Source organism: Oncorhynchus kisutch, linkage group LG17 (genome assembly GCF_002021735.2).
Source record: "Oncorhynchus kisutch isolate 150728-3 linkage group LG17, Okis_V2, whole genome shotgun sequence".
Taxonomy (NCBI): Eukaryota; Metazoa; Chordata; class Actinopteri; order Salmoniformes; family Salmonidae; genus Oncorhynchus; species Oncorhynchus kisutch.
In genome coordinates, this window is record NC_034190.2 from 34,161,334 (window position 1) to 34,222,281 (window position 60,948).

The window sequence follows — 60,948 nt, forward strand, 5'->3', positions numbered from 1 at the left end:
CTTTCAAAGCCAAAAAAAATACACAGATTGAAAGAGGAAGAGAGCGAGGAAGAATGGAGAGGAGGAGAGAACAGGAGAACGGTGGAGATTTAAACCAAAAAATATAAATATCTATACAGTTGGAGAGGTGGCATTGTGGAACACAGTGAATGCTAATGTACATTTACTCCTTTCTCTGGAAAAGAAGAAATGAGCTGAAAAACCTGATGAAAAAGAGGGCAGGGATGAGAACTGAACTAAGACTGAGAGAGAGATGGGTGGCAAGGACAGGAAAAGAAGGAAAGAAAAGACTTTCAACAAGCTTCAGCAGATGGATGGAAAGAAAACCACATTTTTTAAAAACCTACAGGGGAAAGACACACAAAGACAAAAATGACAAACATGCCACAATCTCCAAAACCGAAATACCAAAAACTGAAACCAAAAAAACGGAGAGAAAAGCTTTACTTAAAAGACTTATGATTCTGATCTGTCCAGGATCAGCACATCAACCACACTTAACAAGGCCAAAAACATGTATCATTTCATCATAATATATTATTTCAAAGTTTTGTTTTCAACACTTTTACAACGCTTATTTTTAGTATTTTATATGATTTGAGCTTTGGGTTATGTCATAGCAAATGATTTGATATAGATATCTTAGTAGTGTCAGTCCTCCCACATATCTCTACCTACCTCTCTAGTGGCTCTACAGTTTTAACCTAGTTACAGTATTAAACTGTGTTGTGGATTTAGCAGTCACCTCAGACTAATAACAATTAGTAACTTTCCAACTTATTTTGTGGTTTATTTTCTTATTTCTGATTTTTCTAATGATCATCGTAATTATCATCATCATCATTAGGGTTATTATCTTCAATATTTGCTTAATATGATGAGATATTTTTCTTTTTCTAGGCAGGTCAGTTAAGAACAACATTTTATATACAATGACGGCCTACCCCGACCAAACCAGGATGACGCTTGGCCAATTGTGCGCCGCCTTATGGGACTCCCAATCACGGCCGGTTGTGATACAGCCTGGATATAATTGCCTCCTTTGTTTCATAACTTATTTTATACAGTGGATTCAAATTATTGACACCCTTGATAAAGATGAGCAATAATGACTCTGTAAAATTAATTACTAAAATACTGGGCTATATTGTATGCAAAAAAAAAAAGGGAAGTTATGTTATACGAATAATTGCTCAGAGAAAGAGATTCTGTTTAACTAGCAATACAAAAAAATACAAATAAAGATAGGGGTCAAAATTATTGGCACCCCTGTTTTCAATACTCCAGCATCCTCCCCTTGTGAGGATAAGGACGCTGAGCCTTTTTCTAAAATGTTTTATGATATTGGAGAACACGTTGGGAGGGATCTTTGACCATTTCTCCATACAGAATCTCTCCAGATCCTTGATATAATTTGTCTGCGCTTATGGCCTTCCATCTTCAATTCAAACCACAGGTTTTCAATGGGGTTCAAGTCTGGAGACTGAGATGGCCATAGCAAAATGTTGAAGTGTGGTCAATTCACCATTTCTTTATGGATTTTGATTAGTGGTTGGGTTTATTGTCTTGCTGGAATAGTCCCATAACATCAATGATCCACCACCCTATTTTACCCTATGAGGAACGTTTTCACCACTGGTGTGCGTGGCCAAAGAGATCCATTTTCATGTTATCTGAGCATAGAGCTCTTTGGCCAAGCACACCAGTGGTGGGTTTGGTGTTGAAAAACCGAAGCATATGCATAAAAGTACCTCATACCAATGGTAAAATATGGTGGTGGATCTTTGATGTTATGGGGCTATTTTGCTTCCACTGGTCCTGGGGCCCTTGTTTTAAGGTCAACGGCATCATGAACTTTACCAAGTACCAGGGCATTTTAACCGAAATCCCGGTTGCCTCTGCTAGGAGGCTGCCACTTGGCAGCAAGTGGAACTTCCAGCAAGACAATAACCCCAAGCGCTAATCAAAATCCATATAGAAATGGTTAATTGACCACAAAATCAACATTTTGCAATGGCCATCTCAGTCTCCGGACTTGAATCCCATTGAAAAATTGTTGTTTGAAGGCTCAGTGTAGTTATCCTCGCAAGGGGAGGGTGCTAGAGTATTTTAAACATTAATTCTGACCACTATCTTTTTTAGATTTTCTTGTATTACATGTTAAAAAAAATATATTTCTCTGAGCAATTGTATTAGTGTAAAATATAATTTCTCCAGGTTTAAAAACAACAACAAAATAGCTCAGTATTTTTATAATTTATTTTATACTGTTTTTTAAATCACCTTTATCAAGGGTGCCAATACGGATGGACCTGACTGTATATGAACACCAAAATGTACTCTACTGCCTGTTGCTTCACACACACACACACACACACACACACACACACACACACACACACACACACACACACACTACACTAGAATGTATTGAGATGTTGAACTAAAATAATTCTTTATGCCTTTCATTATATTTGTTTGCCTGTTTTGTTAAATACACTACCGTTCAAAAGTTTGGGGTCACATAGAAATGTCCTTGTTTTTGAAAGAAAAGCAATTTTTTTGTCTATTAAAATAACATCAAATTGATCAGAAATACAGTGTAGACATTGTTAATGTTGTAAATGACTTGTAATAGGAAACGGCTGATTTTTAATGGAATATCTACATAGGCGTACAGAGGCCCATTATCAGCAACCGTCACTCCTGTGTTCCAATGGCACCTTGTGTTAGCTAATCCAAGTTTATCATTTTAAAAGGCTGATTGATCATTAGAAAACCCTTTTACAATTATGTTAGCACTGCTGAAAACTGTTGTTTTGATTTAAGAAGCAATAAAACGGGCCTTCTTTAGACTAGTTGAGTATCTGGAGCATCGGTTTTTGTGGGTTCGATTACAGGCTCAAAATGGCCAGAAACAAAGCACTTTCTTCTGAAACTCATCAGTCTATTCTTGTTCTGAGAAATGAAGGCTATTCCATGCAAGAAATTGCCCAGAAACTGAAGATTTAGTACAACGCTGTATACTACTGTGTACTACTACTTCTGATCAATTTAATGTTAATTTAATGGATAAATAATTAGCTTTTCTTTCAAAAACAAGGACATTTCTAAGTGACCCCAAACTTTTGAACGGTAGTGTATATAATTTCCATATAATTCCACCAACTTCATATCATTCACTTCCAGTCAGTCACTCTTGGATACCAAAGCATTGTTTCTCCCGACTGGAAGAGCCGGGAAACAAGTGTTCAGACAGAAACCTCAGCAGTGTCAAAAACCAAACACCCAATAACAGGATGACTCCACACCAAAAAAAAGTGACAGCGTCCCTCCCAGTCCCCAACCCCCTGCCCTCCATCCCTTCTGTCCCTCTCCTTTGCCTCGAAAGATGGGGTGAAAGGGCCAAAAAAGAAGAGAAGAAACGAACAAGACTACTAAGAAAAGGCAAAGGCAAAAAAAGGATCTGTTGAAAACTGCAGGGGAAAACCGAGGAGAAAGCTGGAATGGAGGACCCAAACCAAAAAAGAACCTAACCAAAACCTCCGTATGAGCAACTAAACTGAACAGATAAGAAACCAAAAACCAAATGCAACACGTTGTAGACAAAGAGGAGGAGGAAGAGAGAGGGAGGGGTCAAGCCCTGTCTGTCTGGCACAGTCTGAGACAGAGGCTTTCCCTCTCATTCTCTCCTCCCTCCTCTATTTGTAACCTCCTTTGTTCACCCTTTTCCTGGACGGAATAGCTAATGACCTCGTGGAACTGAATTTTAAAATATATATTTTTCGTTTTTGCTTTTCATGGTCTGTCTGTCGATTGCTGTATGACTTTGTCTCATTGCTTTCTACTTGACTGGGTGATTTATTGCCTATTTTCATATCTTGTCTGGGTTATTTTTTGTTGTTGTGCTTTTTTCATTAGGTGGTTGGAAAGAATACTGTGAAAATGTAGCTTCCAAATCTTTCTTTGATCAAGAATGTCGTGAAAAAGCCAAAACTGAATACCAAAAGCAAAACTTTTTGACACAGACATACCAAATACCAACCAAACCAATGCACAATTGTCAGAGAGGAACAGTTGGATAACTGTGTTTGTGCTAGGTTTTCTGGATAGATATATAGAAAGACTGGTAGAGCAAGAAAGGTACTGTGCAAGCGTGTGCATTCAGGCATGCTTCCATACATGATTGCCCGTATACCTGTGTGTGAGATATGGATGGTGTGTATGTGACAGGAGAGGAAAAGTGAGATCGAATGAGTGTGTGGAAAGATTTATTCTCTTGCATATTAACCAACCCATAAAGATTCAGTACACACTGTTCTGTCTAGTGTACCACAGAATAGTGTTTGATAAAGGCATGGAACTTCACGAGTGAAATGAAGCATACTTGGGCACATATAGGCAGATATTAAAGGCAACCAATGATAATATTGTGGGGAGGGGCGGGCGGAAATCAACTGAAAACCAGTTGACAGACACTTTTAGAGGGGATGTATCTGTTAGTGCTTCAATAGATTTTGTAGGAAAAAATATATATGTTCTACTGCTTATTTATTGCTAATGTATAAAAGGCTGTGAAGTGATCCTTGATACAAATGTTGATGATAACAATGACTTGATTTTAGACCAAAAGCTTTAAACTATCTCTCTGGGGATCTTTGTTTGAAGATGTGTATTTATTCATGTTCAGGGGAGGATACATTTCTTTGCAAATGATTTGTACATTATGAACTCTCACCTGTTTATTTATTGATTCATTCGTTTATGTAATTTATTTGTTCTATTTCTGGATTGGGACCTTTGAGGTTCTATTTTGGAGAGAGGTGATCTTGAGATTAAGACAAGAAGACAAAATGCTTTAAAACACAAAGAAAAAGGCAGAGCTTTAAAACAAAAACTGAAACCAAATGTAAAGACTGTGGGTGTCATCTCATTGCCCATGTCAACTGATTAAAACCCTAACCTAACGGAGAGGAAGAGAGGGAGAGCCTATCAAACTGATCCATGAAATGGGTACATTTTAGAGTTACAGTGGCCCCTGAATTTGAGCCTTTCTCTTTTCTGCTTACACCTGTGAGTGTCAATAGGAGTTCAGACACGTCTAGATGCCTCTAGATGTTCACACTTTCTCCAGCTCGCCCTTCTCTCTCTCTCTCTCTCTCTCTCTCTCTCTCTCTCTCTCTCTCTCTCTCGCTGTCTGGTCCCGTCTTTCATTTCAAGGCGAGGGCGACGTCATATATACCTCATATTCTTTGATGAAAAACCAAATAGACAGAAGCTTTAATAAGACGTGACCCTGGTCGTCTTGGCTCAGGAGAGGGATACAAGAAGTGGCCTGGCTATTGAGTTTGATGAACAAGCCTTTAGAACACTTTATTTTTAAACAGTTTAAAAAAAAAAAGTTTGTAAAGCAGTTTCCTCTGTTTTATAGGTCACTCCTCAGAAGTAGATGCACCACTCCTCTCTCCTTCAGTGGGTCTTTGATTTCTGTTGACGATGTTGTGAGGGTACTGGAGGTGTTTATGGCAATGTCTCTTCTGAGAAGGTGTGTGTGGGATATTAACATGATGCTAATACTGTACAGTATGTGTGCCTGTGTAGGGCTCTCCTGTGGTGGACCGAGAATGATACCAAAGTCAAACCACCACAGTGAGACCACACACACAAAACACGCACACACACACGCAGTTAATCCATGTGTATATAAACATTCAGGAGTCTTGATAAAGACTGTAAATGCTACATAATGGTGTTTATTACCCTTCATTGACAACAAAAGACATACTACTGTCTTCAAGAGCACTTAATGCTATGAAGCAATGCGCCTTGAATTGTGACCATTTTATACTGTAGTTATAAGTGGCTATGAATGTTTGTTTTATGTGCTTATTAAGAATATCCTCAATTTATAGGTCTCCATGAACTAAGATATTTCTTTGGCCTTGAGAACACAAATATGTCTGAACGTCACATCAAATCAAAGTGGATATAGTAAAAGAGAGAACAAACAGTGAATTTGGCACATATTCTTTGTTTATTTTTTAAACATATTTTTTTCTACAGTACAGCTTAAATCCAAAGGTAATTTCATTAGTACGGCAAAGAAAGATTTTACTAATGAAAACCTCAATAGTGAAAACCAAAGAACTCCACCAACCTTTTTTATTTTACACATAAAAAATTCCCATTTTTCTTTTTGATGGTAAAAACTCAAAGTTCTCTTTAATACAATGTTTGATGATGATGATAACTATGATGATGATGATGATAACTAAAACACTGCTCTCTAACTTTGTATCTGTTACGAGCCATTTCATTTCTGTTTGTGAGTAACCTGCTTTTACCTCAAGTCTCTCTGAGTTAGTAACCAGTTTTTTAAATTTTGTTCCCAACTGTTAGCCTGTCCCTTATTCATCGCTATGGGTGTGCCTGTTGTTTGGGGGGGAGGGGGACAAATGAAACAGTAAGTGTTAGGAATAAAGTGCGAATTTAGACCAATCTGTCCATGTCTTTTATTTATTTGCCCTCTTGGTGTTCAAAACCAGTTATTGAATGTCTTGCATATGACTAAAGAGATATTTTTGCAGTGCCAGTATGTAGATTTAAAGTAGGATTTTGAACTCAATTTGAAGCTGAGTTCAATCAGTTAACAGTTAACATTGTTTTATTGAAAAAAAGGGGTCCAAATGGGTATTTCTGCATCAGGAGAAGAATAAAGTATATTGTCTTCTCCCTGAAACCCTATTACCGGTTTTGGTCAAGAAAGCCCTAAGTCGGTGAACTCATGAATAACTGTCTATATGCAAAATAGAGTCCTTGATAAGAGTAGATACACAAAGAAAAGTAGGTTAGAGGTCCAATGTCTCTAGACTAGATACACTACATGAACAAAAGTATGTGGACACCTGCCTCTCTGAACATCTCATTACAAAATCATGGGCATTATTATGGTGTTTGTCCCCTCTTTGCTGCGATAATACCCTCCACTCTTCTGGGAAGGCTTTCCACTAGTTGTTGGAACATTGTTGCGGGCACTTGCTTCCATTCAGCCACATGAGCATTAGTGAGGTCCGGCAATGTTGGGCAATTACGCCTGGCTCACAGTCTGCATTTCTATTCATCCCATAGGTGTTCGATGGGGGCTCTGTGCATCCCAGTCAAGTTCTTCCGCACCAATCTCAACAAACCATTTCTGTATGGACCTTTCTTTGTGAAGGGGGGCATTGTCATGCTGAAACAGGAAAGGGCCTTCCCCAAACTGTTGCCACAAAGTTGGAAGCACAGTATCGTCTAGAATGTCATACAGTATGCTGTAGCGTTAAGATTTCCCTTCACTGGAACTAAGGGGCCTAGCACCGAACCATGGAAAACAGCATCAGACCATTATTCCTCCTCCACCAAACTTTACAGTTAGCACTATGCTTTGGGGCAGGAAGTGTTCTCTTGGTTATCCACCAAACCCAGATTCGTCCATCAGATTGCCAAATGGTGATGTGTGATTCGTCACGCCAGAGAAAGTGTTTCCACTGCTCCAGATTCCAATGATGGCGAGCTTTACACCACTCCAGCCGATGCTTAGCATTGCGCATGTTGATCATAGGCTTGTGTGTAGCTGCTCGGCCATGAAGCTCCCGACAAACAGTTATTGTGCTGACGTTGCTTCCGGAGGCAATGTGGAACTCTGTAGTGAGTTGCGCGCTTCAGCACTCGGCGGTCCAGTTCTGTGAGCTTGTGTGGCCTACCACTTCGCGGCTGAGCCGTTGTTGCTCCTAGACGTTTCCACTTCACAATACCAGTACTTATAATTGACTGGGGCAGCTCTAGCAGGGCAGAAATGTAAAGAACTGACTTGTTGGAAAGATGGCATCCTATGACGGTGCCACGTTGAAAGTCACTGAGCTCTTCAGTAAGGCCATTCTACTGCCAATGTTTGTCTATGGAGATTGCATGGCTGTGTGCTCGATTTTCTACACCTGTCAGCAACAGGTGTGGCTGAAATAGCCGAATCCACTAATTTGAAGGGGTGTCCACATACTTTGTGTATATATATATATTATATAAATAATCAGTGCCGTTTAAGATGAGGGAGGACAATATTTTTTCATGAACATGGCCTTATTTCTATTACATTGGATGACTGTCATTCATATTGCATTCACTCAGTTCAATGTAACATGGATAGGTTTAGGCTACTACAGGATACTAAAATTTTCCCTATACCCATCATGAGGTTGCTACAAACTAGCCTATGAATGAAAGTTTGCAACATAGGTGCACACAGGTCGAGAGACAAATTTGAGGTGACAGACAGTGACACATGGACTGATGGTGACATTCAATACCACCGTGCACACTCTTGCCTGCATCTAGCTGATCTATGGTGTAATCGTTGGTCCAACAGTTGCAAACAAGAACTTCTATTGAACAAATTCAGGTATGTTTATTCTCGTTTTGTCCCGTTTAGGAAACATTTTTCAACAGAATCAGCGGAATAAATACATCCCTGATCACGCGTAAACACAGTTCACTTTCATAGTAGTCAAGTTGTATTCCTTCTCGCATCTATGCGCTCTCACCTCTTCCCATTGCTTGTGTACTTCAATGCACTTCACATCAACTGTATGTCACCAAGCGAAAAAACCTTTCCAAGCCTGCCCGCTACACACAGTCTACTTCGTTGTCACCATCTAAAGTAACGTCATAGTCAGCATAGCTAATAGAATTAATGCTTTAGTAAACCCGCTACAAACATGCAGTAATGTTACAGTAAAAAGTCAGTATGCACTTACACCAGCGGGCCCAGGTGGCAATAAATGAGTAAAACCAAAAGCTTACCTTGAGTTCCAGTGTTGTGTTGGATAGTCATAGCCAGCTAGCTAACATAGCATCCCTCTGTAGGCTGAACCAGCTAGCTGCATTTTCTCGCTAAGTAAGTGAAACTGAAAGTGAGAAGAAAAAAAATGACACTCTCTATTTCTCAAAACTCTTCAACTGTTGTCTTTCTTTCTCTTTGAGTCAACTACTCACCACATTTTATGCACTGCAGTGCTAGCTAGCTTATGCTTTCAGTACTAGATTAGTTATCTGATCCTTTGATTGGGTGGACAACATGTTAGTTCGTGCTGCAAGAGTTCTGATTGGTTGGAGGACATCCTTTGGAAGTTGTCATTTATTACTGTGTAAGTCTATGGAAGGGGGTGAGAACCATGAGCCTCCTAGGTTTTCTATTGAAGTCAATGTATCCAGAGGAGGATGGAAGCTAGCTGTCCTCCGACTACACCATGGTGCTACCCTACAGAGTGCTGTTGAGGATCCTGTAGATCTTCATTGCAAAACAGTGTGTTTAAATACATTTTTTGGTGACGTGATTATATTTAGTATAGTTTTATCTAAAAAGGATAACTTTTTAAATGTTTTAAAACATTTATTTTTATGAAATTCACTGAAAAGGATGTTCCTCCCCTTCCTCCTCTGAGTAGCCTCCACGTATGTATATATACTTTTAACATCTTTCCACTGTTCAGTCATGCACGCTATTCTTACTTTATTTTGAAATAGGTGTAAGTTATTCAGGTATAATTTTATAATATCATCATGATTAACCCAAATTCAGCTATAGTATGCTATACCTACACTGTGGTTTAGTTTGGTCAGACTTTGTGCAGTCTTTCTAGTAAATTAGTGGGTGGCATAGTGTTTTTCAGTTTTAATCGAGGATATCGTGGATAGTCTGGGATTGATATACAATACTCATCCTACATGATGGATACATGAATAAATTGAGATTAGACTGTTGCTGCTTCCCAGAATCATGGAAGAAGCCTTACGGCTTAACATGAATTGGAAAATATCATCCTTCTTTTCAGTATATGACAATAACAGGGGTAGAGCCCACAGAGGGAGATTACCAAGTAACCAAAACCAAACAGACTTGCGTCATCTTAATCGAGTGACAAATCTCACTTTAAATCATCCTTTCACAAGACTGCGTAGTGTCTGTCTGAGAGTTAATGCGGGTAACAATCTCCCGATGCTTTTGGTCTGGTGTGGTGAATGGTAACAAACTCCTGATGCTTTTGGTCTGGTGTGGTGGATCTGGGTGGCCTAGTAGTGTAAGAGGGAGGGAGGGAGGGAGAACTGACGAGGGATCTTTCCAGTCAGTCCCAGTCTTTCTTCCTCTCTTCTGGGAAGTCTTGTTTATCCTACATGTGTTAGACGAGGAATCCATCAAGGGCTAGTAACGAATGGAGAGCCTGCCGGGCTGTTGCAGAGGGCGTCTGTGTGTGTTGGGCATGCACACACGTTCCACTGCCTAGTGAGTTGAGAAAGCCCCCCCCCCCCCCCCGTAATACACAGTTGAGACTATTGGCTATTTCTCTACTAATGTTTATTGCCAGTGTGTCTCAAATTCACCAACAGACACCACATAGACTGGTGTGGGCTTAGTGAAATGCCACATTCATGCCCACACTGGCCCATTTAAATGTATAATGGAGCGTGGCATGGCCCAACACATTCTGCGTTGTTATTGGCAATTGCTCTGACGTCTGATACATCGGGCTACTAATAAGAGCCACCACTAGATGGACACCTACACAAGAATGAGAAAACATGCTTTGAGAAGGCCTGGCTGAGCTATGTGTAGGAACAGTCAATCATGCTGTCGATTTAACATATACAAAAGTGTTTTTCATGTATGATTTTGAAGGGGACCTAATCTTTTATTCAGACCAATATAGAACGGAGTATAAAACTTTTCCTTGAAAATCAGAGCAGGGCCTTCTGAATGGCAAATAAAACAATTGTACTGGAAGTTGAGTACTTTGCATTCCTGACTTGAGAATAACTGGTAGCGTCAACCTGTACAGACGCGTCATGCAGGTTTAAGCTCATTTGAATACATATTTGAATTAGAGGTAAACACAAGTATTTGTGCATGTAACACTGTACTGAGGAGGAACAATTCACTTCTTTAAATGTTATGCCTAAACGTGCAAATGTGTACGGTTTGGTTCGATTCTGACATGAATAAGAAACTGACCTTTTTCCTGTTTGAAAGATATCCTGCAGCTGCATGATAAATGCCATATACCAGTAAGTGTATTCCGGTGGGAACTAACAAAGGATTTCCATTGTGTTAATGGGTGAATCACGCGTTTATGTGTAGGAAGTTTCATTGTGTTAATGGATGAATCACACGTTTATGTGTAGGAAGTTTCATTGTGATAATGAATGAATCACATGCAGAGGACCTATATTGACCTGTAGTCTACTTCATTTCTGCCTGTCACAAATAACTATCACAACAAATACCACTGTAATCATTTACACAGTTGAGTCAGTTAGTTACAGAGAAGACTTCCTCTCTTAACATGACCTGACCCAGAATAAAATCAAATAAGGCTGCTACACTTCCGGGAAAAGATCAGGGCCTTAGTATAAACTACGGCTATAACTATCCTCCTGATTCTTTCCTGATCAGGATGATCACCTTTGGGACCCGAGGATGAGCTGCTCTATGTCTTTTGATGACTGCCACCCTCTCCATGTGTCATCTCTTGTAGACACGCGTAGTCCCGGATGACGCAACTGTCTGTCTGCTCAGTGTGCGACCACACATGGTTGAAGTTGGCGCTCGCCTCTGGACCGCCGGCTGGCTGGTTCTCCGCTCAGCAGTCCTGGCACTCTGTGCCAACCGCCATGCTTATTTTCCTTATGTGCCCAAAGGGAGCCATCGCATGTAGACTCCACCCTAGCCGAAAAACGACGAAACCTCACAGAGCTGCAATTTAAGGTTGAGGCAGAAGTTTCTGTTCCCCAGTCCAGTTTTTTTTAAATCCTATGTAAATAGTGGGTGTGTTGAAATTCAGTCTGATTTCAGACCTAGTTTACAGAAAGCAAGAAATGGCAGGCGTAAAACGATGATAGAGTAAGGGTAGAGAGAGAGGGTAGAGAAAGAGCGAGAGAGAGAGAGAAGTGGGAAGTGGTGTGCATGTTGCCAATCGGAATAGGAAGGGGAAGTTCCTCAGTGAGATACAGGAGACCCTGTCCTCACATACACACTGAACTCAATATAGACTGACATCGTTCCACGCATACCTTTGACTTCTGTCTCTCTCACTCTCCCTCCCCCTTTCTCCAGCCCTCTCACACTGTCATATACACACACACTTTCCCGTAACTTTTCCCCCCCACTCTCCCCTCCTATTCCTCTCGTAAACCTTCCCTCTCCCATACTGTTAATCTCTCTCTCTCTCTCTCTCTCTCTCTCTCTCTCTCTCTACACTTCTGTACATTATAGATTTGGCGCACAGCCGGAAAAATAGGTCAACTATCTCTCTCACATTCCTCTCCGCAGTTTCTCTTCCTCAAGGATTCAGTGTGGCCTCTCTCTCTCTCTTTGAGGTTCCACAGTACTTTATTTAAACTTCCTTGGGAGGTTACGTGTTTGAGTTATTTTATATGTGTGCCGCTTTAGAAATGCTTACTATAGCCAAACAATTTGAATAGAAATTGTAATTTTACGCATAGAGCAGCTTCACAGAGACGTGTTTGTTTGCAATGTGCAGATATCGTGCATTTTAGAACCTCTAAAATGTAATGCTGGGCTAGAAATTCATTTGTGAAACTATCCGATTTCCTCCAATGAACTTCCAACAGTCTAATAACGGGATCATTTGAGGGTCTTTCTTGCCCCTCTGTCTTTGTATTCTCCTTCTAGAATCTAGACCTTTGTTTGCCTTTTCATAAACCCCTCTCTCCCCCCCTGAACTGTCCCCTTTATAACCTCCCTTGCCTCTTCCGCCCCCGGCTCTTATCTTCCAGGGCCTCGTCATCCCCTCTTCTTCCATTTCGGTCCCCTCTTTCCCCAGGGCAAGAGCGTAGTAATCCCATTACACATGTGTGAATACCAGCTGGGAGAGAGAGGGAAGGAGCGGGAAGAGGAGAAAATGAACCATGTGTGTGTCTATATAGTACGGATGTCTGTCTCCCCTTTCTCCAGTCTAAAGTATGTAATCTAATGTTGGAAGTATTTCAGTGCTGGTAAGAGGCGACAGGGCACAGGCAGGCACAGTAGAGGTTAGCTTGGGAAGGGTTTGTAAGGTGAGGACGCCAGACAGCAGAGACAGACCCAATGTGTTTCCTGAAGAGTTCAAGCGCCAAGAAAATAAACAAGCCTTTTGATCACAAAGGCCCTATTCACTCCGTCTCCCTCTCTCGCTCTCTGCTTCTCCCCCTCCCCCCTCCGTCCTAGGCCTTCCACTTACCCTTGCTACTCTCGCCATTAAATCTCCACTTTCCCTCTCTCCCCCGGACCCTTCTCTTTCTTAATCCCCTTTCCTCCTTTAAAACCCTTCCTCCCTCCATCTCACCCCTCTTTTCCTAAGGAGCTGTGCCTCAGCTGTGTGTCTGTCACTTGTATGACTTGAGGGCCTCAGTTCATATTGTCTTTGGGCTTTGAAAAAGCCTTGAAGATATGTGTGCCCCCTATCATCTCGTGGGGGAAGGAGAGCTGTATAGTGTTGAGGAGACTGTGACACTGAAAATTTCTTCATCGTCATAACATCATTGACACTCAAATGGTAGTGAGTGACAAATGCCATCCTCACTTAACTCTCCTTCATCCCCTACTCAATGGCTCTTTTGTGTGTGCCTATTTGTTTTTTAAATGAATGCAGATGTGTTGGTGTGAATTGGTCTCTCCCCATATCAGTGTCGGCACTTGTGTGTTCTGTTGTTCATTGTGATTCCCTCAGCACCACTTAGGAAAGGAAAAGAGATTACCTCATTACAATACTGTGGTTTAAAATAATACATTTGATGTAACCTCTGGTCAGATTATATAACCTTAGCTAATCATCAGGTTGCTTACCCTATATTTCAAATCTCACAATATGGATAGACTAACATTGATTAACCATTATGAACTATTTTGTTGTGTTACGGCCTGAATTTAAAATGTTTTTTTTATTTTTAAATGTGTCACTGGCATCGAGTACAACAGGTTTAGAGACCTTACAGTGAAATGCTTACTTACAAGCCCTTAACCAACAATGCAGTTTTAAGAAAAATAAGTGTTTACTAAAGTATTTACTAAAATGGTGACTTTAAAACAGTTTCAGAGTTTAATGGCTGTGATAGGAGAAAAGTGAGGATGGATCAACAACATTGTCAATTCTAGTTCCTTCACAATACTAACCTAAATGAAAGAGTGAAAATAATAAAAAACATATTCCAAAACATGCATCCTGCTTGCAACAAGGCACTTAAGTAATACTGCAAAAAGTGTGGCAAAGCTTTTAGTCCTGAATTTTGTATTCAGGACTAAAAGCTTTGCCACACTTTTTGCAGTATTACTTAAGTGCCTTGTTGCAAGCAGGATGCATGTTTTGGAATATGTTTTTTAATATGGAGAGTAACACTCTCCATATTTTCAAGCATAGCGGTGATGCATCATGTTATGGGTATGCTTGTTATCGTTAAGGACTGGGGAGTTGTTCAGGATAAAAAAGAAACGGAATGGAGCTAAGCACAGGCAAAATCCCAGAGGAAAAGCTGATTTAGCCGCTTTTCACCAGACACTGGGATTAATTCACCTTTCAGCAGGACAATAATCTAAAACACAAAGCCAAATCTACACTGGAGTTGCTTACCAAGAAGACAGTGAATGTCCATGAGTGGCCGAGTTACAGTTTTGACTTAAATCTACTTGAAAATCTATGGCTAGACATGAAATTGTTTATCTAGCAATGATTAACAACTAATTAGACAAAGCTTGAATAATTTTGAAAAGAATAATGGGCAAGTGTTGCCCAATCCAGGTGTGGAAAGCTCTTTTGTATTTAACTAGGCAAGTCAGTTAAGAACAAATTTACAATGACGGCCTACTCCGGCCAAACCCGGACGACGCTGGGCCAATTGTGCGCCGCCCTATGAGACTCCCAATAAAGGCCGGATGTGATACAGCCTGGATTCAACCCAGGGACTGTAGTGATGCCTCTTGCACTGAGATGCAGTGCCTGAGACCACTCTTAGAGACATACCCAGAAGAATTCACAGCTGTAAAAAGGTGCTTCTACAAAGTATTGACTCAGGGGTGTGAATACTCATGTAAATTAGATATTTCTGTATTTCATTTTCAATAAATTTGCTAACATTTCTAAAAACATGTTTTCACTTTGTCATTATGAGGTAATGTGTGTAGATGGGTGAGATTAGTTTTTATATATATATATATATATATATATATACAAACACATTTTTAATTCAGGCTGTAAAACAACAAATATGTGAAATAAGTCAAGGGGATGTTAGTTTCTGAAGGCGCTGTTGGTCCTGAAAATATGCCCCGTCTCTCTGTCCCCCCCCCCCCCCACCCCCCCCCCCCCAGCGTCTGTCTGTCACTCTGATTAGGGACGCCAAGGTCACTCCACAAAGGAGGAGAAGAACCCTTAACGTTCTTCTAACGTTCTGATTAATCGTCTCAAACTCAACCAGGGCTTATCATTGCACTAAGGTTCAGAAAAGGTTTTATGGAAGGACAAGTCCAAACATGACTATCAATGGCTCAAGATCAGGGGAGAATGAGTGCTCCCTCTCGTTGAAGCCGTGGAATATCAAGGCAGACCGCGGTACTACAGTCATTGTTTGCAGAAAACAGGAGTGATCCCCTATTAAAGTGAATGGGAAAATGGCAATCTTTGAGGTCAGTCTTCATGTAAATAAAATAAAAACATTAAAATCCAAGACAATCGTGGTACCAATAATTCATTCTATATACCAGATGTATGTCGTTGAACTATTATTTTCAAATCACACAAAGAAAACGTTCTAAGGATAATTTAGTTGCTAATGGCATCCTTTAGTATCCCAGTGGGCCTTCAACTTGAATTAAGACGTCTGCATGCTTCGCAGTTCATGCATATATTATGATGACATTTTGTGACGTTTATCTCTCTCGTTATTTTGGCTGTTCGGCCACACAACATTTTATCTTGACGTATGCCGAAGTTGGTAACCTGTTGTCATTCGACGAGAGACAACTCGTCCTCGTGCACATTTGTTCACTTGAGAAATACTGCACCAAACATCCTAGTCAGATGCAAAATTGCGTGACTGAGATCTCCTCTGCAAAAACGTCATAATGAATGACAGATTTCTTTAGTTATCTTTTTGAGGTGCATACTGCCTATGGCGTCTCAAAATGGCCACGAACTGAAGCACGCTGATGCCTTTAATCAATGAGAGGGGGCAACACTGAGCTAGCCTGCAATGTCACTTCCTGGAGTACCTAAAACGGTGCATGTTATGCAAAGATGGTGGATAAATAAAGATAGTTTACTCAGGCCATTTACCATTGTTTTTATTTTTTATTGTCAGTTCCGGTCTACTTAACAGCGTGGGTGACCCACAGACATCAATGCAATAGTAGCTGGGTCTGGTCTACTTAGTTAATTGACTTTCATTGAACCATTAAAAAAAACAGCTAGTGGGTGTTGTGTCCGTGAGACGCCATTTTAACCGACTTAATCTGGCTTCGTTGCTCCTTGAGTCTTTACACAGGAATGAATGGTGTCGTGTGATTGATGGCTTTGTCAGTCATTGTTGAAGATCAATGAGACAGGAGCTAGAGCATTGCAGAGCTGTTACCTCACCCTAGACAAGTTGGCTACTGGGGGGGGGGGGGGGGGGGGGGGTCACAGTCTCTTCACACTCTTTGGAGAAGGAATGGGAGTGAGGGATGAAAAGAATAAAGGAATATGGATTGAGGTTTGGTTTGGTTTGGTAGAAAGGTGGTAGAAGAGAGGCAGAGTGGTGGAGGACTGTTTCTGCTACGTTAAAACTGTTCTGTTACCCTGGTCCCTGTGTGTGACAGGTTATGAAATGTCATCTACTTCCCGTCAGTATCCACACACAACCAATTAGAGGAAACAAGAGCAGGGGAGGGAGAGACAGAGGGAGAGTTAGATGAAAAGAAAGCGAATGCCACATACAGAATAAGGCTGTAACGTAACAAAATGTGGTAAAAAGTGAAGGGGTCTGAATACTTTCTGAATGCACTACACGATCCCCTCATGTTCCCCACTTCAATTTCCCTCCATCCGTTTCTTCAACTCTGCATATTTCATCTGCTCTCCAACCCTCCCCTTGGGCCTCATCAACTTCTAATTTCTCTTGTAACTTAATTTACAGTATGTTCTCTCCTGGATCTTTAAAGAAAAACTCTTATAACGAAAAGGTTGAAAGGATAGACTGAATAAAAAGGAGTGCAATTAAAAACAACTTATTTGGTAGAAAACAGCCGATGTGGCATCAATATCAGTCCGAAGAATGTATTCGTGTCAATTGAGTACAAAGTGTAAATAAGATCATTTTGGTAATAAAGTCAGTCTTGTTCAAAACTGAGATTCGTGAGATAATTAGGAAAAAATGGTATGTCACAAAATGAAGGGTAGCATAACAGTTTTCCTTGGTTTGGGTTTATTTCAAAACTGCTGGCAGCACTCAAGTAATCGTCAATTCGAAGCACATGGTCAATTTGGTTTGGCATTTGATATCCCTATGGGGCTAGTTAGGGACTATCAGTATATTACACAATGTACATTTTAAAAATGTCAAAAGCTTCAAATTTCAATTACTTAAAAACCAACTATAAATTGTAATAATTAATATACAAATATTGAACACATTTAATGAGACAACTAAAAGTCGTGCAACATTCCCAGAGGTAGGCTATCCAAAGTTCAACCAATTTTGCCATGGTTGCTCATTGGCAGCTGAAGCTAGTGAAGGAAGTTGGCTAGCTTGCTAGCTAGTGTAGGCTACTTCCAGACCCAAGATTTGTTTAGACTTTCAAGTTATCTAGGGTGAGTGACTAACTGTGTACTGTTTTGGCAGAGTGAAAGTACAAACTCTTCACACGTTCGAACCAGAGGAGGCTGGAATGGAATTAACAGAAGGGTATCTATCAAACATATGGAAACTACATGTATGATTCTGTTCCATCATTCCATTCCTGCCATCACAATGAGTCTGTCCTCCTATAGCTCATCCCCCAGCCTCCTCTGGTTTGAATACACACCTACACACACACAAAAGCACGCCTCCAAGACCCAAATCTCATTCTCAGTTGCATTTCCTAATGAGGAGAATTGAAACCAAGGCTAAATCGGGAAGTTCCCCTTTAAGAGAAAGACCCATCAGCAATGTTACATCAAATTTTTGTCTGCACTGAGCAAATTTCAGGTCTGCTGAGGACAAACTTGACCGTTGTGAAAATTCTGTGCAACTTTCAGTGCGCATTTACTGTGAACACTGAGGCTGTACCCACTTTAAGTTACAGTTTTAACAGTGGCCAAGTAGGCTACTGTGGCTATTTGATCATAATGTAGGCCTACCAGAGTGGCCTACCATCAAAAACAATGGAGAAAATGCATTGCATAACATTCTAACATGGAAATAGCTGTTCTATCATTCAGCCTACAGTCGCTGCCAATGTGTGGGACTCAATGTGGGCCTACATTCCATGAGACTTTTGAAAAAAAACATGCAGGGCTTGACATTAACCTGTTTATCTACTTGTCCTTCAAGAGGTGACTGAAAATGTTGTTTTGTTGTTTGATGCAAGAAATCACTTTACAAAATAAAATGTATTATTATTCCCATACCATTATTACAAAAAATCCGACAAATTATTCTACCCTCTGCCTATTTTCTACTATGTTATTCAAGCCGGTCTCAAAATACAACACTGCCCCTTTAAGACAAAAAAACTCTTTACCTGACTTGCTTTTTAAAGATGTCTAGAAATGTGCACGTTTCATGCTCTTGTAGGAAGCAATCACTTCCCGATTGACGACAACAAATTATCTATGACTGGGATAATAACTTACTAACTAGTAAAGGATATGAACAAAATGTGGCTTCATGCAGATCTTGCTTTGATCTCAAAACAAGTGCATCTACTCACGGCCACAAATGTAAGCGTCTATTTGCATATTGGCCTACTGCAGCTCTGATTGGTTATGCCGCACCGATCTGTGTAGAGTCGTGCCCAATAGAATCCTGCTCCGATGCGGTCTGCCTACAACAAAATCTCTTGCATAGTTCGTTTTGTTTTGGTATGTGGAAAGTGGAACGTGGCTAATATTGCGTTGACTCAATCACAATAGAGAATGCTATTCATTGACAACAGCTCATTGTTCAACACCATAGTTCAACACCAAAGCTCATCACTAAGTTAAGGACCCTGGGACTAAACACCTCCCTCTGCAACTGGATCCGGGACTTCGTGACGGGCTGCCCCCAGGTGGTAAGGGTAGGTAAGAACACATCCGCCACGCTGATCCTCAACACGGGGGCTCCTCAGGGGTGCGTACTCTGTCCCCTCCTGTACTCCCTGGTCACTCATGACTCCATGGCCAGGCACGACTCCAACACCATCATTAAGTTTGGGCTCCCGAGTGGCGCAGCGGTCTAAAGCACTGCATCTCAGTGCAAGAGGCGTCACTACATTCCCTGGTTTGAATCCAGGCTGTATCACATCCAGCCGTGATTGGGAGTCCCATAGGGCGGCGCACAATTGGCCCAGTGTAGTCTAGGTTTGGCCGGGGTAGGCCGTCATTGTAAATTAGAATTTGTTCTTAACTGGCTTGCCAGTTAACTATCGCTAGCCTAGTTAAATAAAATAAAATAAATAAAAGTTTGCCGTGACACAACAGTAGTATGCCTGATCACCGACAACGATGAGACAGCCATGTGGTGCCAGGATAACAACCTCTCCCTGTCACGCCCTGATCTGTTTCACCTGTCCTTGTGCTCGTCTCCACTCCCCTCCAGGTGTCGCCCATCTTCCCCATTATTATTGGTATTTATACCGGTGTTTTCTTTCTGTCTTTTGCCAGTTTATCTTCTTTGATCAAGCCTACCAGCATTTTGTCTCTGCTCGTTTTTCCCTAGTCTCTCGTTTTCCTCATCCTCCTGGTTTTTGACCTTTGCCTGTCCTGACCCTGTACCGGCCCGCCTGACCTTAGCCTGTCCTGACCCTGAGCCTGCCTGCCGTCCTGTACCTTTGCTCCACCTCTGGATTAGCGACCTCTGCCTGACCTGAGCCTGCCAGCCATCCTGTACCTTGGCCTCTGCTCTGGATTATCGAACCCTGCCTGCCTTAAACTGTCGTTTGCCTGCCCCTGTGGTTACAATAAGCATTGTTACTTCACACAGTCTGCACTTGGGTCTTACCTTGATTCCTGATACTCCCTCAACGTGATGTAGACAAAAGGAGATGATTGTGGACTACAGGAAAAGGAGGACCAAGCACACCACCATTCTCATCGACAGAGCTGCAGTGGAGCAGGTTGAGCACTTTAAGTTCCTTGGTGTCCACATCACCAAAAACCTATCATGGTCCAAACACACCAAGACAGTCGTGAAGAGGGCATGACAAAGCCTATTCCCTCTCATGAGAGTAAAAAGATTTGGCATGGGTCCTCAGATCCTACAGCTGCACCATCGAGAGTATCCTGACTGGTTGCATCACTGCCTGGTATGGCAACTGCTCGGCCTCCTACCGCAAGGCACTACAGAGGGTAGTGCGTACGGCCCAGTACATCACAGGGGCCAAGCTTCCTGCCATCCAGGACCTCTATACCAGCTGGTGTCAGAGGAAGGCCCCCCAAAAATTCAAAGACTCCAGCCATAGACTGTTCTCTCTGCTACTGCACAGCAAGCGGTGCCGGAGCACCAAGTCTAGGTCCAAAAGGCTTCTTAATTTGAACAGCTTCTACCCCCAAGCCACAAGACTCCTGAACAGCTAATCAAATGGTTACTCAGACTTTAAATAATGCCACTTTAATAATGTTTACATGGAGGTATCGCTAGTCACTTTAAATAACGCCACATTAATAATGTTTACATGGAGGTATCGCTAGTCACTTTAAATAATGCCACTTTAATAATGTTTACATGGAGCTATCGCTAGTCACTTTAAATAATGCCACTTTAATAATGTTTACATGGAGCTATCGCTAGTCACTTTAAATAATGCCACTTTAATAATGTTTACATGGAGGTATCGCTAGTCACTTTAAATAATGCCACTTTAATAATGTTTACATGGAGGTATCGCTAGTCCCTTTAAATAATGCCACTTTAATAATGTTTACATGGAGGTATCGCTAGTCACTTTAAATAATGCCACTTTAATAATGTTTACATGGAGCTATCGCTAGTCACTTTAAATAATGCCACTTTAATAATGTTTACATGGAGCTATCGCTAGTCACTTTAAATAATGCCACTTTAATAATGTTTACATGGAGGTATCGCTAGACCCTTTAAATAATGCCACTTTAATAATGTTTACATGGAGGTATTGCTAGTCACTTTAAATAACGCCACTTTAATAATGTTTACATGGAGGTATCGCTAGTCCCTTTAAATAATGCCACTTTAATAATGTTTACATGGAGGTATTGCTAGTCACTTTAAATAACGCCACTTTAATAATGTTTACATGGAGGTATCGCTAGTCACTTTAAATAATGCCACTTTAATAATGTTTACATGGAGGTATTGCTAGTCACTTTAAATAATGCCACTTTAATAATGTTTACATGGAGCTCTCGCTAGTCACTTTAAATAATGCCACTTTAATAATGTTTACATGGAGGTATCGCTAGTCCCTTTAAATAATGCCACTTTAATAATGTTTACATGGAGGTATCGCTAGTCCCTTTAAATAATGCCACTTTAATAATGTTTACATGGAGGTATCGCTAGTCACTTTAAATAATGCCACTTTAATAATGTTTACATGGAGGTATCGCTAGTCCCTTTAAATAATGCCACTTTAATAATGTTTACATGGAGGTATCGCTAGTCACTTTAAATAATGCCACTTTAATAATGTTTACATGGAGGTATCGCTAGTCCCTTTAAATAATGCCACTTTAATAATGTTTACATGGAGGTATCGCTAGTCCCTTTAAATAATGCCACTTTAATAATGTTTACATGGAGGTATTGCTAGTCACTTTAAATAACGCCACTTTAATAATGTTTACATGGAGGTATTGCTAGTCACTTTAAATAATGCCACTTTAATAATGTTTACATGGAGCTATCGCTAGTCACTTTAAATAATGCCACTTTAATAATGTTTACATGGAGGTATCGCTAGTCACTTTAAATAATGCCACTTTAATAATGTTTACATGGAGCTATCGCTAGTCACTTTAAATAACGCCACTTTAATAATGTTTACATGGAGGTATCGCTAGTCCCTTTAAATAACGCTACTTTAATAATGTTTACATGGAGCTATCGCTAGTCACTTTAAATAATGCCACTTTAATAATGTTTACATGGAGGTATCGCTAGTCACTTTAAATAACGCCACTTTAATAATGTTTACATGGAGGTATCGCTAGTCACTTTAAATAACGCCACTTTAATAATGTTTACATGGAGGTATCGCTAGTCACTTTAAATAACGCCACTTTAATAATGTTTACATGGAGGTATCGCTAGTCACTTTAAATAACGCCACTTTAATAATGTTTACATGGAGGTATCGCTAGTCACTTTAAATAACGCCACTTTAATAATGTTTACATGGAGGTATCGCTAGTCACTTTAAATAACGCCACTTTAATAATGTTTACATGGAGCTATCGCTAGTCACTTTAAATACTGCCACTTTAATAATGTTTTACATATCCTACATAACTCATCTCATATGTATATACTGTATTCTACACCGTCTACTGCATCTTGCTTATGCCGCACGGCCATCGCTCATCCATGTATTTATATGTACATATTCTTATTCATCCCTTTACATGTGTGTGTATTTGTGTGTATAAGGTAGCTGTGAATTTGTTAAGATTACTTGTTAGATTTTACTGCATAGTCGGGAACTAGAAGCACAAGCATTTCGCTACACTCGCATTAACATCTGCTAACCATGTGTATGTGACATTTGATTTGATTTGAAATTGCACCGCGGCTGCCATGCCAATTTCTTACAATAACCTCAGCAACAACAAAAAAACTGCCTTTATCAGGACCCTGTCTTTCAAAAATAATTTGTAAAAATCCAAATAACTTTTCAGATCTTCATTGTAAAGGGTTTAAGCACTGTTTCCCATGCTTGTTCACTGAACCATAAACAATTAATGAACATGCACCTGTGGAATGGTCGTTAAGACACTAACAGCTTACAGACGGTAGGCAATTAAGGTCAGTTATGAAAACTGTGAAAAGCGCCACAGGGAGACAGGACGGACATCTGATCGTCCTCGCAGTGGCAGACCACGTGTAACACCTGCACAGGATCGGTACATCCAAACATCACACCTGCGGGACAAGTACAGGATGGCAACAACAACTGCCAGAGTTACACCAGGAACAGACAATCCCTCCATCAGTGCTTAGACTCTCCGCAATAGGCTGAGAGAGGCTGGACTGAGGGCTTGTAGGCCTGTTGTAAGGCAGGTCCTCACCAGACATCACCGGCAATAACGTCGCCTATGGGCACAAACCCACCCTCGCTGGACCAGAAAGGACTGGCAAAAAGTGCTCTTCACTGACGAGTTGTGGTTTTGTCTCACCAGGGGTGATGGTCGAATTCATGTTTATCGTTGAAGGAATGAGCGTTACACCGAGGCCTGTACTCTGGAGAGGGATCGATTTGGAGGTGGAGGGTCCATCATGGTCTGGGGCGGTGTGTCACAGCATCATCGGACTAAGCTTGTTGTCATTGCAGGCGATCTCAACGCTGTGTGTTACAGGGCGTTGAGATTTTTTTGTTACAGGGCGTTTCTGTTTTTGCTAAGTTTACACACATATATATATATATATATACACTGCTCAAATAAATAAAAAAAATAAAGGGAACACTAAAGGGAACACATCCTAGATCTGAATGAATGAAATATTCTTATTAACTACTTTTTTCTTTACAAAGTTGAATGTGCTGACAACAAAACCACACAAAAATTATCAATGGAAATCAAATTTATCAACCCATGGAGGTCTGGATTTGGAGTCACACTCAAAATTAAAGTGGAAAACCACACTACAGGCTGATCCAACGTTGATGTAATGTCCTTAAAACAAGTCCAAATTAGGTTCAGTAGTGTGTGTGGCCTCCACGTGCCTGTATGACCTCCCTACAACGCCTGGGCATGCTCCTGATGAAGTGGCAGATGGTCTCCTGAGGGATCTCCTCCCAGACCTGGACTAAAGCATCCGCCAACTCCTGGACAGTCTGTGGTGCAACGTGGCGTTGGTGGATGGAGCAAGACATGATGTACCAGATGTGCTCAATTGGATTCAGGTCTGGGGAACGGGCGGGCCAGTCCATAGCATCAATGCCTTCCTCTTGCAGGAACTGCTGACACACTCCAGCCACATGAGGTCTAGCATTGTCTTGCATTAGGAGGAACCCAGGGCCAACCGCACCAGCATATGGTCTCACAAGGGGTCTGAGGATCTCATCTCGGTATCTAATGGCAGTCAGGCTACCTCTGGTGAGCACATACAGGGCTGTGCGGCCCCCCAAAGAAATGCCACCCCACACCATGACTGACCCACCGCCAAATCGGTCATGCTGGAGGATGTTGCAGGCAGCAGAACGTTCTCCACTGCGTCTCCAGACTGTCACGTCTGTCACATGTGCTCAGTGTGAACCTGCTTTCATCTGCGAAGAGCACAGGGCGCCAGCGGCGAATTTGCCAATCTTGGTGTTCTCTGGCAAATGCCAAACGTCCTGCACGGTATTGGGCTGTAAGCACAACCCCCACCTGTGGACGTTGGGCCCTCATACCACCCTCATGGAGTCTGTTTCTGACCGTTTGAGCAGACACATGCACATTTGTGGCCTGCTGGAGGTCATTTTGCAGGGCTCTGGCAGTGCTCCTCCTTGCACAAATGCGGAGGTAGCGGTCCTGCTGCTGGGTTGTTGCCCTCCTACGGCCTCCTCCACGTCTCCTGATGTACTGGCCTGTCTCCTGGTAGCGCCTCCATGCTCTGGACACTACGCTGACAGACTCAGCAAACCTTCTTGCCACAGCTCGCATTGATGTACCATCCTGGATGAGCTGCACTACCTGAGCCACTTGTGTGGGTTGTAGACTCCGTCTCATGCTACCACTAGAGTGAAAGCACCGCCAGCATTCAAAAGTGACCAAAACATCAGCCAGGAAGCATAGGAACTGACAAGTGGTCTGTGGTCACAAACTGCAGAACCACTCCTTTATTGGGAGTGTCTTGTTAATTGCCTATAATTTCCACCTGTTGTCTATGCCATTTGCACAACAGCATGTGAAATGTATTGTCAATTAGTGTTGCTTCCTAAGTGGACAGTTTGATTTCATTTCAAAGAAGTGTGATTGACTTGGAGTTACATTGTGTTGTTTAAGTGTTCCCTTTATTTTTTGAGCAGTGTATATTTCACTGTGACCTGCTGCTGCTAACTGTCAGGAAGTGAGGGAGCCTGTTTCTGCTCACACCTACTGAAATGGTCTGAGCCTAAACCACACAAAAACAACAATAGACCCTATGGAACACAGGGGTTATGCTAATTTAGTATAGAGCAGACCTAACCCACTCTATTAAATTAGTCAAAACATGAACATTTTACATCTGGCTGGAAATTAATAAGGAAATTATCTCAACAGATTAGGCAACAACAAATTCAACAAATTTAAACCATGGGGAGGGGGTCACACTCAGACAAACAGAGAGGGGGCAAATTATTGTGGCCCTGGTGGCACAAAATAATCAAAAGGTCTGAGTGCACAGAGATGCTTGAAAAATGGTCATAACGGGGAACCAGCGTGTCTGTGTTTCAGGGTTGGGGGGGTGTATCTGGGAGCCATCAGCTAGGACCTGACATTGGTTAATCAAATCTCCCCATTCTTGCTCAATTTGTATGCCTTCTCAAACAGCTACAGCTGTATATGCATTCACACATCAAGTCTTCTCTTGATGTTGAACATCTGAGCTTGTGGTTGTTTGTGGGGGAAGGGTGGGGAGTCTGTCTGTCTGTGTGTGTGTGAGTGTGTATCCCACATCTGTTGCTATGGGGTAATAACATTAGGGACAATATAGGGTGAATCACAAATTGTTGCCAAAATAAGAGTTGCTTGCAAAAAATGTCATTTTTGTAATGCCAATCCTGGTTATGGGAAACAATCCTTCGTATGTCAACATTATTATGCATATTATTTGTTAATTGTGGAAATAAATTAAGATATGCAAGATTTGTTTATATACAGTTGAAGTTTACATACACTTAGGTTGGAGTCATTAAAACTTGTTTTTCAACCACTCCACACATCTCTTGTTAACAAACTATAGTTTTGGCAAGTCGGGTAGGACATCTACTTTGTGCATGACACATGTAATTTTTCCAACAATTGTTTACAGACAGATTACTTCACTTATAATTCACTGTATCACAATTCCAGTGAGTCAGAAGTGTACATACACTAAGTTGACTGTGCCTTTAAACAGCTTGGAAAATTCCAGAAAATCAAAGTCATGGTTTTAGAAGCTTCTGATAGGCTAATTGACATAATTTGAGTCAATTGGAGGTGTACCTGTGGATGTATTTCAAGGCCTACCTTCAAACTCAGTGCCTCTTTGCTTGACATCATGGGAAAATCAAAAGAAATCAGCCAAGACCTCAGAAAAAAAATTGTAGACCTCCACAAGCCTGGATCATCCTTGGGAGCAATATGCAAACGCCTGAAGGTACCACGTTCATCTGTACAAACAATAGTACGCAAGTATAAACACCATGGAACCACGCAGCCATCATACCGCTCAGGAAGGAGACGCGTTCTGTCTCCTAGATATGAACGTACTTTGGTGCGAAAAGTGCAAATCAATCCCAGAACAACAGCTACAGATGCTGAAGGAAACAGGTACAAAAGTATCTATATTCACAGTAAAAATAGTACTATATCTACATAACCAGAAAGGCCGCTCAGCAAGAAGCCACTGCTCCAAAACCGCCATAAAAAGCCAGACTATTGTTTGCACTTGGGGACAAAGATCGTACTTTTTGGAGAAATGTCCTCTGGTCTGATGAAACAAAAATAGAACTGTTTGGCCATAATGGTGGCAGGGTAGCCTAGTGGTTAAAGCATTGGACTAGTATCCAGAAGGTTGCAAGTTCAAACCCCTGAGCTGATAAGGTACAAATCTGTCGTTCTGCCCCTGAACAGGCAGTTAACCCACTGTTCCTAGGCCGTCATTGAAAATAAGAATTTGTTCTTAACTGACTTGCCTAGTTAAATAAAGGTAAAACATTTTTTTTTTAATAATGACCATCGTCATGTTTGGAGGAAAAAGGGGGAGGCTTGCAAACAGAAGCATGGGGGTGGCAGGATCTTGTTGTGGGAGTGCTTTGTTGCAGGAGGGACTGGTGCACTTCACAAAATAGATGGCAACATGTGAAAGGAAAATGATGTGGATATATTGAAGCAACATCTCAAGACATCAGTCAGGAAGTTAAAGCTGGGTCGCAAATGGGTCTTCCAAATGGACAATGACCCCAAGCATACTTCCAAAGTTGTGGCAAAATGGTTTAAGTTCAACAAAGTCAAGGTATTGGAGTGGCCATCACAAAGCAATAACCTCAACCCTATAGAAAATGTGTGGGCAGAACTGAAAAAGTGTGTGCGAGCAAGGAGGCCTACAAACCTGACTCAGTTACACCAGCTCTGTCAGGAGGAATGGCCCAAAGTGTACCCAACTTATTCTGGGAAGCTTGAGGAAGGTTACCCGAAACATTTGACCCAAGTTAAACAATTTAAAGGCAATGCTACCAAATACTAATTGGGTGTATGTAAACTTCTGACCCACTGGGAATGTGATGAAAGAAATAAAAGCTGAAATAAATCACTCTCTACTATTATTCTGACATTTCACATTCTTAAATTAAAGTGGTGATCCCAACTGCCCTAAAACAGGGAACTTTTACTAGGATTAAATGTTAGGAATTGTGAAAAATTTAGTTTAAATGTATGGTGTATGTATGTAAACCTCCGACTTCAACTGTATGTGTATATATACAGTGGGGCAAAAAAATATTTAGTCAGCCACCAATTGTGCAAGTTCTCCCACTTAAAAAGATGAGAGGCCTGTAATTTTCATCATAGGTACACTTCAACTATGACAGACAAAATGAGGGAAAATTTATTCAGAAAATCACATTGTAGGATTTTTTATGAATTTATTTGCAAATGATGGTGGAAAATAAGTATTTGGTCAATAACAAAAGTTTATCTCAATACTTTGTTATATACCCTTTGTTGGCAATGACAGAGGTCAAACGTTTTCTGTAAGTCTTCACAAGGTTTTCACACACTGTTGCTGGTATTTTGGCCCATTCCTCTATGCAGATCTCCTCTAGAGCAGTGATGTTTTGGGGCTGTTGCTGGGCAACACGGACTTTCAACTCCCTCCAAAGATTTTCTATGGGGTTGAGATCTGGAGACTGGCTAGGCCACTCCAGGACCTTGAAATGCTTCTTACGAAGCCACTCCTTCGTTGCCCGGGCGGTGTGTTTGGGATCATTGTCATGCTGAAAGACCCAGCCACGTTTCATCTTCAATGCCCTTGCTGATGGTAGGCTTTGTTACTTTGGTCCCAGCTCTCTGCAGGTCATTCACTAGGTCCCCCGTGTGGTTCTGGGATTTTTGCTCACCGTTCTTGTGATCATTTTGACCCCACGGGGTGAGATCTTGCGTGGAGCCTCAGATCGAGGGAGATTATCAGTGGTCTTGTATGTCTTCCATTTCCTAATAATTGCTCCCACAGTTGATTTCTTCAAACCAAGCTGCTTACCTATTGCAGATTCAGTCTTCCCAGCCTGGTGCAGGTCTACAATTTTGTTTCTGGTGTCCTTTGACAGCTCTTTAGTCTTGGCCATAGTGGAGTTTGGAGTGTGACTGTTTGAGGTTGTGGACAGGTGTCTTTTATACTGATAACAAGTTCAAACAGGTGCCATTAATACAGGTAACGAGTGGAGGACAGAGGAGCCTCTTAAAGAAAAAGTTACGGGTCTGTGAGAGCCAGAAATCTTGCTTGTTTGTAGATGACCAAATACTTATTTTCCACCATAATTTGCAAATAAATTCATAAAAAATCCTACAATGTGATTTTCTGGATATTTTTTTTCTCATTTTGTCTGTCATAGTTGAAGTGTACCTATGATGAAAATTACAGGCCTCTCTCATCTTTTTAAGTGGGAGAACTTTACAATTGGTGGCTGACTAAATACTTTTTTGCCCCACTGTATATATATATATATATATATATAACTGTATACAATACAATTGTGGTGAGTGCATTGGAAATGCTTTCGGCAGTTAATCTGCTTCAGTTCTGTGGGTGGCACTGTGTGCTCTTTTTAAAGGATGGGTCCCAATCTCTCAAAGGCCCTAGGACACAGGTGGACATGGGTGGTCTCCCAGTCAATGGGACGACAATCCAACTTGGGATTGGGGGAGGTTTTAGCGGGTGGAATAGTGGAGAAAAAGTGGAGCTTTACTCAGTAGCAGTGCAAATACCATGGAACAGCTATATGGACACTCAATCATTATGGTGCTTTTTAATGGTAAGTTCGGAAAGTATTCAGACCCAACTACTTTTTCTATATTTTGTTACATTACAGTCTTATTCTAAAGTGGATTAAATCAAATGTTCATTAATCTACACAAGATATCCCATAATGAAAAGCAACATTTTCTTTCTGAAATCTTTTCAAATTGATTACAAATAAAAAACATAAGTATTCAGACCCTTTGCTATGAGACTCGAAGTTGAGCTCAGTTGCATCCTGTTTCCATTGATCATCCTTGAGATGATTCTACAATTTTGGAGTCCACCTGTGGTAAATTCAATTGATTGGACATGATTTGGAAAGGCATGCACCTGTCTATATAAGGTCCCACAGTTGACAGTGCATGTCAGAGCAGAAACCAAGCCATGATGTTGAAGGAATTGTCAATAGAGCTCCGAGATAGCGTTCTGTCGAGGCACAGATCTGAGGAAGGGTACCAAAACATTTCTGCAGCATTGAAGGTCCCCAAGAACACATTGGCCTCCATCATTCTTAAATGATGATCCATGCTTCTTTTAAAATATATACACTACCAGTCAAAAGTTTCTACATTGTAGAACAATTCTTCAAGTAGCCACCCCTTGCCTTGATGACAGCTCTTGGCATTCTCTCAACCAGCTTCATGAGGTAGTCACCTGGAAGGCATTTCAATTAACAGGTGTGCCTTGTTACAAGTTAATTTGTGGAATTTTTTTCCTTCTTCATGCGTTTGAGCCAATCAGTTGTGTTGTGACACGGTAGGGGTGGTATACAGAAGATAACCCAATTTGGTAAAAGACCAAGTCCATTTTATGGCAGGAACAGCTCAAATAAGCAAAGAGAAATGACAGTCCATCATTACTTTAAGACATGAAGGTCAGTCAATCTGGACAATTTCAATAACTTTGAAAGTGCATTCACAAAAACCATCAAGCGTTATGATGAAACTAGCTTTCATGAGGACCGCCACAGGAAATGAAGACGCAGAGTTACCTTTGCTGCAGAGGATAAGTTCATTAGAGTTAACAGCCTCAGATATCGGCAATTAACTGCACCTCAAATTTCACCTCACAGAGTTGAAGTAACAGACACATCTCAACATCAACTGTTTGTCAGGCTGTGGGTAACTGGTGCATGGAATGAGGAGCAGGAGAGCAGAGATGAGTGTAGAAGGTAATTTATTCCACAAACAGCACCAGTATAAAACAAATACTACAGGTTCGTGAAATTACCGGTCAAATTACCGGAGTAATAACGAACCCGGCAAACAATACCAGCCAACAAGTAACGACCTGAACATTATGGACATTAGAAGGGTGGAAATCTGTCCTTTGGTCTGATGAGTCCAAAATTGCGAGTTTTCGTTCCAACAGCCGTGTCTTTGTGAGACGCAGAGTAGGTGAACGGATGGTATCTGCATGTGTGGTTCCAACCATGAAGCATGGAGGAAGAGATGATAATGTGTGTGTGCTTTGCTGGTGACAATGTCTGTGATTTTTTTATTTATTCAAGGCACACTTAACCAGCATGGCAACCACAGCATTCTGCAGCGATATGCCATCCCATCTGGATTGCGCTTAGTGGGACATTTATTTTTCAACAGGACTATGACCCAAAACACTTCCAGGCTGTGTAAGGGCTATTTGACCAAGAAGGAGAGTGATGGAGTGCTGTATCATATGACATGGCCTCCACAATCATCTGACCTCAACAATTGAGATGGGGGATTTTTATGAGTAGGACCAGAGAGTGAAGGAAAAGCAGGCAACAAGTGCTCAGCATATGTGGGAACTCCTTCAAGACTGTGGAAAAAAGCATTCCAGGTGAATACCACATGGAGCTGGTTGAGAGAATGCAAAGCTGTCATCAAGGCAAAGGGTGGCTACTTTGAATAATCAAAAATATATTTTAATTTGTTTATCACTTTTTTTACTACATGATTCCATGTGTTATTTCATAGTTTTGATGTCTTCACTTTTATTCTATAATGTAGAAACCAAAAACATAGAGACCCAGAAAACTTGAGCCTTCACTATGGTGAATCACTAAAACAATACAGAAACACACTACAGAAAAAGGAAAAGCACATCAGAAATCAGCTCAATGTAATTTAAGAATCCATAGAATCTAATCTTAACAAACAACACAAAGAGTTATGTATCCAAAATGAAGATGTATGGATAAACCACCTCCAATCTTTTTGGCTCTATAACAAAGAACAAACAGCAAAAACATATACACGATGAAATACAAATCTTAGAACCAACTATTAAAGACTACCAGAACCCACTAGACCCTACAATTACATTGAATAAACTATAGGACAAAATACAAACCCTCCAACTGTAACGGATCTCTTCGTCGTCTGACGACGAGTATGAAATATCGGACCAATGCGCAGCGTGGTAAGTGTCCATGTTAATTTATTAACTGAACACACAAAACAAAATCACGAAGTGAATGGAAGAAAGGAAACAGTTCTGCAAGGTGACATACACTAAACAGAAAACAACCACCCACAAACAAGAGTGGGAAAACAGGCTACCTAAGTATGGTTCTCAATCAGAGACAATGATTGACAGCTGCCTCTGATTGGGAACCATACCAGGCCAAACACATAGAAATCCCCAAACATAGAACAAAAACATTGAATGCCCACCCCCTGACCAACCTAAAATAGAAACATACAAAAGGAACTAAGGTCAGGATGTGACACCAACCCAAAAAGGACAGCGGTGTTGATGATATCCTAAATTAAATGATAAAATATACAGACAAAATTCCACTTGACTATACATCATCCTCAGCTCTGGCATCTTCCCCAATATTTGGAACCAAGGACTGATCACCCCAATCCACAGAAGTGGAGACAAATTTGACCCTAATAACTACCGTGGGATATGCATCAACAGCAACCTTGGGAAGATCCTCTGCATTATCATTAACAGCAGACTCATACATTTCCTAATTGAAAACAATGTACTGAGCAAATGTCAAATTGGCTTTTTACCAAATGACTGTACGACAGACCACCTATTCACCCTGCACACCCTAATTGACAAACAAAGGTAGTCTTCTCATGCTTTGTTGATTTCAAAAAATCTTTTGACTCAATTTGGCATGAGGGCCTGCTATAAAAATTGATGGAAAGCAGTGTTTGGGGAAAAACATTCGACATTATAAAACCCATGTACACAAATTGTGATTAAAATTGGCAGAAAACACACACATTTCTTTCCACAGGGCCGTGGAGTGAGACAGGGATGCAGCTTGAGCCTCGCCCTCTTCAACATATATATCAGCGAATTGGCAAGGGCGCTAGAACAGTCTGCAGCACCCGGCCTCACCCTACTAGAATCCGAAGTCAAATGTCTACTGTTTGCTGATGACCTGGTGATTCTGACCCCAACCAAGCAGGGCCTACAGCAGCACCTAGATTTTCTGCACAGAATCTGTCAGACCTGGGCCCTGACAGTAATAATGGTGTTCCACAAATACAAGTTCTATCTAGACACTGTTGCCCTAGAGCACACAAAAATCTATACATACCTCGGCCTAAACATCAGCATCACAGGTAACTTCCACAAAGCTGTGAATGATCTGAGAGACAAGGCAAGAAGGGCCTTCTGCGCCAACAAAAGGAACATAAAATTTAACATACTAGTTAGGATCTGGCAAAAAAATACTTGAATCAGTTATAGAACCCATTGATCTTCATGGTTGTGAGGTCTGGGGTCCACACACCAGCCAATAATTCACAAAATGGGACAAACACTAAATTGAGACACTGCATGCAGAATTCTGCAAACATATCCTCAGTGTTCAATGTAAAACACCAAATAATGGCCGATACCCGCTAATTATCAAAATCCAGAAAAGAGATGTTCAATTCTACAACTCCCTAAACAGAAGAGATTCCCAAACAAAGCCATCACTTACAGAGAGATGAACCTGGAGAAGAGTCCCATAAGCAGCTGGTCCTGGGGCTCTGTTCACAAACACAAACAGACCCCCCCAGAGCCACAGGACAGCAACACAATTAGACCCAACCAAATGATCAGAAAACAAAAAGATCATTATTTGACACAATGGAAAGAATTAACAAAAAAAAACAGAGCAATCTAGAATGCTATTTGGTCCTAAACAGTGAGTACACTGACAGACCCAAAATGAAGGAATGCTTTGACTATGTACAGACTCAGTGAGTGTAACCGGTGTGAAATGGCTAGCTAGTTAGCGGGGTGCGGACTAATAGCGTTTCAATCGGTGACGTCACTCGCTCTGAGACCTTGAAGTAGTTGTTTCCCTTGCTCTGCAAGGGCTGCTGCTTTTGTGGAGTGATGGTTAATGATGCTTTGAGGGTGGCCGTTGTCTACGTGTGCAGAGGATCCCTGGTTTGAGCCCAGGTAGGGGCGATGAGAAGGATGGAAGCTATACTGTTACATTGACGCTGTTGACCCGGATCACTGGTTGTTGCGGAAAAGGAGGAGGTCAAAAGGGGGGAGTGTAACCGGTGTGAAATAGCTAGCTAGTTAGCAGGGTGCATGCTAATAGCGTTTCAATCGGTGACGTCACTCGCTCCGAGACCTTGAAGTAGTTGTTTCCCTTGCTCAGCAAGGGCCACGGCGTTTGTGTAACAATGCTTCGAGGGTGGCTGTTGTCTATGTTTGCAGAGGGCTCCTGGTTTGAGCCCAGGTAAGGGCAAGGAGAGGGACGGAAGCTACACTGTTACATAAGCATAGCCTTGTTATAGAGAGAGGCTGCCATAGGCAGACCTGGCTCTCAGGAGAAGACATGCTATGTGCGCACCGCCCACAAAATAAGGTGGAAACTGAGCTGCACTTCCTAACCTAAGAATTTGAAAACAAATCTAATTTTGATAAACTCCCATTATCTATTGGGTGAAATATCAGTGTGCCATCACAGCAGCAAGATGTGTGACCTGTTGCCACCAGAAAAGGCCAACCAGTGAAGAACAAACCCCATTGTAAATGAAACCCATATTTATGTTTATTTATTTTCCCTTCTGTACTTTAATTATTTGCACATCCTTACAACACTGTATATAGCCATAATCTGACATTTGAAATGTCTCTACTCCTTTGGAACTTGTGTTTTTTTAATGTTTACTGTTTATTTTAGATTGTTTATTTCACTTTAGTTTATTATCTATTTCACTTGCTTTGGCAATGTTAACATATGTTTCTCTTGCCAATAAAGCCCTTCGAATTGAATTTAGTGAGTGGTGGGGAGGACCTGAGTGGTGTGTGGGTTGAGACTGAGCGCTTGTAGTAGGCAGCCGAGTCTCATGAGTGACGCCTTGATCACACCGATAGTGAACACGCTCAAAATATTTTGCAGCATCATCTGGCTATTTTTAAAATTTGATTTAACCTTTATTTAACTAGGCAAGTCAGTTTAAGAAGAAATTCTTATTTACAATGATGGCCAACCAAAAGGCAAAAGGCCTCCTGCAGGGACGGGGCTGGGATTCAAAATAATAAATAAAGAAAGAACAAAACACACATCACAACAAGAGACAACACAACACTACATAAAGAGAGACGTAAGACAACAACATAGCAAGGCTGCAACACATGACAACACAGCATGGAAGCAACACAACATGGTAGCAGCACAAAACATGGTACAAACATTATTGGGCACAGACAACAGCACAAAGGGCAAGTAGGTAGAGACAACAATACATCCCACAAAGCAGCCATAACTGTCAGTAAGCGTCCACTTTTGAGTCTTTGAATGAAGAGATTGAGATAAAACTATCCAGTTTGAGTGTTTGTTGCAGCTATGTGTCCTCACAATTTCAACATTCAACTTCTGCTACCATTTCTGTCAAGCCGTCTACCCATACAGTTTGACTCGTACTTCGATAAATCCAACATATGCACCACACAGAACGCATTGCAACTGCCTCTGCAACGCAATGCAACAAGGCAAACGCAGCGTTCCATTGGAAATGAATGTACTTGTGGTGTCCCAAAATGCAAAAACCCTTTTAGTGTGTCGAGGCGTGAGAGGAGACAGAGGCACGCGCGCACGTTGTGACAACTTTTTACCAGTTGTTGGCAAGCTATTTAGATTGTCATTATGGCGACACCTATTTCCAACCCTTTTTACCATACAACATATTAACGTCCTAGAACTAATGGGAATTAATAAACAACGGCAAGAAAGGACAGGAAAATGACTCACGGGGCTCTTAGAGCGCACTAGAAAAATTCGCTCGGGGTGGTTTAAACTGCATTCTAATGTATTGTGTCTCGAGCGCTGCACGAGTGGAATTTTGAAATGGAAGTTATGGAACTCCCTTGTGTGCTTCTGTTATATGGAAAAATCCACAATGAAACTGACATTAAATGTGGAGAATGAAACATTTGCATCTGTTGGCCATCAATTAGCCTATTAATTTACATACCTATGTAGGCTACTGTAGCCTACCATTTTATACACTAATTATGTTGAAATGACGATATCACTGGAGTCATTGCATATCAATTTGTGCCACTTGTTTAGCCTACCTAGAGCTGGCAAACTGATTTAATAAATAGCATATAGCTTCAGTTTATTGTTGTATCCCTGTTTTATTAATGCAGTTATTAATGGCCATGTTTAGTTAATGAAATTGGAAGTTATCAATTGTGATCATGATCACAGTACTATCGCAATTGCTGATCAACTGTTGTTAGAAATCAAATAATTTCAAATACATTTTTATTAGGTAACAGTCAGTCGGACTAGGCTATAGGCAACAACAAATAGCACATTGTCAAGCATATGCAAGCCTAGCCTGTTCCAAATGGCTATATTGGGCAAAGGAAGCACTTCTTACCTCGAAATCGACTCGCTGTTCATGTTGAATAAATTAGTCTGTCAATTTGAACTAAGTAAACTGCATTAGGCCTAAAAGAGCTATAGACTACCTGCATCTCGCTAACCAAACCATGGCAACATTTAATTACAATCATAAACCCAGATTTGAGTCAGTAGGCCTAGCCTATGCCTATTGAAACGACAAGTCAATCTCGTAAATATGCCATTTATAACGGATTGTGGTTTTAACATCCTCCACGTAATAACGACAAAATTGCCAGAAAATAGCCTAACACTCATAAAAATTTCGAATGATCTTTTCTCTTGCGACAAATTCAAATTCCTTTATTAGTCACATTAGCTCGCAATAATTCGTATTTTTCTGGAGAAAAAAAACGATTTTAGCTTCTTAGGTCGTTAGAAGTTAAATCGAGATTCCTTTATAATTCCCTCGATAACTTTATGGAAAAATAATTGATTTGGCTAAATTGGCAGCTCCTCTCTTACTGCGAAACATTTTGGCTAGTTCTTAGGCCTTTTTTGCATGTTTTGGCCTACACATTTTAGCTAGACCTGGCAACCCTGCAGTAAACTAAGTGGGAAGAGTATCAAATAACCACTGACTATGATTTGATGCGGTTACATATTCGCGGCAAACGGGATACATCAACATTACCGGCGGCGGTGGGTCTCCACAGCAACGCCGTGTGGTGTAGTGACGCCAACCAGGCGAATGGCAAGTAGGCGTAAGCTCCTTCCCAGGTCCGCGTGGGCGGCCCCGTGTGGTAGGGAGAGCGAAACACGACACCCCTAGAGAGGAAGGGGGGGGCTGGGGGTTGAGAATACGGAGTGAGTGGAAAAATAAAAGTCTGTAGAAAGAGAAAAAAAAACGTGGTTCCATACTCAGATTGAGAGTTTTTCATGCGATGTTTTGACTGCTGCAATGACGATGTGGAAGATTCGACCATTGCAACATTTTAATGCGGCTAAACTGATTAGCTAAAGAATTATAACAGTGCTTACAAGGCATTCCCCCACTATCAGCACGACGGACTCAAAGTTCAACGCCATTCAGTGCTGACGAGTGGGTTTATACCAAGCTAGAGCAGCATTCGTCTCTACGGTTTGTGAAAAAGAAAATACAAAATAAAGTTAGGAGCTCAGAAGTAACTAGGGAACAGTAGGGGGCCTGGGGGGTTAGAGCGCATGAGAACAGAGGGGTTTAGGCTAAGCTTAGAAACGGAAAAGTTTTCAAGCCAGCGAGGAATTTTTCGATTTTAATTTGTTAAGAACAACGAAGGCTGGGTGTCCAATACCACGCTAACTAACAACCAAACGGGAAACTTTCTGAATTGACCAGAGTCACCATGAAAACCCCCGGGGACACGGGTAAGTTACGATAATGTTCGCGGACCAACTATTGTCCGAATGGAACTCTGTGTTCCTGTTGTTGTCCACTGGAAGTGCTTGATACTTTATGGCGCTCGACTGGCGGTTGTTATTGTTTCACGTAACAACACAATCACAACTGTGTTGGTAATGGCAAAATGATCAACTTGTAATGATGTACCCTTGTGTGATCGCAATGACCAATGGTTATCGTAAATAACTACTGATTTAAGAACTCTGCGTAATGAGACGTTGAAAAACCCAGACAGGCTAGGGCGCTAGGCTAATTAGCTAGCTGATTGCCGCAATTTCCTACTCGAGTCCAAGCAGAGCTAGCTAACTCGGCGTGGAAAGTTTGTAAAATAACCACGCTAAATAATTTGCTCACACCACTGTGTATTAGTGAGCAAACAGCTTACTGTATCGGTGTCTGATAAACTTGGCTATTATTCCAGCTAGTTAGCTAACCAACTCTCGAACTTCCACATTTGACTAGCTAGCTAACCAATTCCCCCCAAAATGGACATTCCTGGCGAGTAACATTTAGTGTTAGCTAACGTAACCCTGCTTACGCTATCAAACGGACACAGACCTGTTAATAAACAGTTTGTTTATTTGTTTAGTTCTCCATTACTTAACTATTTACCAGGGTTGCTAGTTGGGCATGCCAGGACACTCATTCGATATTTAACCACCGCTTTTCAACGTCATTTAATTATTTCCAGCAAAAAATCAATGTCTACATAATGTGTGAACGGCACATTTCTACGTTTTGTAGAAACACATATAATGTAAAAAACCTAACAAATTCTAGCCGATTACATCAAAAGTTAAACACAGATTCGCGATGACGTGGGGAAAAGAAATACCCACCCTCTGACTAGAAACGTTGCAGGTTTTGAAAATCACCTTTTTTCTTAACTTTAATGTGATGTCAGAGAAACATATTTTTTTTTGGATCTTTTTAAACCACATCATATACACGTGCAATTTTCACATATGTAGTAGACACTGATATGGTGCTGGATATAATGAATGAGGTTGAATTCATATTTGTTTTTATTTAACTAGTTAAGAGCAAATTCTTATTTACAATGATGGCCTAGGAACAGTGGGTTAACTGCCTTGTTCAGGGGAAGAATGACAGATTGTCAGCTCGGGGATTAGAAATAGCAACCTTTCGGTTACTGTCCCAAAGCTCTAACCACTAGGCTACCTGCCGTCCCAACTCAGGCACAACTTTTATAGGAGGGGGGTCTACTGGTGTCCTAGTAATTAGTTACCAGTGTACTTAGTAACGTTAGAACTTGCTGCCAGCACCTACCCTCGCTGTAATGTTAACAGAACTACGGGAAAGCAGTGCTCGTCGAATGACACTGTCTACCGGTGTCCTAGCTAGCTACTGGTGACACCCCTGTCTGTTTCATCTCTTCTTCTTCTGTGGGGTTTATCGATGGTTGGCATCAATAGAAGTATAAAGAACGCCCGGAATTGCATTCCGCAATCACACTCTGAGTAGGTCTAGTTGGCAAGATCGATTCCCCTCTCTCTGGTTGAATAAAAATAAGTGCATTGCCAGCCGAAATCATGTTCACATGCATTAAACCATTAGCAGATTATTCCATTCCCCTCCCCCCAGTCTCAGGTACACCCACACATGAAATAACTTATTTAGAGTATGGGACTGTTTTCCATATGAGTTGGCTCTATGTGGGTGTACCTTTTCCCCCACCTCATTTGAGCTACACCTCTCACTTGGGACATGGCTTACAGTTGGTCTCACACTCGCAAAAAAACATTTATGCTTGATCACACACTATTTTCCCATAAATAGAACGCCCACATTTCTGAGTTGTCCTGTAGCGTCTAATGAGCCAGAAAATGTTGGGATTTAAATTAGGCCTATTTGGAATTCTAGGAGATATTGCTTTATGTTTGCCACAACACAAACTCATCCTGTCACACTGCAAATATTACACAATATTTTGAGGAGTATGGACACCGGTTGCGAGGTATCCTACATACGGGATGTGGGAACTGGGAAGCCGAAGGGTCAATGTAAAATGGGGATTTTGTTTTCATACACCAAATGGTATTGTGGCCTTGGGCCTTCAGTCAGCACCCCACCCAGGATCCTCTAACATGCAGGAATCCAGGTATCTCTTACTCCTCTGAAAAGAGACATTGTGGGAGGAGCAGTTCTTTCCCCCCCCCCCCCCCCCCAGATTTAGTGTCCCTAAGTAGTTTCATGGCGTTCACTCACCTGCACTCATTGGTTCAATTTGTTCCCGAATGCTTCACATCTCGGGAATCCATCTTGTAGGCTAAGCCGCTGTCCTCCCACATCTTTGTGTAGCAACTCTGTTGTCTAATAACTGGATCGTTATGCTGTATGGGAGTTACTTTGTGCTACTCTTCATTAGTATTGTAATGGAGACTGATGCCAACATTCCAGGAAAATATCATTAGCATGAATTTGTTTCTCAATAGGCAATGGTATTCAGGCACGTATTTATCTTGTAGATTATAGAATGTCACATAGGCTTACATGGCTCTCGAATCCACATGATAGAGACTGAACTCCAATGCATAGGCCTATAGTACATCTGTCTGTTCCATTCTGAACATTGCACGCTCCCGGCTGACTCTGGCCCAGGTGAAACAGCTCAAAGGTGCCTTGGCATCTGTCAACAGCACTGGGATTCCAGTTCTATGGGTCACACTCCACACCGCATCCGACCAGGATGCAAGCAGTCTGGGCTGCTAGCTCCCAATTTTCCACTTGTGTTACTCATTATATCAACAATCCGCCACATGTGCGACGTCACAGCTGTAGCCGGGCACTTTTTGTTGTCTTCCCCACGAGGAATTAGGCTGCACAGGCCACTGCAAGTGACTGCTGGGGGTGCTCATGTTTGTCAGTGGGAATATTCAACATGGTTCCTGTCTGCATTTACACAACATGAATGTCAGGAAAGGAAATTAGTAAGCATAGTGGGCTGAAATTGTCCTAGGCTATAAAAGAGAGGCTTTCTCAACAGCATATTCCCAACATGTTGACTAGGCCTAGCTGACCAAGTAATGGATCAATGTTATTGAAAACCTTTAATAAGCAGGTTATGATGGTGTCGTCAGATTGGAAACCTGCACGATCACAAGTGAACTCTGTACTCTGACCCGTGATGACGGGAAGAGATTTTTTTTCTTCCTGGAAATGTGCTTTGGTTATTACCCCTATTGTGAGGGAAAGAAAGCACACCAGGCCCAGGTAAAACAAAGGCACGTGCCATAGTTCATTACCCACTGAATACAGTAGACTATTTGTACTACTACAGTAGGGTTGCTCCCCCACCCGGCTCCACGCTTGAAAGGCTCCTGCAGTGTAGATGAAACGCCAGGCTAGCCCAAGTGGAACCAAAAAAATTGTCGGGCCGCTGAGCAGATAACATGTCAGGGCCTCTATCTGTGAACACCTGACAGGATGCAGAGGTTCCGGCTTCTTCACAAACTCCAAGAAGGAGCTTGATGTGACCAAGCCAATTTACGTCAACTTGGGTCCATTTTTACTCTCGATGATAAGCATATCTTTCTAGAATGACATGAATTCTTATGCTTATGTTTTGTGCTTTTCTCCCCCATTTGAAATCTGTTGAACAGACTGTTTGTTTTTTTGCTTTCAAATCTAGACATTTGGTCTTCAACTGACATTCCGAAGGTTTAAGTCTAGTCTAAATCAAACAGGCCTTATCAGTGAAAGATCAACTTTGGCCTGTACTATGACACACGGTTTAAGGACAGATTATGTAGAAGGTTTTTTTAAATCTTCAAAATCATTACCAAACCCCTAATCTAAAATACAGAATTGAATATTTAGCATAGATATGCTAACTTTTCTCTTCTGAGCTGGAATGTTACCATCAATGCCGTTGGGCTTCACTTAATCAGATGGTATGGTTGTGTTAGTCACTGTGTCAAAGGGACTAAAATGTCTGACAAATATCAGTTACAAAGTATAATATTTGGTGTTTAACAGATCTGTACATGCAGTTTTTCTAGTAAAATGTTTTTAATGCAAAAGTACTGTTTGGACAAAATATTAACACATCACGTCATTCACCCATGGCCATCTGTGTCCCAGTGTTTAGCCAAGCTGTCAAAAGTGCAGGTTGCTCTGTCCTGTGGCTTGTGGACGGAGGGGAGCAGCCTGGGTGTTTTGTCTGCTCCAGCCCTGGGTTTGGTGGGAACCCTGAGGTTTTGTCTCGCCTGTGTCTGTCAGAACTCGCTCTGAATCCCTGCGGCTTTGGCTTTTCCACATGAGTGTGTGGTAGTGTGTTTTACTTCAAACTAATGTTTGTGTTAGTGGTGTACTCTGTGATATTCTAAAGTGCATCTCCGTGAACATGGGCGTGTGTGAAGGCTGAACTGGTGAGAACGCTGCGGTGTGGACCCCTCCTTTCTCACGCTACTTCACTCAAAACATGACAACTTGCACCCGATTCTTCACCAGAGCAAGATCAAAGCAGGTAAGGTGTGAAGAAGGAGAAAGCTGAATGGGGAAGCCTGTTTACAGGCTGTGACAGAACAGAAGGGAATCTCAGCCCTGTTCCTGTTAGTCATCAAATGGTTCCATCTTATCAGGGAAGGTTTAAAACTCCTTCAGTATGTCTGTTTTCTCCCTCCGTCTCCTCTCCAGTTGGTAAGCTTTACAGCCAGAGACCACAGCTCAGAGTTAAGTAAGCGGCACATTTTCCCTGACTCGACTGAGAACCCCCCCCCCCCTTCTATCAGACCGATTGTACTTACAAGAGCTAGACTCAGGGTAATGAAGATTTACTCTGCATTTATGTGTTCTATGCTGAACACACACACACTCTCACACAACAGTTTATTACGGGGGCCGGACCCCCCACATACCAGTTAAAATGCTGACGTCTGTGTTGCATTACATACACAGACCCACTACACAGACACACGCAGCACACTCTCAATTCTCACGCTAGTGCTGATGTTGGTTGCCATCTTTGTGGTGACGCCACATTGGCTCCCTCTTATATTTCTACGCACCCAATTTAGTCTGAGGAGGATCCAGTGCTAATGCAATAGGACTTGGATTTAACCGAATTAGGAAAATGTGAACCCCCGAGATGGTTAAAATGGCCACCTCAGGCCCATTGTTTTTGCATACATCCTATCATCAATCACAAACAAGTAGATGTGTTGCATGCCCCACTAAAATAAACCATGTAGCTTTCCTGAAGTGTATGATTTGTATACAGCCTACATTTAGGGCTGGCACAATGACCGTGTAACCAGCGGTTATGGGGGAAGACCTTCGTCAGATTAAAATACTTATTTTTTTTCCGGGGAGGTGGATGGAACGAGCAGCTTACTGAAGACAGGACGGCTGGACTTCGGTGCCAATGAGTTTGTTTCTGCTGAAACATGGCCTCTACAACGTGACGACGTTAGACATTACAGTAAGCCTGTATGCAGGCTGCCTGAGACCGATCTGTGTAAACATCATTAATGATGCCCTGATATTGACAGCTGACTGTAGACGGGACGGCCGGCCTTTGGTGCCATTGAGTTTGTTTCTGCTGAAACATGGACTTTACAACATGATAACATTACAGTTACCCCTATATGCAGGCTGCCTGAGACCGATTTGTGTAAACATCCTTAATGATGCCCTGATATTGATCACGGCAAATAAATTACAGCAAAATGCTTCCATATAACCTAATCTTTTGGGTATTAGTATCAAGTCAATTTGAAGCTAGTTCTAGATCATGAGAGGTCTGAGTGGAAGCACAGTGTACCGCCACCATGACTACTCTACTATCACTAATGACTATGAAGACTTTTTTTTGTCTCTATGGAAATATGGAACATTTAAAGATGCATTAGCCATCAGTGAAGAGATTGGCAGCTTCAGTTCTGACTGATTTATCTCGTTCCCTTGGTTTGGTGGTTTATTCTGGGCTGTGGTGACAGCCGTCGGTTAGGGGAGGGAGCCCTGATGTCGACTGTGCGCTAATCTCACAGCTGGAGCCACCAAGTTGTCGTCAGCCGCTGTCTGTGGTTGTGGAGAGAAATGAAAGTAAAGACTGTCTGGAGACCTAACCTCAACACAGAACTTTGTAAAACTGGGCAATCTATCCGTTTCTCTGATTCTTCCTCCCGTTTCCAGCCCCCTTTCCACTGCGTTAACCCACCCTGACCACGTATTTTTTTATCGCTTGCATTTCCTTGATCTTCTGCTCTGTCTAGGCCTACGTCTTCATCTTTCTCTCACCGACTTTCTGAATGTCTCAATGTTAGCTCCTTGTCCTCTCTTCCATGTCACCTTTCTCACTCCCCCTCACTTTCTCCTGCTCTGTTTGCTGTTACTTTTCCAGAATCTCTCCCATCATCCTGCAAGTCTTGGTGTTTTTGCGAACTCACAAACCTGAGATTTCATACGTCTTTGAGTGAAGTTTGTAGCGTGTGCCGTCTGACGAATCGAAGAGACAGAATTGGCTTAGAAGAAGCCAGACACGGCTGCTGTCTACAGAGGCCAAAGTCCTGTCTGCCTCCAACAGAGCACAGGCCAGACCTCTAATCTGTGCTGCCTGGATGCATAGCCGCGGGAATATGTTTGGGGGTGGGGGTGCTGCGTTTTTTTTGTTGCAGACTTTGGGAGGAGGGGTGCAAGGGGGGAAAAACTTTGCCCGCCCTACAGACGGCTATATGGGTCCTCTAATACAGGACTAGTAAAGGCCCAGTGCGCTACTTTTGGGAGATCTTTCTAAACAAAAACAAAATATTTCATTTTTATTCCAATTTTATCTTTTCAGGGGGTGCAGCACCCTCAGCACCCCCATTTCCCACGGCTATGCCTGGATCCCCCTGAGTTCAGAAGAGAACTTTATTGCACCCCCCTCCCTCCTTCGCAGAATAAGAATCTGAAGACAGCCAGGAGATAAACTGTGTGCCTCAAATTATAGGACAAAATAACAGGGGAGCAGGGGATAAGATATAACAGACTGAGATGAGCGACGAGTTAAGACAGTGGAACTTACTTGCATTTCTCCCCATAGAGTGCTTGTGATCCCTAGTCTGCCACCAAATATCCCGCACCAGAAGCCAGGCCCCTGTACCACCACCAGTGACTTGGGCCCAGACGACTGACTCTGTCTGTCACCCACAGGGGGCTGAAAGGACCAGCTGTGCGAACGGGCCGATCTGGGTCCACCCCACTGGGAGGCTGTCTGGACTGACCAGTCAGAACCCACTTTCAGACCACTGCCCTCTGGATAGACTCATTTCCAAGTCACAGCAAGGATGCTTGTCTATGAGGAAAAAGCCAATCAGAGCTGACTTCTTTCAACAGCATGCCCCACTTTCCGTAGGCAGAGTTACTCTCTGGAGTAGTGGGGATTTAGACAACACATGGTCGTCCTCTCACTTGGACATGACCTGATTTTGTCCAGGGGTCTTGCACATTACCCTGTTAGTACCATCCCAGAGCATGGAGGGAAAAGCCTGCGCTAAGCCCGGCTCACCCAACCGACCCCTCCATGTCCCCTCTGATCACTTCCAGGTCTTCTTCAGGTCACTGCCTCTACTCTCTACTCAGTCACATGGTTCACAGCGGGCTTAACGGTCGATGGGATGATAAAGCTTAGATTAAGGATGTGCAAATGCCTCTCAAGTGGATTTTTGTTGTTGTTGCTATTCTACCATCCTCTTAACACTAGAACCGCTGGCCCTCGAGGGCCCCCCCCCTTCAAATTAATGAGCAGTCATTCTGACTTACAACATTCTAACAGTGTAATTAATACATTTCATATATGCTATTGCAAAAATAATAATTTGCCTGTGTTTCTAAAGTTCTTTGGCAATATTGTATTTAAAAATAAATAAAAAAGTTAAATAACACAATAGCATTTTCATTAGTATGTTACTGTAGGCTATATATATTTAAACAATAAGGCATGGATGGGTGTGGTATAAGGTCGATATACCATGGCTACGGGCTGTTCTTAGGCACGACGCATCGCGGCCATCCTATATTGGCCATATACTACAAACCCCTGACGTGCCTTATTGCTATTATAAAATGGTTAGCAACCTAATTAGAGCAGTAAAAAAATAAATGATTTGCCATACCTGTGGTATGCCACGGCTGTCAGCCAATCAGCATTCAGGACTCGAACCACCCAGTTTATAAATATATACAGAACCTGTCAGAAGTTTGGATACACCTACTCATTCAAGGGTTTTTATTTTATTTTTTACTATTTTATACATTGTTGAATAATAGTGAAGACATCAAAACTATGAAATAACACATGGAATCATGTAGTAACGAAAAAAGTGTTAAAGAAATCAAAATATATTTGAGATTCTTCAAAGTAGACACCCTTTGCCTTGACTGCTTTGTACAAAGTGTCAAATACATTTTATTGGTGCAGTGCCATTGTTACAACTATGAAACAGAAAGCGTATGTGTTGGAATGCAGTAAGAGCTTTTTGTTATAAAAAAATATAATAACAGCCACCAAGAAATGTGCTATTTGACACGTGGTCAAATGATTACAATCTCATTCAGCCTAAACATCATTATAAGCGCCAAGTGTGCTTGATAAATACTGAAAATCAGCACAAAAGCAATAAATGGCATCATAATGAATGTGTTGATTATGGCAGCAGTCAAACAAAGTCAATTTATTGTCAGCCAAGTAAAGGATCTTCACGCAATAGCATCAGTTGGAGCATGCCTCATAAACAACCAAAGCTGGTGGTGGCGTTTCATTTGACGGTGGCGGGGGCACCTGCTCGGCAGGCCCGGAATTTTGAGATTTTAGGGGCAAGGCTATTTGGCCTTTTGCTGTCCGTTACTCATCTTGTTGGCTGAGGAAAAGTAAATGTGGACAGTTCTTCTAACATCAATATGCATCCCGGGAATTCGACAAGAAAGACGCGCGCTTGTGCGTCCCAATGTGTCTGTCTTGTACTTCGGAGCTGCGATGCCCGAGAATCGTGTCCTTCTCATGGCATTGCCTTATAAGGATTGAGATACCTGAGCTCAATGTAAGTGAGAGGTAGCTTCGAAGCACAACGATTGGCAGCCAGGAAATGGGAATTATAATTATTATATTCAGGCCAAGGGCATAATGGCCAATTTGGCCACAAGACATGGAATTGTTTTTAGGGGGCCTTGCGGCCACACAAAGTTGCATCCACGGCCTTGTCGGGCGATGCCGCCAGGAAATTTGAGGCCTGCTCAGTGTGCATCGTTCTGTTTTTGCGCGCGCCACCTCAGTGGTGTCGGTTCAGGCTGAGGCTCAGAATCAGAAGAATAATCATCAGGGATGTCATGATTCGTTTCTTCCCCACCCTCTGAGCATTTTCATTTCGATTTTGTAGCACCTCTATAACTGAGCATCTGCATCCATTTGTCTTAGTCTTCTTGCCATTGTAAATGACGCACGCTCTCACTGTGTACTCCCGAGAATACTGTTAAGGCTGCTTCGATTCAGTGGACTGATATAGGGTACATACCATTTTAGAGATTATAAGTGGAGTAGGTCAATACAATAGAATGGCCTGTTCTTCATTCACAATTAGTGATTACATAATTACATCGTTCGCTTACATCGTTCGCTTCTCCTCACTCTTCAACTTACCTATTCTCCCCCCTTTCCCCCCATCATGCTTTACTTCATTTATTTAATCTGTTACGTGTGAAATGTAGTTTTGGTTCCGTTTCGACAACTTGGCAGGTGTCTTCAACTTCCAGGAGAAGGGGAGCAGGCCCTATTGTTGGGAGGAGGAGGGGCAACGGGAAAAGCATCCTAAAACTGGTTGTAACTCTAGTTCTGTTTGTGATATTAAGATTCTAACAATGACCGTGTGTTATATAGACGTATTTAGGAAAATGAAAGGACTGAAGGGGGCATGACTTTACAAATGCCAGAGTAATACATTTTTTAAAGTCCAAATGACTCCTTTAGCGTTTCTAGTGTTAAGGGTCAAGCAATTCCTACTCAAGTCTTCAAATTGGTTGAGGTTTACCAAAGATTATAACAAATACTTTATAGTGAATTATGAGTGTTGTATTAGTTGCTAATAATATACGCACAAATCAAGTTTATTATGGAGATCAACTCCATTTCCTAACCTCAGGTTTCCAAGACTAGTATTTAGGATGTCTGTCCCAGGGATCTATTGCTGAGCGTTGAGGGCCTGCACAGGCGTGCTCATAAACACTGGCTCTGTGTCCTCTCTGCACGGGACAAGGCCTGCACTCATACTCGACAGTCCTCACATAGCAGGAAAATTGGCGCAAACACGCGCCCTGTCTAACCATCTAAGGCTGATTTTTTTTATTTTAATCACAGCTTGCACTACACGGAACTCTCCAAGACGCGTCTGGTTTCTGTCTGGGCAGAGTTGGCCGTCGCGCCCCGGGATCCATTACACTGTCGCAGTCCAGCCCCTATGACTGTCCAAGCACCGTCATGCTCCAACTTGATTTCATCTCGGTGGCGTTGACATTGGCAATTGTTGATGTAAAGATGAAGGTAACATATCGAGGGTCTGCCGTGTGGTTGAGTCGCGTCTTTGTGACGGTACTGCCATGACAACAACACACAGCCCTGTCTTTTTTTGTTTTGGGCTGCTACATTGCTTGGGGTCTGGTGCACCTGCATGGTGGCTGCTGGATGCATAAACATCCCAGAGCTTAGTGCATAGGGGGCCAATCGCACACAGCAAACACAACCAATGTATAGCTTATTCCCTTTGCGCCTTATATCTTTGGAAAGGCCACACAGCCTAATATGCCTTTAAAAAAAAAATATATGTAATGTACTTAAGAGCCAGGGAGAGATTTTCCGATCTCTCTTCTAGTCTCTTTCACGGTACTCTGTGCTGATTTGAGTTTTTCATGCCTCCACTCTCTCTCTCTCTCTTACGTAACAGTTGACTTCTAGAATCAGGAGAGAGGTGAAAGTTCATGTGGTGCACCTGTAGCTCTGACTGGCCTCTCATCTACATCGGGGTGTTTTTCCTACCTGGGTCCTTAGCCCCTCCTACACTTCATCTGTTTTTTTCTGTCTTCTTCCTGGGTTTTTAAGTTGCCCCTCCTTGTCTCACTATTAATGCTTCGCCCCCTGGACTCTGACATTTTTCCATTTTATTTAACTAGGCAAGTCAGTTTAAGAACAAATTCTTATTTACAATGACAGCCTAGGAACAGTGGGTTAACTGCCTTGTTCAGGGGCAGAACGACAGATTTACCTTGTCTGCTCTGGGATTCGATCTAGCAACCTTTCATGAGTTGGTGTTGATGGCAATGTCTTTAGGATAGTGAGCTATTAGCCTTCAGGCTAGCATGAGTCAATGTTAGCATCCACCTTCTTTTAGCTACAATACTTTTTAGCGCTTACCTTGTTTTTTTTTATTTGTGTGTGTTCGCCCTCTCAATGCACCGTGGCATTGAAGTTCAATGGAGGGTAGTCCAGTGGTGATGGACTACTCACTCAGAGAACAAGACCGTGCCCCCTCCTACCTCCCTCTGTGTCCAGGCAGCCGTCACTAGCAGACGGAGGCTGACCTTTTCCTCCAGCTAAATATAGAGCCAGCAAAGAATAGGAGGAAGGGAGGGAAAATGGGGGGGGATTGATGGAGGGAACAGGGTGAAAGAGGCGATGGAGCCCCTGGTCTCAGACCAGCAGGCGTTCAGGACAATGCACGAGATGACTATCTGTTATTTAAAGCTACTATTATAAACACATGACGTCATACGGCTGCTAACATCAAGTAGCCGTATTGAAATCTTCGTATGAAAATGGTTCTCGTTTAGAGATCGTATATTTCTGTTGGAAGGGAAATTCGGGTGCCTCGAATAATGGTCTCACACTCTTGTGGTAACCATAAAAATACACTTTTTTTTGTCCCTACTCCTTCAGTTATTTCCTTTAGAGACCCGGGGGAAATGGTTGGACAACTGTTTCTTCTTACTGACCTCATACACCTGATGTTCGTCGGATCATTGTGGCCCCGCTACATGACTCTCCCAGGTATCAGCACACCGCACATGGGAAGTGATGTGTGTTATTATGGCGCGTAACCAGGGTTGTGTTTATCCGTGTGTAATTCCTGTCATAGTTACTGTCACCCGCAGGATCAGCAGCAGTCCCACCAGGACCACTGGTAGTGAGCACAGCAGAGCAGAAGATGGGCTTGTAATGGCTGTGTGTGTGCCCGCATCTGTCTAGAGAGGAGCAGCGTTGTGAGTGTCAGTGATTTGAGTTAAGAGATTTGTAGTATGTGACGGACACGACAGTGAATGTCGGCTAAGGGACAGCAGAGCAGGACCGCGACCTTTCATCAGTGAAACCACAGATGACAAGTTCTCTTTTCCTGTGATGCCTCCTTCTCTCGGTCCTCCCTCGCTCATTTTGTCTTTTACCTCTTTGCCCCCCCCCCCCCCCCCAAACACTCTGAACTTTAGATACCTTTTTTTAATTGAATTACAGTTTTATGTTCAGTGTGTTTTCTGGTGTTTTATTTATAGAGCTAAAATGTCCTGTTGCTAAGCAATGGTGTCAGAGGGAGCGAGGGAAAGAAAGGGATGGCAGCGCGGAGGGGAAAGGCGCGCTCCATGTGAAAACTGAATGACAAACAAGAAGAGGCCATGAGTCAGCACTGACGCACTCTGTGGGCATTGCTGCTATTTGTATGTGTGAGCACTCTTCTCCCACGCATGCACCCACTTTACCTTTTCTGAACATGTGTGTGTGTGTGTGTGTGTGTGTGTTTGTGTGTTTGTTCAATTTGCTCACTCACTCTCATTTTATCTGCTCCTGCCGGGCTTTACATGTGCTTTGCCACCAGCTTCCCAGCATCTGCCCAAGTGGCACAGACGCTAAAGTGGCGCCATTGATCTGGCCACTCTTGTCGTCGTTGTGGGAATTATACGCTTATGCTTTAGGAGCTGTGAAGCGTCGGCTTGCCATCAGAACCATTCACTGTTCTGTCCAATTCAGACGAGACAATTGAAGTAGTTCAACGGTTTAGCCTGTTATCCCTATCCAATTACTTTGTGTGAGTCACGTGTCATAGGCTTTTATCTGGGCCACTTGCAAAATCGAATCTTCCTTCCTTCATACAAAGAGTTTATTTTTATTTTTTTGTGTGACAAAGGGCGTCGAAGTCCCTCTGGTGCAGCAGCATTTGACCTGGAATGAAGGTTTATAGTGACAATTGTGGACTTTGTCTCAACAGGTGGTTCAATGGGGCAATAGTGTACCAGTTGTCGGTATTGCTGTTTGTGTTCTTATCTCAGTGTTTACTCTAGTATTCTAGATATGATGTCCTTCTGTTTTCTATTATAACATAAATGCCTCTGGTATGTACGCCGTGGTGGGGTTTTATCTGTTGCGCTGTGCCCATGTGTTTCTCCGAGGGTGATTTCTCGGCCTGCTTCCTAGAGCACATCTGGTCCTAATGAGGTGTGTTTGTGTGTGTGTGTGTGTGTGTGTGGGGGGGGGGGGGGGGGGGGGGGGGGGGTTGTTGTTTATGTCTCTGCCTGGCCTTGTGTTGAAGTGGTGTTGAGTCTTTAAGCACAACCTACATCTCTAAAACACATACTTGTGCTCCGTGTTCTCACGTGTGTCTAATGCTCGTTATAGCTTTTATTTTGTCTTCATACTCAAGGCCGTTTTAATTAATGATAAACATGGAACTGATACGAAAGCACCAGGCCTGTACAGCTTGGATTTTAAACTCAAACAAAGTTACCCGCCCCCAAAAACACTTTTTTGGTTTTTGAACACTGTACCCCCAGTACAGCTCTGTAAGACTCTTTTTATCCAAGGTGGCTTGGGCAATAATCTACATGTGATCTGTCACCTGGAGATCAAACCCACGACTCACAAACCCTTTGTCGACTCTCCACTACCAGCCTTTCCCTGTTGCCTCTGTTCTTCGCTCCATCATCCCCAGCATTTGAACACTACACCCCCATATAACCCCCTTTCCCCTCCTCCCCCCTCCCCAGGGTTTGCCTTCCCCGACTGGGCCTACAAACCCGAGTCGAGCCCCGGCTCGCGACAGATTCAGCTCTGGTGCTTCATCCTGGAGCTGCTGCGGAAGGAGGAGTACCATGAAGTCATCGCTTGGCAGGGCGACTACGGAGAGTTTGTCATCAAGGACCCCGAAGAGGTGGCCCGACTGTGGGGCGCCCGCAAGTGCAAACCGCAGATGAACTACGACAAGCTGAGCAGAGCGCTTAGGTAAGAAAGGGGAACAACTATCGACTCGACTTAGGGATTCTGGGTATTGTAGGATGAAGAAATGAAGTAAATGGGTCTCTCTTGCAAAATAGATTTAATCTAAGTGTAACAAACCTATGTAAATACAGACCTGAAGTGGGGGAATCTGTAGTCATAGTGGGCTACAGTGTGTTTAACCTTTTACTCCAGCCTAGCTCTAACGCACCGGACTCAACTAATAGCTGTTATTAGAAGACTGTTTTTAGCTGATTTAAGACGGGCCAGAACAATGAGTGCTCTGGAGTGGCTCCCCCCCCCCCCCCCCTGTTTGTTTTTCAAAGAGAAAGGGAGGAGAACAGAGGAGAAAGTGGGAGCGCAGTTCATCACGACTTGTTGATCTCGGATGTACGTCAAGGTCCCTCGTTTTAACGAGACCGCTCATTTAGACAACCTTGTCTTTAGAAACACACGCTGCAGAGCACACGTGGGAAGCCGAGAGCTTTTATTTAGTCCGCAGTCTGTTCTCGCTCTCTTTTTTTTCGCTCACTCAATTTCACACACACACACACACCACACGTATATCTCTGGCTGCCACACACTGGCTTGTCAGCGTCACCTTCATGTCGTAGGTTGGTGTGGGTCAGATAGTGCTCATCCTACCAATAACTCGTCACAGCTGCTTTCTCTGCCAGTCCTCCTCCATCCCATCTGCGCCTTGTCGGTTTGTTTCTATGGTGTACCAGTCTCCTCGACCGGTCTGACCTAACGTCTATGGTACTTTCTTCTGTCATAAAACTCATAAAACTTTAAATTCTGCCATGTTTCAATTACTTCAATGTTCTTCCCTCATTAGGGTTTAGGATTGGATTAGGGGCTGCTTGGGCTAGTGTTTAGAATGTACTTTAAAGCTGTGTCATAGAGGCAGTAGTAACGTTAGCTCTTTGTTTGAAGTGAGTTCAATTGTTCTTCAAAGCACCGTAGAGCAAGCTTGAGCCCTTGTGTGTCCGCATGTTTCTCCCAGCTCTCTCTGCTTGCGTTTGTGTGTGTGTGTGTGTGTGTGTGTACTTGCTTGCGTGTGTCAACTCCAGTAAAGTCATTCACCGTATCACGTGTGTGTGTGTGTGTGTCTGTCTGTCTGTCTTCCTGGCCTTTCCCCCACGTGTTCAAGTGCTCTCTCTCTCTGCGCCTGTGAACATTTACGTTCCAGTCCAAACCTGTCTCCACTTCACATCTATATCAAAGTAAGCACTAGGAAGCCTCCTACTATTACTGCCATTTAGCGTGTGTAGGTGGGAGCCCTCTAGTCATAGTGGTAGCCGCTGCAATCGGGAGAGGCCCTTCATCCATTGAGTCCTCACTGTGCCGGCGCGAGAGGTTCAGCAGTGAGACGAGCCAGAGCTAGCTACCTTTGGTTCACCGGCCACAATGGCTGAGGACTTCCTTCCACTCCTAGTGCAACTGAAGTCCTTAGACTGAGTCCCTGCGTGTTCATTTGGCCATTGTTTGGAAAGGTTTGTCTCATTGAGGTGAAACATATCCTACTATTCTCCTGTGTGTGTGTGTGCGCTCATTACGTTTTGTATTGTCATGGTTACCACACCTAATGATACCCTTAGATCAGGGCCCTCCAACCCCGTTGCTGGAGAGCTACCGTCCTGTAGGTTTTCACTCCAACCCTCATCGAGCCCACCTGATTGCAGTCGTCTGGTTGATAAGCTGAACGGGGTTGGTTACAACTGTGGTTGGAGGAGGGTAACTCTCTAGGAAACAGGGTTGGAAACTCTTGCCTTAGATAAATAGCAATACAATTACATTGTAATACAATTACATAGTAATAGATACTGCATGTCTTTTTTTTGGGGGGGGGTTCTGTGTATAACACTCAGTAGGACCACAATGTGGTGTCTTTGTGTGCCATCGAATGTATTTCATCCTTATTTAACCGTGCAAATTGAACAAATAGCGAGTAACCGTGTAAACCTTGACCCCGCAGATATTACTACAACAAGAGAATCCTCCACAAGACCAAAGGGAAGAGGTTCACCTACAAGTTCAACTTCAACAAGCTGGTGCTGGTCAACTACCCCTTCATCGACATGGGCTCTGGTCAGTACTCTGTCTCTAGTCTGGTTGAAAATCCACCGGGAGACCATCACTGGCACAGTTTTTTAAAGATACTATAGATTAATACGTTGTAAATGTCCATCATTTGCAAGTCTTAAAGCACTTCCACAAAGTCCTCATATGCATTTACTGACGTCTGATCGTTGGGAGATTTGATTCTGTATCTGTCCAGTTTTAAAGGCTAGCTACGCCAATACAGAGCCCTAATGTGCCTGAGAGCCTAACACGTACTGGCACCATTTTGTTGTGGAAGCGGCTACAATGACTGACAGGTAATGACGTGGACTAAATGCTTAAAATACTCTTCCATCTCCCATCAGGTTTATGTAGTGGAGTGATGTTTGCATATTGCATATTTGTTTATGTGCTTCATACCAAGTGTTTCCTCTTTTTAAGGCCCTGGGGCAGTAATCACAGCCACACAGTGTAAATAGGGCACACTTGAAGCCTGATACCACGTGACATAGCTTTTTGCATGGAGTTTTTATTATACTCCATATGTGATGTGGTCTGGGTTTTGACATGTTTTGACATAGTGGTCACACACACCCATGCCTCTCCGACGTTAACTCACTCAGCGGTTTTAGGAAAATGGAGCTACCTGACTCGTGTTTGTGATGGCAAAAAGAGTGACTTTCCAATATTTAATTTTGGCATGGGCGAGGATGCCAAGAACTTGTTGTGCGCCACAATTTGGTATCGCAGGGCAGAAAAGGGGAATGTAACACGTGAGCAGTGGGTTTTCTCTCTCTGTCTCGGTCTGTGATTCTTTGTACAGTAACTTTTACTCTCACTCACCTGCTTTCTCTGACTTGGTTTCACTTTGACTCTGATTCTCCTTCTGTCACCCATTGCCTCACACTAACTGCTCGCTCTCTGTCTCTCGCTCTCTGTTTCATTCCTACCCTCTAACTCACTTGTCCTGTTCTCTGTCTCCAGGTAGGGGAGTCCCCCAGAGCGCCCCTCCCGTGCCGACCGGGGGCAGCCACTTCCGCTTCCCCCCCTCCACCCCGTCCGAGGTGCTCTCCCCCAATGAGGACCTGCGCAGCCCGGGCATGTTCAGCAGCGTGGCCCGCCGTATGGGCCGCGGCTCTGTCTCCGACTGCAGCGATGGCACCTCCACCAATTCTGAGCTGGAGGAAGGCGTGGGGGGTGAAGATCGTGGCGGCGTGGGCCCCGAACGGGCATTCCGCGGCCTCCTTCACCCGCGCCTCTCCCATGACTCGCTGTTTCGTGCCTACGGGGGACCCGGCGGGCTAGGCCGTCCCCCGCCCGGCCACAGGGTCCACGGTGACCCCATGTCTCCGTTCCCTGTGTCCCCACTGCCGGGCCCTGGGGGCCTCCTGGGGTCCACCCTGTCCCCAGCCCTGTCCATGACCCCTGGCTCCCACCTGCCATACACCCCGTCCCCCTCCCTCAGCCCCATGCTTGGCTCCCACTTCTCCTTCAACCCGGACGACATGAAGCGCTACCTGCAGGCCCACCACCAGAGTGTCTACAACTACCACCTCAGCCCCAGAGCCTTCTTCCACTACCCCAACATCGTGGTCCCCCAGCCCCACAGGCCCTCTGCCGCCCCTGAGAAGCCCATAACAGCCCACCACCATGCCCCGCCCATGCCCCACTCCCATTCGCTGCACCACCATCAAGGGGAGGAGCAGCACCCCTCGCCCTTCAAGTTCAAGCTGCAGCCGCCTCCGCTGGGGCGTAAACAGAGGGACTGCACCACCTCCTCTACCGGTGGGTCCTCCTCCAGCCTAGGCTCCTCCTACGCTGCTTTAGGGCTGCTCTCTAACTCCTCCTCAGTGGGCCCTCCCAAAATCAAGGTGAGCCAATCACTAACCAGAATCAAGGTTCGCCTGACTAACCCCCAGTTTAATGTAAAAAGAGTGTGAATGACTCCTCTGTTGTCTCTTGTTGTCTAGGTGGAGCCCGTCTCCGACATCGAGTCCGATGAGGAGGTGGAGGTGACCGACATCAGCGAGGAGGACGAGCTGCTCGACGACTACGAGGGCGACGTCTTCACCCCCCCTCATCCCACCAACGGAACCGCCCCTACCACCATTACCAACCTGGGTGCCATCGCCGCTGATGACCTGGATGAGGATGTGTTCAAGACCCCCGCCGCCCCTCCCATGGGCCCTCTGACTCCCTCCCTGCTAGGCCTCAAGAGCGAGCCAGGCCAGGGACCTCCCATCAGCCCCGGCGGCACCCTCTGTATCCCCCTCAAGCTGCGCTTCAAACGCCGCTGGAGCGAGGACCAGAAGATGGAGGCCTATGGCGAGCGCGAGGAGGCCGAGGATAAGAAAGTGCGGGCGGAGAAGGAGGTGGTGGAGGAGCCGGCAAGGAGGGAGTCAGAGAATGAGGAGGGGCCAAGGAGAAGCCCGTCCATGAGTCTGGGTGCTCCTCCGGCCCAGCGCAGGGCCAGCTCCGAGCTGCAGAGAGCCACAGCCCAGCTGTCTCTGGAGAACCACGGAGCCTGTTGAGGCAGGGATACACACACACACACACACACAGAGAGAGAGAGACGATCTCATGCCCTTACCTACATACACACTCACTCATATAACCAAGCTTACGCATATACATAAGTGCCTGTGCGGAAGGCTTTTTTTACTCTCATTTTGAACTGATTTAATAGTGAACATTAACACACAGCTCAACATGCTGTGACTGAGACACTAAGGCTGGCCATTAGATATCCCCTCTAAACAGAAGACCCTTCAGGGCCTAGTTCCAGGATCCATCCCTTAGACCTGTACGCTGCCTTAAGGTGCCTCCATCTCCCCTCAACATCTCCTCCCAGTAACGCCCTTAGCTCCTTAGCCTTTTATGTCGCATCAAAACAGATGGGAAAGAGTCCCTTCAGACCCACTCTCCCAGAAGGACCTTAATATTGCTGACACTGGGGGGGGGGGTGACATCACGACAATACCTTCAACAGACTTGAAAAGAGATTACAGAAGTGCTTGTCTTGACGGGGACCTCCTACCAACTCTTGTCAACTGTTCCATCACCTTTTATGACTGGGAAGGGATCTCAGGATTCAAAACAGAGGCCACCTTGTCCGCGTATGTAATCAAGACCTCTTCGACAAGGACTGACTTAAGACTGAATTTGTGTCTGAGTGAGCCCTCCTTTTCACCAGACGCTCTTTGATAATCGTCTCTCCGCAGACTTGAGCGTAGGGACAAAAACCATAATGGCGTGCAGATCTATAGAGGACGTGGATGGACTGACTGGAGACCCCCTCTCTTATGGCCTTCCTGTCACTCAAGTGTTGTTTGACACCTACCATGGCAACAATGCAGTACCCAACCAGGCCTTAATGGACAGCTTTTGGGGACCCTACAAGACTTTTGCACAATCTTATAAGAAGAGCGGATCGAGGAAATGGGTAGTTAGTCCGCGCTTGGAATGGTGTTGAAATATTATCTTAAAGGTCTCCTCCTTTCCCCTCATTTAAGCCGCTCCTGTTTCTCCCATAGAGGGTGCCTCCAAAAAAAAAAAAAAAAAAGACTGTATTTGGGGAGATGCGGTGGGGCATTTGCAGTGAACGGAGGGTTAGACGTACCTCTGTATATACAATGTTCTTGAACCGAGACTGAAATTAATAGATTTCCCCCTCCCTCCCCAAGAAAGTATACCATGAATGCGAGTACCGAGGTGATATCAGGCAACTTCACAAAGCCTTTTTAGTGACATTTGAACTTTGCCCGTTTTAATGAACAAACCGGACAAATTGAGATTGTGCCTTTTTTTTTTTAACTGACAGGTGACTTAAAGGAATTACCCCTGCCAAATAATGTGCTCACACTCTCCCACACACAGACACAATGTTGTTCCCTGACGTTCACACTCACGTAAAAAAAAATCTCATTGTTAACTCACATGGTACCTCCCCACAAACACACACACACACACATACTTCTGTAGAAGCCTCAAGAGCATACCGTACTGAAATGAGTTGGTGTGGCGTGGGAACAGACCACATACACTGATTGCCACTTTGCCTTATTTGTTTTATACCATTTAAGAAACAGATGCTGAATAACTTAAACCAATACTACACATATTTTATTTGAATATATTAAATACAAATGTTATATTTCAAAAAAATGTATAATTTGATATGAATCAGGAATTGTAATGGTAACTATATGTTGGGCATATATGAGGGAGCCCTCTTCTCTCCTTGCCCCTCTTGACTGTGGAACTGCATTCAAAAGGGTCCTTGTGCAGGAGGAATCAGAACACGGTTCTGTTTGTAATGGAAAAACAAGTATTCTGTTTAGGGGATGAAGGATGGTGAGTGTAAAGGGACTGTAAATGAACAAATAATGGAGAAATGTTAGATCTTGGACCCTGAACCTCAGCTTTTACGACCAGGCTCACCCCTTCTCGACACCCCAAATGCTCCTGGGAACACAGGGACTAGGAGCCTTTTGAGGTCTACTGAACCCGCCTTTTGTCTTGGACCATGAACTATACTAGGAGAATGCATCAGCAACACTCCACCACCTGTGTGTACACATGTGAGGTAGACCTGGTCTGCTGAGAGGGGTGGAAATGCGTAAATGCGGCTAACCTAGAGTAAAAGGAAGGTGACATCACTAGCGACATGATTTCCCACCCCCATACTAGTCCCTCTGGCTTTGTAGACGCTTAACCAGAGAAACCACCACCGCCCAAGCAGGAAATGACATCACAAAACCTCGGAGAGTGACTTCCCGTAATCTGAGAAGACGCTTTGCAGGTGCCATCTACTGCGTATAGGCCCCTCCAGCTGGGTAACACAACAAGATCCAGGCCAAAATAAGACGTGCCCAGAGTTTGTTCATAGCGCTAGTGTGGCGTGAGTGGGTGTCTAAGCAGCTGTTGGTGTTGCCTTAAGGCGTCCGCATGCTTCCCAGCAGAAACCGTTCAGAAGAGTTCGTGGATATATTATGCTAACATTTTGTTACATTTTGGACTTCGGTAAGGTTTTTTCGGCTGTTTGGGCACATTATATTTTTTCTCGAAGGAAACCGACGTCAGTAGCTGAAGTCTATGCCCCTTCGGTGATTGGTCAACAGTAGGGATTCTTCAATAAAGTCTTAGTTGTCATTCAAGGAGAGACGACTCATTTTCATGCACATTTTTTTTGTTTAGAAATACTGCACCCACTTAGTTAGGTTTAAAATTGCGCGACTAAGATCTTCTTTGCAAAAACTTCAATTAATTACATATTTCTTGAGTTATTCTGACTATTTTGAGGAAGTGTATACTGGCTACGGCGTCTCAAAATGGACAAACCGTACTATTGCCGCTTTTTTTTCTTGTTTTTCAAGCGAATGTCTTTTAAGGGAGTTTTGCGAACACAGTCATTCGGTTCGGGACCAGTCAAACAGAAGCATGCTGATGCCTTTAGCCACCCAGCTAGTCTTTTGTCCCACCTTGCATTGTAACTGACAGCTGCCTTAATTGTTGCTTAGAAAGAAAAATTAAATCACAATTTTTTTTTCATACTATGTTGATACTTTTCCCTCAATATCATCATTGCTGTTTATTTTTCAAAATATATTATTACTGTCATTTATTATTATTATTATTATTATTATTAACATGATTTACTATTTGATTATTTTGTACTCTGGGCCTACCTCTTTTCCATGGCTATTTGAATCTCTCATGGGTTTAGTGTTTTATTTTTCAGTACGTATTTTCCAGACAATGACAACTCCTCCATCTTACACTTATCTGAACTAAAATAGTAGTTATAACTTCAACTAAGCTGGTTGTATTTGTAATTGTGGACACATGGAAAAGAGGGGCTCACATAATCCTATCATATTACCTTCGTTTTGAAATATCTTTTTTGGTCTTGTGTATATATATTATTTTTCACTTTTGGGAGGACTCTGTGAGGAAAAAGATATTGTATTATTTGAAAGGTGACCATCTCTCTCCCTCTATCCTCCCTCTCTCTCTTCGTTCACTCTTCTCAGCGGTTATTTAACACTCAAACTGAGAGATGTGACTCCATGCCTTGACGAAGCGTACCTTCTGTTTCTCTTGTATTTTTCACCCCTTATTTGTAATTCAATTGTAATCAGGGTTCATTAAAACAGGTAAAAATTGACAAGTGTCTGTGTTTTTTAATAGAGGACTTACACATGAGGTTTATTACAGTAGTTAGTCCAGGGCAATGCCTTTGTACCTGTGAATGTGTTAGTCATAGATATAGACTGAACAAAAATATAAACACAACATGTAAAGTGTTGGTCCCATGTTTCAGGAGCTGAAATAAAAGATCCCAGAAGTTGTCCATATGCACAAAAAGCTTATTTATCTCAAATGTTGTGCACTAATTCATTTAAATCCCTGTTAGTGAGCATTTCTCCTTTGCCAAGATATGCCACACCTGTTAGGTGGCTGGAGTATCAAGAAGCTGATTAAACAGCATGATCATTACACAGGTGCACATTGTGCTAGGGACAATAAAAGGCCACTCTAAAATGTGCACTTTTGTCACACAACGCAATGCCACATATATCTCAAGTTGAGGGAGCATGCAATTGGCATGCTGACTGCAGGAATGTCCACCAGAGCTGTTGCCAGAGAATTGAATGTTCATTTCTCTACCACAAGCCGCCTCCAACGTTGTTTTTGAGAATGTGGCAGTACGTCCAACCGCCCTCACAACCACAGACCATGTGTAACCACGCCAGCCCAGGGCCTCCA

General features: G+C 43.0%; 2 protein-coding genes across 4 annotated transcripts in view; both read left to right on the plus strand.

Annotated features, from left to right (window-relative positions):
- The window catches only part of LOC109906924 (POU domain, class 2, transcription factor 2-like), a 15,754-nt gene extending 14,591 nt beyond the window's left edge, over positions 1-1,163 (plus strand). For all 3 annotated transcript variants that reach the window (XM_031793633.1, XM_031793635.1, XM_031793634.1), the window contains exon 13: positions 1-1,163. This exon is cut by the window's left edge. The gene's annotated coding sequence lies outside the window, so the exon portion shown is untranslated.
- A 35,964-nt stretch (positions 1,164-37,127) lies between these two features.
- Positions 37,128-60,346, plus strand: LOC109907541 (ETS domain-containing transcription factor ERF-like). The gene is made up of 5 exons (XM_031793636.1): positions 37,128-37,837; positions 51,888-52,122; positions 54,095-54,207; positions 55,165-56,051; positions 56,151-60,346. The coding sequence occupies exons 1-5, from the start codon at positions 37,816-37,818 to the stop codon at positions 56,709-56,711; spliced, it is 1,818 nt and encodes a 605-aa protein (XP_031649496.1). The 5' UTR covers positions 37,128-37,815; the 3' UTR covers positions 56,712-60,346.
- Positions 60,347-60,948: the final 602 nt, after the last annotated feature.

What these genes read in the sequence shown, in the direction of transcription:
- LOC109907541 (XM_031793636.1), top strand. Translation starts at nt 37,816, where the DNA reads ATGAAAACCCCCGGGGACACGG. An exon ending in GAAAACCCCCGGGGACACGG is followed by an intron (nt 37,838 to 51,887) that starts GTAAGTTACGAT and finishes CCCCCTCCCCAG; the next exon opens with GGTTTGCCTTCCCCGACTGG. An exon ending in AAGCTGAGCAGAGCGCTTAG is followed by an intron (nt 52,123 to 54,094) that starts GTAAGAAAGGGG and finishes TTGACCCCGCAG; the next exon opens with ATATTACTACAACAAGAGAA.